The sequence below is a fragment of the Aegilops tauschii genome, chromosome 3 (genome assembly GCF_002575655.3).
Source record: "Aegilops tauschii subsp. strangulata cultivar AL8/78 chromosome 3, Aet v6.0, whole genome shotgun sequence".
Classification (NCBI taxonomy): domain Eukaryota; kingdom Viridiplantae; phylum Streptophyta; class Magnoliopsida; order Poales; family Poaceae; genus Aegilops; species Aegilops tauschii.
This window is the reverse complement of record NC_053037.3, coordinates 533,002,059-533,074,147: the sequence shown is the minus strand read 5'-3', so window position 1 is coordinate 533,074,147 and position 72,089 is coordinate 533,002,059. Positions and strand designations below refer to the sequence as shown.

General features: G+C 44.0%; 4 protein-coding genes and 1 pseudogene across 5 annotated transcripts; all 5 read right to left on the bottom strand.

Moving 5' to 3' along the window:
* Positions 1 to 24,336: 24,336 nt before the first annotated feature.
* Positions 24,337 to 27,327, bottom strand: LOC109758304 (uncharacterized). Its single transcript, XM_073510999.1, is given in 3 exon segments — positions 24,337 to 24,645; positions 25,044 to 25,160; positions 25,163 to 27,327. Coding segments are annotated over 3 exon segments (2,292 nt in total). The 5' UTR covers positions 27,272 to 27,327; the 3' UTR covers positions 24,337 to 24,579.
* Positions 27,328 to 28,606: 1,279 nt separating this feature from the next.
* Positions 28,607 to 36,696, bottom strand: LOC109758313 (uncharacterized; annotated as a pseudogene).
* Positions 29,716 to 31,866, bottom strand: LOC141020571 (aspartate--tRNA ligase 2, cytoplasmic-like). The gene is made up of 6 exons (XM_073512008.1): positions 31,797 to 31,866; positions 31,286 to 31,413; positions 31,002 to 31,208; positions 30,720 to 30,817; positions 30,543 to 30,624; positions 29,716 to 29,847 (listed from the first exon to the last, which is right to left on the bottom strand). The coding sequence occupies exons 1-6, from the start codon at positions 31,864 to 31,866 to the stop codon at positions 29,716 to 29,718; spliced, it is 717 nt and encodes a 238-aa protein (XP_073368109.1).
* A 1,246-nt stretch (positions 36,697 to 37,942) lies between the features above and the next one.
* On the bottom strand, positions 37,943 to 45,661 carry LOC109758315 (uncharacterized). Of its 2 annotated transcripts, XM_073510998.1 has the most exons (3): positions 44,188 to 45,661; positions 43,688 to 43,978; positions 37,943 to 38,219 (listed from the first exon to the last, which is right to left on the bottom strand). In XM_073510998.1, the coding sequence occupies exons 1-2, from the start codon at positions 45,566 to 45,568 to the stop codon at positions 43,935 to 43,937; spliced, it is 1,425 nt and encodes a 474-aa protein (XP_073367099.1). In that variant the 5' UTR covers positions 45,569 to 45,661; the 3' UTR covers positions 37,943 to 38,219; positions 43,688 to 43,934. The 2 variants fall into 2 exon arrangements, with proteins under 2 accessions (XP_073367099.1, XP_040260547.1); XM_040404613.3 differs by having other exon boundaries at positions 43,688 to 45,658.
* LOC109758310 (uncharacterized) lies at positions 39,004 to 43,692 on the bottom strand. The gene is given in 2 exon segments (XM_073510997.1): positions 39,004 to 40,304; positions 40,307 to 43,692. Coding segments are annotated over 2 exon segments (2,169 nt in total). The 5' UTR covers positions 41,478 to 43,692; the 3' UTR covers positions 39,004 to 39,306.
* Positions 45,662 to 72,089: the final 26,428 nt, after the last annotated feature.

The following is a 72,089-nucleotide window of genomic DNA, read 5'->3' as shown; positions in this document are numbered from 1 at the left end:
GGACAAGTTAACCAGCGCGAGAGAGTAGTTTGGCACACCAACTAGGAAGATGCTCATGCAATTGAATATGATGGGATGCAAAGCAAAAGCTGGTAACTTTGGGGGGTGGGCGAACACGGTAGTCCTAGGTAGGTTTGGGGGAAGCTGGAGGTAGCATAGCCTAAATGTCGAGCAATTGAAGCTGCAGTGTCATTGTCGATATGCAAGGGGACGAACAATGTCTTGGAGAAATTTATGTTTAGTCCAGTGGCCATAGCAAAATCATCAGACATCATTAATAGTCGATCAGTTGCATTAGAAGAGGCATAGGCCATAACCAGAGTGTCATCCGTCATATTGGAGAACGAAGAGTGGAAGGTCAGGGTAGACTTGGTGTCGTAAGTGATTATAAGGCAAATTGGCAAAGCTAAGAATCATTTATTGTAGTACAGCAGTGCCAATGATGAAGATATAGGGGAGAGGGGGTCTCCCCATCGCAGGCCTTTCTTGAAGGGAATCGAGTTATCAGGAATGTCGTCAAGAGGACTGAAGTTTTTCGGTGGTGAGAATATCTTTGATTCATGAACAAAAATGGGAGGGGGCGGGAGGCAGCCCGATGTCACAGATAAGGAGGAGAGTGTGTCAGGATATAGAGTCAAAAGCTTTCCTAAAATCGAGTTTGATTACCATGGTCTTGATCTTTCGTTCTGTGGCATAGATGAAGTTTTCAGTGATGCATCTGCCAGAGATGAAGCCCATTTGGTTAACATGGACGAGTAAGGGTATACATTGTTTGTGTATTTCATCAAAAAAATTGTGATGCCTTTGATAGGGCAATTTTGTAGGTCTATAGGCTATAGGTCGGAAAGCATCAACTATCTGAGCCTCTTCTTCTTTTGGCAACAGACCATGATAGATCGGTTGAAACGTTCAATGGAAGAAGCAGAGTTTGGCAATTCTTGAAGAAGGGGATGATTAAGCATTTTATTAGTTTGTAGAAAGTCGGGCCAAACCAATAGGGTCCGGGCTGGCGTTTGGGTTCATGTGAAAGAACGCATCTTTGATCTCATCAACGGAGAAAGGCAGGTCGAGATGTCTAAGCTGCGTGACTACGTCAGGGTAAATGGCTTGGAGGTCAAAGTTCTAGAAGGTAGAGGTCGGGATGCCTAGAAGATTGTAATAGAAATATTTTAGAATGAGGGCATTGTGTTCATGGGAGAAGAATCTGAGCCTTGATCATGGAGAACTTGAATTTGGTTTTTCCAAAAGCGTTGGGAGGTCGATACGTGGAAGAATCTGGTATTTTCATCACCAAAGATAACACATTTGATTTCAACCCATTGCTTTAAAAGATATATTCTTTCGCAGATGGCTCTTTGAAGAGCAAATTTGACCACTTTCGTGAGGTTAATGACGTGTTAACATCGAGTTTCCCTAATGTGGGTTGGGTTCAGGGTTTTGGCCTGAGTTTTAGGCGGGAAAGACATGTTTGAAGGATGTGGGCCAAACGGGCCGAGACTAATGATGGCTCGATATTTTGTAACTTTTATAAGAGGGTTTCGACATGGTTTTCACAGGGTTTTCAATATTTCTCGCTTCTTTCTAATGCTAACTAGTATTTACTATTGATGTGCTGGAATAAACATATTTGAAAGGAAACCAATCAATATCCTATCAAAGGAAGTCATTTGAAGCAACTTTCCTTCTGGGCAAAAATTCAACAAAGCATCCTGAGCGAAAGACATCGCATGGTACGAGCGATCCCGCTCGTACCAGCGGCCGTGCCACGCGGCGCCAGCACCACTTCATCAACCCAAGCAACTTTCATGAAGGGACGTTGATCATCAGAGATAGAGAGGCACCGCCACACCATCCAGAACAGAGGGAGCACTAGTGCAGAACCGGGCTTTAGCGCCGGTTCGTAAGGGTCTTTAGTGCCGGTTCTGCAACCGGCACTAAAGAGTGGAGACTAAAGGCCCCCCCCTTTAGTAGAGGTTCATCACGAACCGACGCTAAAGTGCCACCACGTGGCACGAGCTAGGCCCGGGTGCGTGCAGGACATTAGTACGGGTTGGTAACACCAACCGGTACTAAATGTTTGGGGGTGTTTTGGTATTATTTTTTATTTTTCCTTTAATTTTGTGTTTTCAATTTAATTTAGTGATTATTTTAGTTGTTAAATCATTAGGTGAAAGTATCGCAGATTAGTTTCGACTGGATGCATGTGGATCCTAGCTAAGTGATCAAGTATATGCCATATCCATATTATACTTGATCACCTATAATTAAGTGATCAAGTATAATATGGATATGGCATATACTTGATCACTTAGCTAGGATCCATCCAGCTGAAACTAATCTGCGGTTTCTTTTATAAACGATATAATAACTCATCATCATCATCATCATATTAATATAAAAACTCTTGCATCATATCATCAACAACAGTAAATTAGCTAGCTAAAAATCATCATAGTCGTCATTACCACTGTTTAATCATCATAGTCATTACCGCTATCTAATCAGCACCAACACTAGCTTAAAGAAAAAACATTCACTTGTACCAGAAGCAAAGATATCATCGAGTTCAACATGGTCATCATATTATAAGCGTTCATAACACCACAAAAGCAAATCACGCTTTGAGATTAAGTTCAGGACGAAGAACACGAACATGAGAGGACAAAAGTACTAAGAGATGAACTAGCTAAATCACTCTTGCTGCTCTCTCTCTCAGGTAAAATAGCACAGAACATGTATAGCTCTCCGGATTCATCATACTGGAGCATGCAGATGAACCTGTCTCCTTCGTGGGCTGCGCTTCTCATTGCTGCCCCCTAGTACTTCTCTGCTGGGATCGTTAACAATTTTGCTCCAATCTTTCACTATTAAGCATTCATCTCTGTTAGAAATCCTGAATGCACTCATGTGCAATGTAGGATATCTTGGCCGTAAGCTAACCATTGACATGTGACCTTTAGTCTCGATCCACTGAGGCACAACTGTCATCGGGAGTCCCTGTTGAAGAACATCATATAGTAATTAATATACTTAGCAATGAAAGTTTAGCAAAAAAACAATGTATGCAAAAGATGCACTGAGGACAAATAGTAACAATCTTACCATCTTTCGTAAATAGATGTGACCGTAGTTCAATACGATCACTATTGGTCGCACGTTTTGAGTACTAACATTTCTAAGTGCAGGAAGAAAATTTGTCTTAACAGTATGAAGATCCTCAAGCCATGAAACATAATGACTTATCTCCTCGCAGTTTAGTTCAGCTCCGGGACAGTAGTAGGTCAGTCTACCAAACGCCGGACATGTTTGCTTGAATGGAAATAAACTGTCAATAGAAATTAGTTGTCAACTATTTTTGAATAAACAATATCAAAGACATAAATATGGTTGAGAAACTCACATAATGGTAGAACTGGAGGCGTCTGCACATCAACCCAGATGTCTCTATTACCTTCAATATCATCTTCCGGACGAATATCAAAGGTGATAACCATATCAGGCTCAAATGCATAAGCCTTGCATAGTGCTTGCCAAGTTTTGCATTTAAAATAGGTGTACGTGTCTGCATTGTATAATTTGACGTTGAAAGTATAACCATGCTCGGTCTTCAGGTAAACTCTCTCTACCTCCATAGTTTCCATAGCACTGAAACCTATCTTATCCAAGAAAAAAATTCTTGCATGACAGGGGATGCGCTAGTAGAATAGTGAAAATTTAAAATTATAAGTTGAAGCAAATGAAGCATATATAAGTCATGCTTAATTACGAAAAAAGACTTGTCGTTGTGACTTACTGTATCCACTTCGAAGGTCTCATCCAGCTTGATGCTGAAGCGCCTATCATCAATAAGGAAATTTCTGTCGCACAGGCCGCGCTGGTCTTCACAGTATTCGCACTTAATAAATCTTTTTCGTCATCAGACGACATTTCCTATGTTCATATAGGTGAAACATTAAACACTTACTAGTTCTATTAATTCAACTAATTCAACTACTTCTATTAGTTCAACTAGTTCTATTAATTCAACTAATTCAAATAAAGTAGCTAGTTCTATATAGTAATATTTTAATTAGATCATCAAATCTCAGATATCTAAATGTTCTTACTAAAAATAAACTAGTTCTATTAATTCAACTAATTCAACTAAAAATTTACTAAAAATAAACTAGTTCTATTAATTTTCTTACTAAAATATATAAAGTTGCTATATATATAGTAATATTTTAATTAGATCATCAAATCTCATATACCTAAATTTTCTTACTAAAAATAAACTAGTTCTACTAATTCAACTAGTTCAACTAGTTCAACTAAGCATTTACTAAAAATAAACTAGTTATATTAATTCAACTAGTTCAAATCTCATATATATACCTAATTAATATCTAGCTAATTCATCTAAAATTGACATTAATATTTAACATTTTTTCCATATAATTCATCTAACATTAACATTCTAACATTCTTATCTACGTAATTTATCTAACATTAATCTAAACAACAGAAAACAGAAAATAAGTAAAAACAATATGTGTGTGTGTGTATGTGTGTACGAGCGGGGGGCGGCGGCGTACGGGCGGCGGCGCTCAACGCGATGCGACGGGGACGGCGCGACGACGAGCGGCGGGCCGGGGGCGACGGCGGTGACGGCGACGGCAGGCGGCGGGGGCGATGGCGGTGACGGCGACGACGGACGGCGGGGGCGGCGAGGGCGGCGCGCGATGGGCGACGGCGCGGCGGCGGCGATGTCGCGCGAAGTAGTTGAAGAAGAAGTGGTGGTCGATGAAACTGAATTTTTCGTAAGTGCCATATATATAGGAGGGGCCTTTAGTACCGGTTGGAGCCACCAACCGGTACTATAGGCCAATTTTCGCCAGGCCAAGGGGCGGGAAATTGCCCCTTTAGTACTGGTTCGTGGCTCCAACCGGTACTAAAGGCCCCCTTTAGTACCGGTTGGAGCCATGACCCGGTACTAAAGGGGTGCGCTGGCGCAGGAGCGGTGCGGGCAAGTTTAGTCCCACCTCGCTAGCCGAGGGGCGCCCGCACCAGTTTAAAAGCCCCGACGCGGCTGCTGTCTCGAACTCCTCTCTATAGCAGGCTTTTGGGCCTAACTTCGGCGCGCTGCCCTGTGAGCCTGCTGGCCCTTCTGGGCCTGTATTTGCAAACCCTATGTGTGGCAGGCCCACTGGGCAGCGCCCCAACAATTTTTTATATAATTTTCTTCTATTTATTTCTGAGTAGTTTTTTTGCTGTATTTAGTTTCTTTGTGAATATAAAAAAAATTATATAGTTTTTTTCTGCATTATTTATTTTCTGCTATTTACTTTTGAGTAATTTTTTTATATAGTTTTTGTCTTTTCTATTTTATTTATTTTCTGTTTTATTATGATGCATACTGAACGCAAAAATAGGCTAGAGTTCAAATAAGTTTAAGAAACATTGAAGTGCCCGTGTAACACATGAGTTCTCGTCTGAAACCCTGATACTCCGAAAGAGATTGTTCAGTTTGTACACGAGGTGCGTCCAGTTTTCGCTGTGACCCTCTCTACTCTTTTGCACATGCTATGCGGGTGAAATGATGATACCATGCCAAGTTCCAACATTTTCAGAGTTTATTTTGTAGTGATTTTCAATTTTATTATATAGTTCCAACATTTTCAAAGTTATTATTTATTTCCTTATATCATGATGAATGTTTATTATTCATGCTAGAATTGTATTAACCGGAAACATAGTACATGTGTGAATACATAGACAAACAGAGTGTCACTAGTATGCCTCTACTTGACTAGCTCGTTAATCAAAGATGGTTATGTTTCCTAGCCATAGACATGAGTTGTCATTTGATTAACGGGATCACCTCATTAGGAGAATGACGTGATTGACTTGACCCATTCCGTTAGCTTAGCACCCGATCGTTTAGTATGTTGCTATTGCTTTCTTCATGACTTATACATGTTCCTCTGACTATGAGATTATGCAACTCCCGTTTACCGGAGGAACACTTTGTGTGCTACCAAACGTCACAACGTAAATGGGTGATTATAAAGGTTCTCTACAGGTGTCTCCAAAGGTACTTGTTGGGTTGGCGTATTTTGAGATTAGGATTTGTCACTCCGATTGTCAGAGAGGTATCTCTGGGCCCACTCGGTAATGCACATCAATATAAGCCTTGCAAGCATTGTGACTAATAAGTTAGTTGCGGGATGATGTGTTACGGAACGAGTAAAGAGACTTGCCGGTAACGAGATTGAACTAGGTATCGCGATACCGACGATCGAATCTCGGGCAAGTAACATACCGATGACAAAGGGAACAACGTATGTTGTTATGCGGTCTGACCGATAAAGATCTTCGTAGAATATGTGGGAACCAATATGGGCATCCAGGTCCCGCTATTGGTTATTGACCGGAGACGTGTCTCGGTCATGTCTACATAGTTCTCGAACCCGTAGGGTCCGCACGCTTAACGTTACGATGACAGTTTTATTATGAGTTTATGTATGTTGATGTACCGAAGGAGTTCGGAGTCCCGGATGAGATCGGGGACATGACGAGGAGTCTCGAAATGGTCGAGACGTAAAGATCGATATATTGGACGACTATATTCGGACTTCGGAAAGGTTCCGAGTGATTCGGGTATTTTTCGGAGTACCGGAGAGTTACGGGAATTCGTATTGGGCCTTAATGGGCCATACGGGAAAGGAGAGAAAGGCCTCAAAAGGTGGCCGCACCCCTCCCCATGGTCTGGTCCGAATTGGACTAGGGAAGGGGGGCACACCCTTCCTTCTTTCTCCTTCCCCCTTCCCTTGTCCTACTCCCACAAGGAAAGGAGGAGTCCTACTCCCTGTGGGAGTAGGACTCCCCCTATGGCGCGCCTCTCCCCTTGGCCGGCTGCCTTCCCCTTGCTCCTTTATATACGGGGGCAGGGGGCACCCCAGAGACACAACAATTGATCCTTGTGATCTCTTAGCCGTGTGCGGTGCCCCCCTCCACCATATTACACCTTGATAATACCGTTGCGGAGCTTAGGCGAAGCCCTATGTCGGTGGAACATCATCATCGTCATCACGCCGTCGTGCTGACGAAACTCTCCCTCAACACTCGGCTGGATCGGAGTTCGAGGGACGTCATCGAGCTGAACGTGTGTAGAACTCGGAGGTGCCGTGCGTTCGGTACTTGATCGGTCGGATCGTGAAGACGTACGATTACATCAACCGCGTTGTGATAACGCTTCCGCTTTCGGTCTACGAGGGTACGTGGACAACACTCTCCCCTCTCGTTCCTATGCATCACCATGATCTTGCGTGTGCGTAGGAATTTTTTTGAAATTACTACGTTCCCCAACAGTGGCATCCGAGCCTGGTTTTATGTGTTGATGCTATGCACGAGTAGAACACAAGTGAGTTGTGGGCAATATAAGTCATACTGCTTACCAGCATGTCATACTTTGGTTCAGCGGTATTGTGAGATGAAGCGGCCCGGACCGACATTACGCGTACGCTTACGCGAGACTGGTTTCACCGTTGGGAGCACTTGTTGCTTAAAGGTGACTGGCGGGTGTCTGTCTCTCTCACTTTAGTTGAACCGAGTGTGGCTACGCCCGCTCCTTGCGAAGGTTAAAATAGCACCAACTTGACAAACTATCGTTGTGGTTTTGATGCGTAGGTAAGAATTGTTGTTGCTAAGCGCGTAGCAGCCACGTAAAACTTGCAACAACAAAGTAGAGGACGTCTAACTTGTTTTTGCAGGGCATGTTGTGATGTGATATGGTCAAGACGTGATGAGATATAATTTGTTGTATGAGATGATCATGTTTTGTTGAAGTTATCGGCAACTGGCAGAAGCCTTATGGTTATCTCTTTATTGCATAAGATGCAAGTGCCAAATAATTGCTTTACTTTATCGCTATGCGATAGCAATAGTTGCAAAAGCAATAATTGGCGAGACGACCATGTGACGACACATTGATATAGATCAAGATGATGGAGATCATGGTGTCATGCCGGTGACGATGGAAATCATGACGATGCTTTGGAGATAGAGATCAAAGGCACAAGATGATGATGGCCATATCATGTCACATATTTTGATTGCATGTGATGGTTATCTTTTATACATCTTATTTTGCTTAGTTTGACGGTAGCATTATAAGATGATCTCTCACTAAATTATCAAAGTATAAGTGTTCTCCCTGAGTATGCACCGTTGCGAAAGTTCTTCGTGCTGAGACACCACGTGATGATCGGGTGTGATAGGCTCTACGTTCAAATACAACGGGTGCAAAACAGTTGCACACGCGGAATACTCAGGTTAAACTTGACGAGCCTAGCATATAACAGATATGGCCTCGGAACACGGAGACCGAAAGGTCGAACGTGAATCATATAGTAGATATGATCAACAGAGTGATGTTCACCGTTGAAACTACTCCATCTCACGTGATGATCGGACATGGTTTAGTTGATATGGATCACGTGATCACTTAGAGGATTAGAGGGATGTCTATCTAAGTGGGAGTTCTTAAGTAATATGATTAATTGAACTTAAATTTATCATGAACTTAGTCCTGATAGTATTTTGCAAATTATGTTGTAGATCAATAGCTCGCGTTGTTGCTTCCCTGTTTTATTTTTGATATGTTCCTAGAGAAAATTATGTTGAAAGATGTTAGTAGCAAAGATGCGGATTGGATCCGTGATCTGAGGATTATCCTCATTGCTGCACAGAAAAATTATGTCCTTGATGCACCGCTAGGTGACAGACCTATTGCAGGAGCAGATGCAGACGTTATGAACGTTTGGCTAGCTCAATATGATGACTACTTGATAGTTTAGTGCACCATGCTTAACGGCTTAGAATCGGGACTTCAAAGACGTTTTGAACGTCATGGACCATATGAGATGTTCCAGGAGTTGAAGTTAATATTTCAAGCAAATACCCGAGTTGAGAGATATGAAGTCTCCAACAAGTTCTATAGCTAAAAGATGGAGGAGAATCTCTCAACTAGTGAGCATGTGCTCAGATTGTCTGGGTACTACAATCGCTTGAATCAAGTGGGAGTTAATCTTCCAGATAAAATAGTGATTGACAGAATTCTCTAGTCACCATCACCAAGTTAGTAGAACTTCATGATGAACTATAATATGCAAGGGATGACGAAAGTAATTCCCGAGCTCTTCGTGATGCTGAAATCGACGAAGGTAGAAATCAAGAAAAACATCAAGTGTTGATGGTTAACAAGACCACTAGTTTCAAGAAAAGGGCAAAGGGATAGAAGGGGAACTTCAAGAAGAACGGCAAGCAAGTTGCTGCTCAAGTGAAGAAGCCTATGTCTGGTCCTAAGCCTGAGACTAAGTGCTTCTACTGCAAAGGGACTGGTCACTGGAAGCAGAACTACCCCAACTATTTGGTGGATAAGAAGGATGGCAAAATGAACAAAGGTATATTGGATATACATGTTATTGATGTGTACTTTACTAGAGTTTATAGCAACCCCTCGGTATTTGATATTGGTTCAGTTGCTAAAGAGTAGTAACTCGAAACGGGAGTTGCAGAATAAACAGAGACTAGTAAAAGGAGAGGTGACGATGTGTGTTGGAAGTAGTTCCAAGATTGATATGATCATCATCGCACACTCCCTATACTTTCGGGATTAGTGTTGAAACTAAATAAGTGTTATTTGGTGTTTGCGTTGGGCATGAATATGATTTGATCATGTTTATTGCAATACGGTTATTCATTTAAGTTAGAGAACAATTGTTGTTCTGTTTACATGAATAAAAACCTTTTATGGTCATACACACCAACGAAAATGGTTTGTTGGATCTCGATCGTAGTGATACACATATTCATAATATTGAAGCCAAAAGATGCAAAGTTAATAATGATAGTGCAACTTATTTGTGGCACTGCCGTTTAGGTCATATTGGTGTAAAGCGCATGAAGAAACTCCATACTGATGGGATTTTGGAATCACTTGATTATGAATCACTTGATGCTTGCAAACCGTGCCTCATGGGCAAGATGACTAAAACGCCGTTCTCCGGAACTATGGAGAGAGCAACAGATTTGTTGGAAATCATACATACAGATGTATGTGGTCCGATGAATATTGAGGCTCGTAGCAGGTATCATTATTTTCTGACCTTCACAGATGATTTGAGCAGATATGGGTATATCTACTTGATGAAACACAAGTCTGAAACATTTGAAAAGTTCAAAAATTTCAGAGTGAAGCGGAAAATCATCGTAACAAGAAAATAAAGTTTCTACGATTTGATCGTGGAGAAGAGTATTTGAGTTAGTTTGGCCTTCAGTTAAAACAATGTGAAATAGTTTCACTACTCACGCCACCTGGAACACCACGGTGTAATGGTGTGTCCGAACATCGTAACCGTACTTTATTAGATATGGTGCGATATATGGTGTCTCTTACCGATCTACCACTATTGTTTTGGGGTTATGCATTAGAGACAGCTGCATTCACGTTAAATAGGGTAACATCTAAATCTGTTGAGACGACATCTTATGAACTGTGGTTTGGCAAGAAACCAAAGTTGTCGGTTCTTATATCATGATGCAATAATAAAGTTATTATTTATTTCCTTATATCATGATGAATGTTTATTATTCATGCTAGAATTGTATTAACCGGAAACATAGCACATGTGTGAATACATAGACAAACAGAGTGTCACTAGTATGCCTCTACTTGACTAGCTCGTTAATCAAAGATGGTTATGTTTCCTAGCCATAGACATGAGTTGTCATTTGATTAACGGGATCACCTCATTAGGAGAATGACGTGATTGACTTGATCCATTCCGTTAGCTTAGCACCCGATCGTTTAGTATGTTGCTATTGCTTTCTTCATGACTTATACATGTTCCTATGACTATGAGATTATGCAACTCCCGTTTACCGGAGGAACACTTTGTGTGCTACCAAACGTCACAACGTAAATGGGTGATTATAAAGGTGCTCTACAGGTGTCTCCAAAGGTACTTGTTGGGTTGGCGTATTTTGAGATTAGGATTTGTCACTCCGATTGTCGGAGAGGTATCTCTGGGCCCACTCGGTAATGCACATCAATATAAGCCTTGCAAGCATTGTGACTAATAAGTTAGTTGCGGGATGATGTGTTACGGAACGAGTAAAGAGACTTGCCGGTAACGAGATTGAACTAGGTATCGCGATACCGACGATCGAATCTCGGGCAAGTAACATACCGATGACAAAGGGAACAACGTATGTTGTTATGCGGTCTGACCGATAAAGATCTTCGTAGAATATGTGGGAACCAATATGGGCATCCAGGTCCCGCTATTGGTTATTGACCGGAGACGTGTCTCGGTCATGTCTACATAGTTCTCGAACCCGTAGGGTCCGCACGCTTAACGTTACGATGACAGTTTTATTATGAGTTTATGTATGTTGATGTACCGAAGGAGTTCGGAGTCCCGGATGAGATCGGGGACATGACGAGGAGTCTCGAAATGGTCGAGACGTAAAGATCGATATATTGGATGACTATATTCGGACTTCGGAAAGGTTCCGAGTGATTCAGGTATTTTTCGGAGTGGCGGAGAGTTACGGGAATTCGTATTGGGCCTTAATGGGCCATACGGGAAAGGAGAGAAAGGCCTCAAAAGGTGGCCGCACCCCTCCCCATGGTCTGGTCCGAATTGGACTAGGGAAGGGGGGCACACCCTTCCTTCTTTCTCCTTCCCCCTTCCCTTCTCCTACTCCCACAAGGAAAGGAGGAGTCCTACTCCCGGTGGGAGTAGGACTCCCCCCTATGGAGCGCCTCTCCCCTTGGCCGGCTGCCTTCCCCTTGCTCCTTTATATACGGGGGCAGGGGGCACCCCAGAGACACAACAATTGATCCTTGTGATCTCTTAGCCGTGTGCGGTGCCCCCTCCACCATATTACACCTTGATAATACCGTTGCGGAGCTTAGGCGAAGCCCTGCGTCGGTGGAACATCATCATCGTCATCATGCCGTCGTGCTGACGAAACTCTCCCTCAACACTCGGCTGGATCGGAGTTCGAGGGACGTCATCGAGCTGAACGTGTGTAGAACTCGGAGGTGCCGTGCATTCGGTACTTGATCGGTCGGATCGTGAAGACGTACGACTACATCAACCGCGTTGTGATAACGCTTCCGCTTTCGGTCTACGAGGGTACGTGGACAACACTCTCCCCTCTCGTTGCTATGCATCACCAAGATCTTGCGTGTGCGTAGGAATTTTTTTGAAATTACTACGTTCCCCAACAGTGCGTCCAGTTTTCGCCGTGACCCTCTCTACTCTTTTGCACATGCTATGCGGGTGAAATGATGATACCATGCCAAGTTCCAACATTTTCAGAGTTCATTTTGTAGTGATTTTCAATTTCACCGTCATTTAGCTCTCTAAACAAATCGGTAAATGACTGAAAAACAGCAAATGATGTCAGAACGTGTTGGAAATTGATGACGTCGCTTTGAATGGTGCGTACTGAACGCAAAAATAGTCTGGAGTTCAATTAAGTTTAAAAAACATGAAGTGCCGGTGTAACAGATGAGTTCTCGTCCGAAGCCCTGATACTCCGAAAGAGATTGTCCAGTTTGTACACGACGTGCGTCCAGTTTTTGCCGTAACCCTCTCTACTCTCTTGCACATGCTATGTGGGTGAAATGATGATACCATGCCAAGTTTCAACATTTTTAGAGTTCATTTTGTAGCGATTTTCAATTTCACGGTCATTTAGCTCTGAAAACAAATCGGTAAATGACTGAAAAACAGCAAATGATGTCAGAAAGTGTTGAAAATTGATGACATCGCTTTGAATGGTGCCTACTGAACGCAAAAAAAGTCTGGAGTTGTAATAAGTTTAAAAAATGAATTGCCGGTTTAACAGATGAGTTTTCGTCCGAAACCGGCCCTGATATTTCGAAAGAGATTGTCCAGTTTGTACACGAAGTGCATCCAGTTTTTGCCGTATTGTCCAGTTTGTACACGAAGTGCATCCAGTTTTTGCTGTAACACAAGAAGTCCGGAGTTGTAATAAGTTATTAAAAATAAAAAAGAGGCGCAATGTTCGTTAATTAGCTTCAAGCCTTTCGGAATAGTGTGGACTGCACTGCACATAGCTCCATGCAGTCTACCCTATTCCTCAAGGCTTGAAGCTAAGCAACGTGAAGGTGAGCATTACGCCTCTTCTTCATCGTCTCTGCACTCAGGGCTTATAAACCGCTCCTAGTGCCTCTCTCTTCGCGAGGTGGGACTAAAAAACAGCTTAGTAAGAAACTCTAGTACCGGTTCGTGCCACGAACCGGTACTAAAGGTGCTCGTGGGGCCACAACCTCATTAGTACCGGTTCGTGGCATGAACCGGTGCTAAAGGTTCGCCACAAACCGGTACTAAAGAGTTCCTCCCGCCTAGCCGTTGGAACCGGCACTAATGGACACATTAGTGCCGGCTCAAAATCAAACCGGCACTAATGTGCTTCACATTTGACCCTTTTTCTACTAGTGGAGAAGAGATCCGGAGAAGAAGAACCGCTGGAGATACGATCTTTCTTCAGCCCATCTCCATTTCCACTCATCGCAACATCACCATCGAGAGAGGAATTCCAAGTTATAAGATTAGGATTTATAACTCTATTCATACTCATCTTGAGATTGAAACTTATTTAATCATTCATCTTATTACGATCTTTGTGATATTATTGAGATGATTTCCCTTTGCTTGATCTCCGAGATGTTTGTTATCCCCTCTCATGCGTGGATTTCCCTTTGCTTGATCTCCGAGAATTTCCTCCTGCACTCATAAAGATGGGCCAATAGCTCCTGTGCGACACATTTGAGGTGAATTGGCAAGAGTGCGACGTTGTTCGAGCGAATGGTTGTGGTGCGACAATTTTGAGCAGGTAAATAGCCCACGCATGACATGGTTGTTAAACTCAACTGATGCCCTCGTTAGCTGTTGGGGGCTGGACTCACCACTTATCCACGTAAGCGCGGGACCCACCACTTGTCTATTCGTGGGACACACCTCCTCGCAGCTAGAAGAGACGAGCGCCCGTGCCCGTCCGCCCGCCGCTGCCCATTCATCCCCTTTCCCCAATCTTTCTCTTCTCCAGCGACCTAGCGCAAATGTCTACCTCCTCCGCCACGCACTCAAAATGGCAACAGTATGGACCAGTGCTGCTCACAAGGTGCCCTGACTGCCCACGCCCAGACCCTCTTAAACGGTTGGTCACTAAGAGGGATGACAATGGCAATCTTGGGCGGGAATTTGTGAAATGCTTGAGCAAACCAATGGTAGGAAGGGATGGCAAGGTTAGATCTCAGTTCTTAGCCCGTTCTTTCGCTGTCTTTTGCTCTGATTTCTCCATATTTTGTTTTTTCTCCTCGAATTTGGGATTTAGGGTTCATGTTGTTCTTTTCAGATCTTGAAGAAATGTTACCATTTCGAGTGGATTGATGAATATGTTGATAGGATTCAGTTTGAGGGCTACGTTGATTCGAGCATGGCCGCAACCTGGGAGCTCAATTTGGGCGGGGTGCCGCCGATTGCTGTGGAGAATACAGGGAGCTCGGGCGGAGGGGCGGGCAGAGTCGTGCCGATGGTGATGTATGCGCGCAATGCTGAACTACATGTGGAGTCCGAACTGACCGAGGAACTGAAGAAGATCAAGAAACATCTAACGCAGATGATCGATTTGCAGAAGCAAGCAAATATCATGGCAGGGGGGTTCTATTGTTGTATCATTGCTCTATTTTTGTTTTATTTGTTGTTCATCCGTCATTAGAATGGGCATTTAGGCCTGTCAGGGTAGAGGATGTGATATGTGCGCCATGCCAAGTTATGTATCTGAATTGAAGCAGCAATTTGGAACACAAATTATTCAGTGTTCATGCATGCTCTGTTTCCTCTGTTTTTGTTCTTCGGTTAACACAGTACACACCCAAATTCAGTTTCTAGTAAAAAACAAAATTGGGTTGCCGAATAGATGTTGGGCCGTGACCAGCCCACCCACGTAGGGGCACCAACCCACCTCTAACTTCGGCAAATAAAATGGGGCCCAATAAAATGTTACTTGTTTTTATTTTGGCCTTTTTCTTGCACTAAATTTTGTGATGGATCATTTTTTGATGCACTAAAACTAAATGTTAATTGTTTTTATGCATGTCTACGGTTCCATGAACTAAATGAGTTGATGCTTGCATGAAGTGCCCGAAGTAAATTAGTTTGCATTTCCTAGTTGCACCCATGTCCATAGTGGGTTTGCATGGGGCTCCTAGTTGCATGTCCATGGTTTGGCCAATATTTTGAAGATGGTGTATGTGGTGATTGTGGTGTAGAAACCCGGGCCCGTAGCAACCCATAGCAATACACGAATAATAAGCAAAAACAACCCATAGCAATCCACAAATAATAGCACGAAACACACAATATATATAGTAGCATAACGATTATATAGAAGCATAACGATTGCAACCCATAGTTCCACGATAGCCTTACAACTTAAAAGTACTAATAAAACTTAATAATAGTAGCATAATGATTACAACTTAAAAAAACTAATACGACAGATCTATAGCAAGCTAGATAGATAGGGGGCACCAAACGCGGGTTCTTTGGGTTCTTCTTCTCCTCCTCCTCCAGGGCCACCTCGCTCCTCCGGGCGCCGCCCTTCACTCCTCCCCGTTGTTGATGGGGTACGGGAGCGTGTGCATAACACCGTTGTTGGGGAAGATGCCGTTGAAGTCGGTGAAGATATTGTAGGTTGTGAAGCTATGAACTCACAACCAACCCAATACGCTCGCCCGAGGAGATGGAAAGCATCGAAAGGGTTAGTGAACGTGGCGAGGAGCCCAACCACAACGCCGTTGTGGTTGACCTCCTCAAGATGGTACATCCGAGGAGAGCCGCGGGGAGGTGGCGGAAGCCGGCCGCAAGGAAGAACTCCGTTAACTCCCTGGCGCCCCTCCACCTCGAGATCGCCCAAACCCTAAGGGTTCTCTCTACATACACTCCGTCCGGGTAGAGCCTTTCCGGCATGGTTGGGAGGAAGCGGTAGGTGGGGCCGTTGTACTGCATGGTGGCGGGGTGGCTCGAGGGCTCGATCGGGTTTGATGGAGAAGAAGGAAGAAGGAGGGCAGAGGAGGCAGAGGATGGGGTGTGGATGAGGAGGGAGAGGAAGACGATAGTGCCCGGCTTAAATAGCCTAAGTGCGACGTGGTTTCACCCCGTAGAATTAATGGGCGAGCGGCGTTTGGTGGCGCCCCATGAAAGTGTGTACACGAGCATGGGAAACGGGTTGCGATCCTTCTATGCCACCGGTCGCGGGTCAAGGGGGACGGGCTCACGCACGCGTTTGTGCCGTCATGAGTCAAGGGGACACACCTGCCCCGGGTTCTCGGCGTGTGTCGCCCGTGCATTCATGCCGTAGCCCATTAATTTGCACATCTTGCTAGGGCCTGGCTAGAGGGCAACGTTTGGTCGATGGGAGACGTGACAATAATGGACGCCTTCATTTGCCCATCTTGTAACAGGCAGCACGCCGTTTTAACTGCATCGATACCCACATCGATACCCCATGCCAGTATTGCGTCCTCAAAGAGGAGCACGCCATGTACAGCACGCAATGCAGCGTTGGCTTTTTGGTTGTCTTCATCTGGCTGCTGCATTGTGGCCGGGTGCATGCTTTCATGCGACGATGCATCAGTTCTAATGGTAGGCATGCGACAGGTTACTGCGTCGATAGGGATGGCGGAGCAGGGCTACGTCGAGGGCATGCATGCAACGCACGGGCGCAGTTCTGCGGGTGGGCATGCATGCTGCGGGTAGGCACGGGCACGCATGCAACGATGGAAAGGGCACTGCGTAGGCTTGGTCCATGCACCGCGTCAACTCTTGCCGTTGGATTCAAATGAACGGTCCTGATGCCCCAACGAGAGAGGCTGATCCAAACCCCACTGATTCAACCAATCAGCGCGTCTCATGCGGATCGATGCACACGGTAGCTAACCCTAGCGCCTGATCTCAACCGTCCACGCACAACGATCGACGACCCGGTAGTGTGCGGGGTTTTGAGGGGGTTTGAGAGGGGTTTTGACTGATTAGGGTTGAGCATAACTAATTCAAAAAAAACAAAAAAATATAAAACTTGCGCACATAGTCTTATTATGTCGTATAGTAACGAGAAAAAAATATAAATATGGTTTACATACATTTTTACGAAAAATCCTTCACAAAATTGTCATTCCTCGAACAATGTAGTATGGAGTTCAAGGGAGAGAGTAGTGGGCACCCGAGAGTAGGTGGGGTTTTGAAAATGAAAAGTGTGAAAACCTCACCAAAACTTCATTTTGGATTGACTAAGAAAGATCTTAACTTACTTTTCTCATTTTCATGTTTTAAACTTGTTTTATATATAATTTTCTATTAAACCTTGTATTTTCAAAAAAAAGAAAATAATAGAAAATTAATTCAATAAATAGTGAGACTTTAGATTTACACTATATAGGTAGAATAGATGTGTAGAAAAATTATTTGGCTGGTTTAGACAAGGTGCCGAAAAAACTTGCTTAAATATGAGGCCGTTTATCCTACCTTTTGAGGTCATTTGAGACACACTTTTCATGACTATGAGTTCAACTTACCAAAAGGGCTCGGAATGATCAGCAAGCAAACATATTTCAGTTGAGGTACTTTAGATAGCATTAAAACATCAATACCCCATCCCTAATTCAAATTTGAGCCCAAATTTGAATTTAAATTTGAATTTTATTTGGCTGGTTTAGACAAGGTACCAACAAACAAGTTCGAATAGAAATACGGGGATACATAGTGACTACCAGTACGCACCAAGTTACAAATATTATTACATGCCCCAAATTTTCAAACTGTTCTCTGTTCTACCTCTTCCTACCACGTCGTGTGCCCTTCTTCGCCTTAGCACTTCTTGTTTTTGGTTCTACTACACACACAAGTTCACTGATCATCTTGGTTTTCTTCACTGGTCTTTTCAACACCTCGCCAACACCCTCGTGATCAGTGTCTTCAGTCTCAATGTTGACAGTAGTTTCAGTTTCTTCGGTGTGTACCTCAACATGGGTTTCTTCAGTCTGAACCTCGACACGCTCAGGTTCAGTTTCAACCTCGAGAGCAGTTTCTTCAGTCTGAATGTTGACTGCAGCAAGATTTTCTTCAGTCTGCTCAGGCTCAGGCACACTTCTCTTCTTTCTACCGCCATTGACTCTTGCTTTTTTTGTTGGCCAACACTGTTCAACAACAAGGGGCTGACTTGCTCGCTTCCTCCTGGCCATTGGGAAAATGTTATAGATATAGTAATTGGAAAAAAGCACCAAATCAAAACACAAACAAATACACAAGAACATACTTTGGCTTATCAGGAGTGTAACGGCATTTGACATATCCCACTCTGTGCCCAAGTTCCTGGCACAACTTGCATCTGTTTTTGTTACCTTTTTGGGCCCTTTTTGGCTTTCCATCTTTCTTTCCCTTCTTACTACTCCCACCTTTCTCAAACCATGCCTTTAATCTACTCTGTTTAGGCCTGCCAGCCTTTCTTTTCGTCAAGGGAGGACACATGGAAAATTCAATGTCCACTTCAGGCCACTGAGACTGATCTGTAAGTGCTGGAATTGGAGTAACATATGCAGCTTTGAATCTTGCTACCGAATAATATTCATGCAAATATGGGTGCATGTTTATCTTCGGTTGGGATGCTAAGAAGAGAATGGCATGCTCACATGGTTTACCAGTGTGTTGCCACTCGAGGCAAGTGCAATCATGCAATTCGGTGTTAACAACATGTCTCCTTCCAGTTTTGTTATCTCTAACTTCAGCACCCCAAGGTGAAGATTTTTCAACAAACAAATGTGAAAGACATCTGCTCCTATTGACCACCTGTTGTACCACTGCTGGAAGCTTATCACCTTGCAGACAATCACCTATCCTTCTTCTCAATTCCCACAACCACATGAGCATGATCCTGATTTGGTCAACCATGTCATGCACAGGCAAATCTTTTAAACCCTTCACCTTGTTGTTGAAACTCTCTGCCAAATTGTTGTTGATGTGGTCACACTTGATGGCAGTGTTGAATGCTGACCTGTACCATAACAAAGAATGGTAGGTGTTCAGCCATGGACCAAACTCATCACATGCTGCCATTATCTTATCAAGATGATATTTGTGTGTCTGTCTAGTGTAAGATCTTGCTGCTGGCCACATGTGCCCAAATTCTTCTCCTCTAAATTTTTTGATCAAATTCATCCACAAATGACCGAAGCACTCCCTCTGCTCAGCATGTGGGAAAACATTGTTCACTGAATTTTCAAGCCCCTTACATGCATCTGTGTGTATAGCCAAAGGTGACACTGGCCCTAGGCATCTTTTCAACTGGATCATGAACCATGTCCATGAAGCCTTTGTTTCTGACTGAAACAAGCCAACAGCAATAGGAAACATCCAGTTGTGTCCATCTAGAGCATTGCATGCTGCCAACTGACCATTCCACTTGCCTGTCAAAAATGATGAGTCTATGCTCAAATATGGACGGCACCCTGCTTTGAACCCATCGATGCAAGGCTTCAAAGCCATAAAAAACTTGGAGAACTTGACTTCACCTTCGGCTGATACCTCTGTATCTATCTCCACAACACTGCCAGGTGACCTCTTTTCCACCTCTGCTTTGAAGTTGTAAAGCATCCTAAATGTATTTGCCCAATCACCATATAAATTTTTCATTGCCCTTTGTTTTGCCTTCCACACTGTGGTATATTTCAGTTTAATGGGGTACATCTTTTCCAAGTCTACTTTGAGTTTCTTGGCAGTAGTGTTTGGTGTTTTGGCTAAAATTGGGGTGATCTTTTCTGCAACCCAAAGTTGTGATGTCATGGTTGATACTCTCTGTGTACTTGTAATACAAGTATGTTGATTGGGGATTTGGTTAACCCTGACAGTACTTCCATCAGGTTGCAGTCTAGCAGATATGTACCACTTGCAAGGCTTCACACTACCATCAAATCCTCTGCACCTCGCATAAAACTTCTTTCTATCAGTCCAAACAGTCTTGGCATCAAACTCATGTTTCACTGCATAAGTCTTGAAACACATCCTAAACTCCTTCATGCTTGGGAACAACTTGCCTACTTCAATGACAGGGTTTTCTTTGTCATACACATGCACCAGCTCATCATCATGTGCATCATCTACTTCATCTGCAGCTTGTTCCATCAACTGTCCATCTACTTCTTCATCAGCATTAGCAGGCAAACTAGATTCCCCCCTCTCCTGCTTATCTCTGTCATCGACTGGAATGCCAAAAAGTTTGGCCATCTCAATGTCAGGCATTGGTGCAATGACCAAATCAGTAGGCTCATCTAATTCAACTACATTCCAATCAACAGTTGCTGCAGTTTCAGTTTCAGTTCCAGTCACCTGTCCCTCTTCGGCTATTACTGTAAGTTCAGTACACATGGGAATCAATGGCCTTTGTGTAGCCCAATCATCATCTACCATCTGCGCAGCCAATTGTGATGGCACATATCCAACCTTCGAAAAAATGTTCAGATCAACGAGCTCAGCAAAAAAAAATTGCCCGTTTGCTTGTCCAGCCGTTTTGCCGATCGATTTCTTCAACAATCTGTTCACCATCTTCTATTCTCACATACTCTCCTTTCCAATCATCAAACCGCAACAGTGATACTTCTTGCTCTGGACCCCAAACAATATTCTCCCCAATTTTTTCCACCCATTTCTTCACTGCCGTCTCTCCCATGTTCTGTAGAACTTGTGGATCAATCTCTGTAAACTCAACCTCCCATTTAACAATTGTGTCTCTCTCAATGTTCTGTATGCTACCATCAACTAATATTTCCTTTGATGGAAAGAAATTGACTATCAATTCGAAGGTCCAAGTGGCAGCATCCCCTCTGTCAGTGGCAGACAGTGTGAGCCCGTGAGAAAGAGCAGACGAGGCCACCCCCTAATTGCATGCAAAGTTGGATCGGAGAGAGGCGCATTACCTGTTCGAAGTTGAATCTGGCGGCTCCATCTCAGTATGCCCACGGGCTCCCCTCACAACCTATCGATTCCGCAAGTGAAAACAGAGGAAACGAGCTGAGATCTACGGGCCCGAGAGAGGAACGGGAGGGCGCTGATTGGTTGAATCAGTGGGGTTTGGATCAGCCTCTCTCGTTGGGGCATCAGGACCGTTCATTTGAATCCAACGGCAAGAGTTGACGCGGTGCATGGACCAAGCCTACGCAGTGCCCTTTCCATCGTTGCATGCGTGCCCGTGCCTACCCGCGGCATGCATGCCCACCCGCAGAACTGCGCCCGTGCGTTGCATGCATGCCCTCGACGTAGCCCTGCTCCGCCACCCCTATCGACGCAGTAACCTGTCGCATGCCTACCATTAGAACTGATGCATCGTCGCATGAAAGCATGCACTCGGCCACAATGCAGCAGCCCGATGAAGACAACCAAAAAGCCAACGCTGCATTGCGTGCTGTACATGGCGTGCTCCTCTTTGAGGACGCAATACTGGCATGGGGTATCGATGTGGGTATCGATGCAGTTAAAACGGCGTGCTGCCCGTTACAAGATGGGCAAATGAAGGCGTCCATTATTGTCACGTCTCCCATCGACCAAACGTTGCCCTCTAGCCAGGCCCTAGCAAGATGTGCAAATTAATGGGCTACGGCATGAATGCACGGGCGGCACACGCAGAGAACCCGGGGCAGGCGTGTCCCCTTGACCCATGACGGCACAGACGCGTGCGTGAGCCCGTCCCCCTTGACCCGCGACCGGTGGCATAGAAGGATCGCAGCCCGTTTCCCACGCTCGTGTACACACTTTCATGGGGCGCCACCAAACGCCGCCCGCCCATTAATTCTACGGGGTGAAACCACGTCGCACTTGGGCTATTTAAGCCGGGCACTATCGTATTCCTCTCCCTTCTCATCCACACCCCATCCTCTGCCTCCTCTGCCCTCCTTCTTCCTTCTTCTCCATCAAACCCGATCTAGCCCTCGAGCCACCCCGCCACCATGCAGTACAACGGCCCCACCTACCGCTTCCCCCCAACCGTGCCGGAAAGGCTCTACCCGGCCGGAGTGTATGTAGAGAGAACCCTTAGGGTTTGGGCGATCTCGAGGTGGAGGGCGCCAGGGAGTTAACGGAGTTCTTCCTTGCGGCCGGCTTCCGCCACCTCCCCCGTGGCTCTCCTCGGATGTACAATCTTGAGGAGGTCAACCACAACGGCGTTGTGGTTGGGCTCCTCGCCACGTTCACTAACCCTTTCGATGCTTTCCATCTCCTCGGGCGAGCGTATTGGGTTGGTTGTGATTTCATAGCTTTCACAATCTACAATATCTTCACCGACTTCAACGGCATCTTCCCCAACAACGGCGTTATGCACACGCTCCCATACCCCATCAACAACGGGGAGGAGTGAAGAGCGGCGCCCGGAGGAGCGAGGTGGCCCCGGAGGAGGAGGAGAAGAAGAACCCGCGTTTGGTGCCCCCCTATCTATCTAGCTTGCTATAGATCTGTCGTATTAGTTTTTTAAGTTGTAATCGTTATGCTACTATTATTAAGTTTTATTAGTACTTTAAGTTGTAAGGCTATCATGGAGTTGTAAGGCTATCGTGGAACTATGGGTTGCAATCGTTATGCTTCTATATAATCGTTATGCTACTATATATATTGTGTGTTTCGTGCTATTATTTGTGGATTGCTATGGGTTGTTTTGCTTATTATTCGTGTATTTCTATGGGTTGCTACGGGCCCGGGTTTCTACACCACAATCACCACACACACCATCTTCAAAATATTGGCCAAACCATGGACATGCAACTAGGAGCCCCATGCAAACCCACTATGGACATGGGTGCAACTATGAAATGCAAACTAATTTACTTCGGGCACTTCATGCAAGCATCAACTCATTTAGTTCATGGAACCGTAGACATGCATAAAAATAATTAACATTTAGTTTTAGTGCATCAAAAAATGATCCATCACAAAATTTAGTGCAAGAAAAAGGCCAAAATAAAAACAAGTAACATTTTATTGGGCCCCATTTTATTTGCCGAAGTTAGAGGTGGGTTCGTGCCCCTACGCGGGTGGGCTAGTCACGGCCCGACATCTATTCGGCAGCCCAATTTTGTTTTTTACTAGAAACTGAATTTGGGTGTGTACTGTGTTAACTGAAGAACAAAAACAGAGGAAACAGAGCATGCATGAACACTGAATAATTTGTGTTCCAAATTGCTGCTTCAATTCAGATACATAACTTGGCATGGCACACAGATCACATCCTCTACCCTGACAGGCCTAAATGCCCATTCTAATGACGGATGAACAACAAATAAAACAAAAACAGAGCAATGATACAACAATAGAACCCCCCCTGCCATGACATTTGCTTGCTTCTGCAAATCGATCATCTGCGTTAGATGTTTCTTGATCTTCTTCAGTTCCTCGGTCAGTTCGGACTCCGCATGCAGTTCAGCATTGCGCGCATACATCGCCATCGGCACGACTCTGCCCGCCCCTCCGCCCGAGCTCCCCGTATTCTCCACAGCAATCGGCGGCACCCCGCCCAAATTGAGCTCCCAGGTTGCGGCCACGCTCGAATCAACGTAGCCCTCAAACTGAATCCTATCAACATATTCATCAATCCACTCGAAATGGTAACATTTCTTCAAGATTTGAAAAGAACAACATGAACCCTAAATCCCAAATTCGAGGAGAAAAAACAAAATATGGAGAAATCAGAGCAAAAGACAGCGAAAGAACGGGCTAAGAACTGAGATCTAACCTTGCCATCCGTTCCTGCCATTGGTTTGCTCAAGCATTTCACAAATTCCCGCCCAAGATTGCCATTGTCATCCCTCTTAGTGACCAACCGTTTAAGAGGGTCTGGGCATGGGCAGTCAGGGCACCTTGTGAGCAGCACTGGTCCATACTGTCGCCATTTTGAGTGCGTGGCGGAGGAGGTAGACATTTGCGTTAGGTCGCCGGAGAAGAGAAAGATTGGGGAAAGGGGATGAATGGGCGGCGGCGGGCGGACGGGCACGGGCGCTCGTCTCTTCTAGCTGCGAGGAGGTGGGTCCCGCAAATAGACAAGTGGTGGGTCCCGCGCTTACGTGGATAAGTGGTGAGTCCAGCCCCCAACAGCTAACGAGGGCATCAGTTGAGTTTAACAGCCATGTCGTGTGTGGGCTATTTACCTGCTCAAAATTGTCGCACCACAGCCATTCGCTAGAATAACGTCGCACTTTTATCAATTCACCTCAAATGTGTCGCACAGGAGCTATTGGCCCGTATCATACGTGTCCTGCTTTCCCAGGAAACCAAGGCAGTACCTCAAATCATTTCTTCGGATCAGTACGGCCATCAGGAGCTGTCCATTTCTGTTTCACCATATGGCGCACGTCCGTCACCGCGCTCCTCTTTGCCGCTTGTTCACACGCTGCTGCTGATCGATCGGTCGTTTGCTGTCAATTAATTGTCGATAGACCTTCGTACCAATTGCATTTTTGTTCGTCTACTTCTTATTTGTTCCGAGATTTGCGAGATTTTCCTCCAGTTCAACGAAATTATGACAAGATGACTGGTACAAGATAATGGAAATACCAGTCCAGAAATGTGCAAATAAATATCATTGTCAAATCAGCAGTGCATATATGTACAGACTTAAGATTTTTCAAGCTGGTGATAACAAATTTGTTTGATTAGTACTTGATGTGACAAAACGAATACTTGGGCGAGGGCCAAGAAGACAAGACACCCAACGCCAACTTACAGATTCCTTATTACAGAGCGGAAAGATGCTTTCCTCACCTGGTTTCTCATGGCTCCAGCAGCACATACTTAAACAGACTTGTAAGAGTACATGTCAAAGCACCAGCAGATACACACAACTTGCTCACTGCAGTTCTTCTACAAACCAAGGAAGGGAAATATCACACACACACACACACACACACACACACACACACACACACACACCTTTACTTCAGCACCAAAGCGCGAAATGCGGCTGTATACTTTCTTGGTTACCTTGGATTGCATGTTGTCCACATGCTGGTAGAATGCACACCTCCAGGTCTTGCCGCGAAAAAAGAAGATGCCCAATACAGCCAGAACCCAAAGATGAACCCAGCAGCCACAAAGCAATACACCCACAACGCCTCTCTATCTTCATCCAGGCTTGTTTCACTTTGTGCCGGTGTCGAGGAGTTTATGCAGTCTTCCAACGGAAATCCGCATAGCCCAGGATTATTACTGTATATCGACGGATCGTCGAGTACCTGCAGCTGACTGCCTGTAGGTATCCTCCCTGACAGACCATTGCTCGAGAAGTTCAGCACGCTGATGCTCTTCAAAGCTGACAAGCTTGGCGGAATTTCCCCTGAGAGTTGGTTCCCAGAAAGGTCCAAGGACTCCAGCAGTACCAGATTGCCAATGTCTTCGGGAATACAACCTGACAGATGATTTCCTGATAAGTTCAGGTACCTGAGCCCAAGAAGGGTCGTGAGCCCCTTTGGGATTTCTTGTGAAAGAGAGTTACCAGATAAATCGATACCTGCCACGGCGCTTATCTGCAGACTGTAAGCATAGTTTACATTCTTCCAAACTATATGAATTCGCTTTCCAAAAAAGTCGGGGTCAGCATATATAATGCCAGGGCTTTCCTGTTCTTGTGCCATGGCAGTTAAATTCGTGAAATCGTCTGGAACAGATCCTGTGAGCTTGTTTCTTGACAAGTCCAATACCCGGAGCAAGCGAAATTGTAAGATCTCTTGAGGTATAATGCCACCGAACATGTTTGATGACAGTCGAAGAAAGTTGAGTTTAGGCAAACTCATGCTTGCCCAAGAAGGTATTGTACCAGAGAAACTATTGCCTCCAAGATCCAGAGCAACGAGGTTTATGCATTTCTTAAGACTCAGAGGAAAGGTACCTCTAAAATGGTTATTGGCTAGGAGCAGATAGTTGAGATTCTCTTGACATGTCCTTGAGAATGGAACTACACCACTGAAAGAGTTGCTGGACAGATCCACTAATCCCAAATTTGGCAAGTCCCAGAAACACTTGGGAAGATCTCCATGCAAGGCATTGCTTGATAGGTCTAGGAGGCTTAAACTAGTTAAGTTACAAAGTAAATCCTCACCCTGATCTGTCAGAAGCGTGCCGTACAGTTGGTTCTGACTGAAAGCCACGGTGCTAAGCCATTTTGGATGATCGCTAAAACATTCCCTTAGCTCTGCAACAATGTTGTTTGCCGTGAAGTCAACATACTGCAGGGTTGTGCAGTTTTGAAAGGTCTGATGGCGAATGCCGGTAAATCCATTGTATCTAGCATCGAGAAATCTCAGTGCTCCTCCAATGCAGACGGATGGCGGGAACATCCCGGAGAAGTTGTTCTTTGCAATGTCAACCATATTCAGGAGGCTGCTATTCCTAAACTCCAGGAGGATGTGGCCTCCAAGCTGATTTCCTGAAACATCCAGTTCCCGGAGATTTATCAAATGAGAGATGGTACCTGGTAGGTCCCCTTCCAAATAGTTATCTTGAAAGTGCATGTACTGCACCTCCGTCATGTTTCCGATCTCCATCGGGATGCTCCCTGTCAGATTATTATTTTCCAGGTCCAGCACACGGAGCTTCACGAGCATCCCAATTGTAGGCGGGATTGATCCAGTCAAAACAACCAAGTTGAGATTGAGATTCTCCAAACTCGTCAAGTTACCAATCTCTTCAGGTAGTGAGCCACCAAGCCCCAAACAATCCAGTTCCAGCACAGCAAGATGCTTCAGCTGGCCAATGGTCCGAGGAATGGCGCCCCTCAAAGACGGGTTGTCGAGGATCCGCAGCACGACCAAGCTCGTCAGGTTGCCAATCCCTGCTGGAATTGTACCGTACAGATCATTCCGGGACAGGGTGAGTTCCTCCATGTGGGGAAAGGCGGAGAAGTTGAGCTCGTCGAGTGTACCATTCAGCGTTGCACCGCCGAGGTTGAGCTCTGTGAGGTGGCCGGCCGAGTCGCAGGTGATGTACCTCCACCTGCAAAGCCTTGTGGAGTTGGCCATCGACCATGGCCCCAGGGACCGATCAGCGGCACCATCCAAGCTAGCCTTCCAACGCACAAGTGCCGCAGCTTCACGCTGGGCGGCGCATAGTAGGGGACAAGTGCAGGAGAGCAGGAGGAGGCCTACGAGATGGAGATGCTTCATGGTGGCTTAGCCTTTCGGGGCAATGGAGAAGTAAAGTGGGGCAAAAGATCCAATTTCTCGGCTTGGCAGGAGTGCTGCTTTGCTTCCACTTGACTTGCTGCGGAGGATATAAAACCTCTGGACAAGCCGGCCGGCCATTACAGTTGGACCTCGTGGTTTACAGGTGGCACATTCTCAATAGTAAATGGGGTACTCTCAGTTTAGATTAAGGAGATGCTATATGCTAGTAGTCCCCATGAGAATTGGAGGATAATATGAATCGTATTATGTATACAGTGTGTCATTATCAGGGTGTCGCTTTGAAGTCACGGCACTTGTTTTTTGAGCCTGTCAAAATGTAATATCTGGAGGGGTACGACACCTTCAAACGTGTTCGATGAGAGACCAAGAAACTCTGAGCCCAGGTAAGCTCCTGCTTACCCAAAATCTAGAGTGATCAGGTTTTTACATTTCTTACCCGCAAAAAAAAGGTTTTTACATTTCTTAAGCCCCCAAGTGAAGGTTCCTATGAATGTGGTTATTGGCTAGGTGTAGATAGTTAAGATTACTAGTAGAATGCCCGTGCGTTGCAACGGGCTGCATTGACTTCTTCTTTTTACTGTGAAAGCACTCTTCTTTTCTTCCTTTCTTCCTTCTCCCAACTAAAAATGCTTCTCCGAGTGATATGTGATGGATAAATTTACAACCATACTAAAATATCAAGAGCTAAAACCATATTTATTGAAGAATATTTGTACAACACATTCGACATGTTATGGCATGTGACAGATTGGATACAAATACAATGGTGACTTACCACCAAATGTCATTTATATTCCAAAACATGGTTGTTCTACCTACCTACAAGATCTGTCTCCCTCTAACTCGCTCCCCGCTCTAATAGCCGATTCATGAGCTGGTCAATCATTGTTGTTGTTGGTGATGACAGCGACGATGAGGAACCACAAGAGCTTTATGTTCTTGATCTCTTCCCTATGGTCATGTCGCCTCTACATTGTTCTTGATCCCTTCCCCATGGTCATGATGCCTCTACATTGGGTGTTGTTCATCAACGCCACCGCCGCGCCAACCACTTCCTATATAGAAAATAAAAATATATAAACTTTGTGTGCTGGGTTGGCTTGAATTTGAAATTATAGCCGCTTGAATTTGAAATTATAGCCTTGTAGGAGGAAAACTTATATGAAATGTGCTACAAAAATATCATCTTGTGTTGAAAACTATAGAAACAAGATCATTAATAAGGCCATGAGAAGACATGTGCAAAGCAACATATTACTAAGGTGTGATTTAAGGCAGAAAGTACAACATATTAATTTGCTCATACACATGAAGTGTGATTTAGACATAGATCTATTCAAGTCCAAAAAGAATAATGATGAACACTGATGCTATCATAATTCTAGTCACAACATCCGTTTAAGATCCAGGAAGTGAAAGGGATCGATCCAGGAAGCAAACATGTGTCGTTGATGATGGCCTAAGTGAAATAGTCAAAAGAAAATGACCAGTAACAATAGCCCAGTTCTCCTTCTAGCACCACGCGCAATGAAGAGGATCTGAGCTTGAAACATCAGCCTTGTTGGGTATTTTTTGTTGCAGCTGAGATCTAGGGGATTGCGAGCATCCTGCCTAGAGGAAGCCAGATCAAAATCTGCAATGTATAAAGGGAAACCAAAAATCATTAGAGGCAGTCTTAGAGGTGCAAAATCATCAAGCTGTGGATGCCATCAAAGAGAGACTTCTTGTCATCAAAACTGACAAGGTACAGCTTCCGTACTCACGCATCTTCCTCCGTTTAACTTTACTTGTTACCAACCCAAGTTATTTTAAAAGCTTTATTGGTATGCTGCAAAATCACACACATGTATAGAAATTACCATAACAATTTGTGTGGCATTCATAGAAGTTAGAAAAATAAATGCAAATCCAGTTTAGACACTTATTTTGATTTAGACACTTATTTTGGGATGGAGGGAGTATAAAATACAGTCACATTGATAAGATAATTTTTGCAAGGGAAATTTTGATCGATCGAGTGATCTAGGGCAATATAGCCATCTCCAACAAAACAGTAAGGAGTAATGTTTTACCTTCATATGTTCAAATGGACACTGCGTATTTATTGCTGCGAGTTCCTTCTGACAATTTTCATTCAGGTGTTTGAATATTGCTACAAATAAGCCATCTATGATATCACAAACCTATATACAAAAATCAGTACTTGGTCAGCATCACTTTAATAGACAAACTAAAGACTTGTTTCCTCCAAATCTTCCTTAGCTCAAAGTAGTGCTCCTTAATTTCCATTTCTACATCCAACCCAATAAACTCACACAGATGCATGTGGGTGTTTGATTTTTCTGCTCTAAATACGGGGCCAACCTCAAAACACGGCGCCCAAAGCCACCACAGATGCTCATCTGCTTGTATAATTGTGGATATTACGCTAAACAAGTAGACTGGCCATTGTACTCCAGCTTGAATGCAAATGCACCACCTTCCCTTGATCCACCAATCAACTTTGGACTGTGGATCCCAATAAAATTCTCCGAGAACAAAAACTCTATGAATTTCTGCATGTGTATCCAACAATCATGACATTTATGAACCAAAAGAAGAAAATAAACATGCATGATACAGAAATACATAATAAAATCTATCTGAATGAGATGCCACATGAATGTCACAAACATAAGCATAGTTTGGGCAAGGTGCGTTTAGCTGGTAGATGGAGATACTAAGATGAAAGAATGAACAGTGATGGGACCTGCTTTTATTTAATAATAACAACGCACCTGGTGCTAGCCGTAACAGCAGCATGCCTTACTGCAAGAATGATAACAGTCGATCGGTACAAAGAAGACAAATAGTACTCACGTTCTCAACATGGAATTGGATGATGAAGATTGCTTGATTCGCAGGTGTCCGCAGATCGATAGTTCAAGCATGTGTCCTGGAGAACACGTGCCAACACTACAGGTAAAAAAATTAAGCCGTGTGCCCGATACAATTGGCTTATGCCGAAAAACGCTCGGTTTATATATAAGCCGAGTAAAAGTCCCGGCTTACACCACAGGCTTACTAAGGACCGGCTCAAAACGTATAAACCAAGAGCCATGAACAAAAAGCTCGGCTTATATATATGCCGAGTACTTACAAGTGGCTCTCGGGTTAATAAAGAAACATCATGGCGGCCGGACGTTTAATGGCAGTGCCACGTGTCCCGTCTATATAAACCGAGGGCCGAGGACATGGCTTACTTATAAACCGAGAGACGGAGTGCACGGCACAGTTTTCCTATAAACTGAGAGCCAGAAAGCGCCGCACGGTAACACGTGATTTTCCCCAGCCTGTAACCATGGGAAGAATAAGAACCATAGAACAACAACTGAGCGCTTCCTACAAAGAGAAAGAAGGCAAATGAAATAATTTGCAACGGACGTACTTGTTCAGCCTTCTCAAATTCTGCTTCACTACTGGCTGCATCGTCCAGGTTGATCGGAAGTGTGGGGATCGACCTATTGATGCAGTAGCCTTCCTAACCTGAATCTCGACCCACCAGTCAAAACGAACACACAAACAATTGATCAGGCTAGGCACAGTATAACACTCAAACAAACCGAAGATGTAACAAGCATGCGCTTCACGTAAAAAATTAGACAACAATAATTTCGAAACAAATAAGAAACAAGCATCTAACATGGGCATGATGGCGTCGATGACTAACCTGTTGTGTGGTGGCCTTGAAGGGCTCCTTGGGGAGGGTGACGATGCCTTCGACATCGACGATGCTCTCCTTGCTGAGGGAGGCGGCAAAGTGCACCATCTGCGTGCTGACGCCGGCATCGACGCTGGCGACGAGCACGCACTGCACGGTGCTCATGCTCTGGCGCAGCACGACGAAGTCCATCTTCTTGCTGACCGGCCGCAATGCCTGCACGCACACGCGGATGAGCACGGAGCGGCCTCATCGAAGTCGCCGATGTCGGTCTAGGACCTACCGGAGATGACCTTGGACTGGATCTCCTCGACGGGGACATCGCCGTAGTTGGATGCGAAGGGGTCAACTTCCTCCAACAAAGAATGGCAGTAGAGAAAGAAAATGACATTGAAGGCATGCAGTGGCAGTTCTGCACCCCCTTCCAGACAACATCAAGCACAGAGTCGATGAGCTCAGCTCCGTCGGCTCAGTGCCCCTTTCCCCAGTAGAGATAAATCTGGTTCCACAGTGAAGCCCCGTGCATATATGAATGGAAACGCATAGCCGTCCTAGTCAGGCCCATCTCTTTCAAGGTGTTAACTATGGCCATCAATGTATCTGCACTACTATTCGTGACCAGACATCAATCTATCTGCATCTAAGGCGCCGTGTAATTAAGCTGGCATGCATTGCATAGCATAGTGCATCCGTTCATCTAGTGCCGATCTTCTTCGCCTCTGTCAGGAGAATTATGCCGAGGAAAGAATGAAAATAGGAGACATGGTCGCTCATCTTTGTAGTTTGTACGCGCGGGGCACGAACCTGCCGCAGGCTGGAGGTCGGTGTCGTCATAGCGGCCGGTCGAGTCGATGCTGTGCTCGTCGCAGACCATCTCCCAAAATTTGGAGCCGATCTGGTTACCGCACTTGCCGCCCTGGATATGAAGGATTGTAACCCGTCCGTCCTACGGCGACGGCCCTGCATCTGGAGACTCCCGACTTCCCGAAGGCAGTCTTGTGGCGGCCCTGCGTGACTACCCCAGCGCGCGAAGAAGGGGATCATGAGCAACTGTTGCAGATTAGGGTACGTGCATTGCCTGGATCGGGAGGAGGTGGGATGGATCGGGTGAGTTTGACAGAGAGATGGGCGGTGGTGACGGCGGGATCCGGGCCGGCCTCCCCCGACGCGAATACGTCGTGGTGCTCGGGTGAGATCGGGAGCAGCATTTTCTATCGTGGGGGTGGGGAATCGGTTTCGACTCGAAAAACCGGTGGGAGTGGTGGTGGTGGGGTGGAAGGGGGACGAAAAATAATCGAACGAAAATTAGCCGGAGTATGAGGCTACCAACTCCATTAGAAATTAGGAATACTAGAAGATTTCCACAGGCAGTGGCGAGTCCAGTAAAGGGGCTTCAAAAGGCTCTAGCCTACCCTCCAAATATACAAAAAAAATTACTACTACACGTCCTAGCCCAGCAACCCAGTCTCTCATTCTCAACCAATAAACACCAACAGCCCACAGGCAAGTAGCGGACAGCACAACACCAAATATATAGAAGCAATCTGGCAATTTTGAGCTTATTTGAAGAAAAGGATTAAGAGATAATGACTATATTTTGCTAAATAAATTGAAATTTTGGTTAAAATTTTGATATACTTTTTTAAGAGAATCTAGCAAATACGTCATGTTTCCTGTAGTAATCTAGGAAAGTTTTACCTTGTTTGGAGCAAAAGGACCAGGAGATAGCGACTATATTTTGGTAGATAGATTTCAACTTCCGTTCAATATTTTTTATTAGCAAGAACCTAGAAAATGACATTAATAATACATATGTTTTCAGTGGTACTCTGGCAAAATATTAGCGTATTTGGACAATAGGATTAGGAGATAATGCTTTTTTTTACCGAAACGCCTTTTTCTCTTCTAAATGACGTTAGTTTTCTTGATGTTAACTTTTTTTTTGCGAAATCTTCTCGTTGTTAACTTTGAGCCCACCCTTCATTTTCTTCCTGGATTCGCCACTGTCCACAGGGGAGGGTACTTTTTTGTTGTTGCAGGAAACAGAGGAGGAAACCTACCCAGTGCTAGGCAGAGCCGGTAGTCTGCAAGTGGGCCCACGAAGGCATTGGGCTTATCTGCCTCTACTCGCTCTTTGGAGAGGGACAAAAATTAACTGACTGTCACTTCTTCCTCTGCCTTACACCACGTACGGCAACTCGCCTGAGGCAACGGGGGCATTACAAATTTACAATCACAATCCTTTCAGATGCTAACTTCACCATATCTTCTCCAACACAATTTGACAACTGATTCAACAGAACTTATTCATTTTTACGCCACACAATCAGAAAGTAAATGTTGCCCAGTTCATCTGAAAAACCTGTAGGTTTCAGCGCCACACAACCTGAATAACGCCATGCACACCAAAGTACTAGCAAGTACTTTTACAGCAAACCAACGAGGAAGGGAAATACGGTATTAGACATGATCGGCATTGGCGTGTATGCTCGCAACATTACTCCAGAGCCACACGGCGCACTTCATCATTCAGAGCCGTTTGCCCAGAATCGCGACATACAGCTACACATCTTCTTGATAACCTCCGCTTGCATGCTGTCCACATGCTGATAGAATGCACACCTCCAGGCCTCGCTGCGGAACAAGAAGATGCCCCAGTACAGCCAGAACCCAAAGATGAACCCAGCAGCCACAAAGCAACACAACCACAGGGCCTCTCTGTCTTCAGCCTGGCTCACTTCATTTTGCGTCGGTGTCTGACGAGTTTACACAGTCCTTCAATGGAAAACCACATAGCCCTGGATTATTGCTGTATATTGATGGATCGACGAGCGTCTGCAGCTGGCTGCCTGTAGGTATCCTCCCTGATAAATCATTGGTCGAGAGGTTCAGAGCGCTCATGGCCTTCAAAGCTGCAAAGCTTGGAGGAATTTCCCCTGAGAGTTGGTTCTGTGAAAGGTCCAAGGATTCCAGCAGTACCAGATTGCCAATGTCTTCGGGGATACAACCTGACAGATGATTTCCAGATAAGTTCAGGTACCTGAGTCCAAGAAGGGTTGTGAGCCCACCTGGGATCTCTTGCGAAAGAGAGTTGCCAGATAAGTCGATACCCGCCATGGCTGCCTCCTGTAGATTGTAAACACGACCCGCATTTTTCCAAATTATTTGAATCTGCTCTGCCAGCTTTGAGCCCTTATCTTTTTTGGTGATGGATGAGGTCACAAGGGATATACAAGGAGATATCCCATGATGTATGCTCTTTGCGGATGATGTGGTGCTAGTTGACGATAGTCGGATGGGGGTAAATAGGAAGTTAGAGTTATGGAGACAAACCTTGGAATCGAAAGGGTTTAGGCTTAGTAGAACTAAACCGAGTACATGATGTGCGGTTTCAGTACTACTAGGTGTGAGGAGGAGGAGGTTAGCCTTGATGGCCAGGTGGTACCTCGGAAGGACACCTTTCGGTATTTGGGGTCAATGTTGCAGGAGGATGGGGGTATTGATGAAGATGTGAACCATCGAATCAAAGCCGGATGGATGAAGTGGCGCCAAGCTTCTGGCATTCTCTGTGACAAGAGTGTGCCACAAAAGCTAAAAGGCAAGTTCTACAGGACGGCGGTTCGACCCGCAATGTTGTATGGCGCGGAGTGTTGGCCGACTAAAAGGCGACATGTTCAACAGTTAGGTGTGGCGGAGATGCGTATGTTGAGATGGATGTGTGGCCACACGAGGAAGGATCAAGTCCGGAATGATGATATACGAGATAGAGTTGGGGTAGCACCAATTGAGGAGAAGCTTGTCCAACATCGTCTGAGATGGTTTGGGCATATTCAGCGCAGGCCTCCAGAAGCTCCAGTGCATAGCGGACGGCTAAAGCGTGCGGAGAATGTCAAGAGAGGGCGGGGTAGACCGAATTTGACATGGGAGGAGTCCGTTAAGAGACACCTGAAGGATTGGAGTATCACCAAAGAGCTAGCTATGGACTGGGGTGCGTGGAAGCTTGCTATCCATGTGCCAGAGCCATGAGTTGGTTGCTAGATCTTATGGGTTTCACCTCTAGCCTACCCCAACTTGTTTGGGACTAAAGGCTTTGTTGTTGTTGTTGTATTTGAATCTGCTCTGCATATAGGAACTCGTCATGGTATATGAAGTCAACGGTATTTTGTTTTGCCATGCTCGTAAAATTCGTAAAATCGTCTGGAATTGGTCCAGTGAGCTTGTTTTTTGACAAGTCCAGTACCTGGAGCCAGCGGAATTGTAATATTTGTTGAGGTATGATGCCATAAAAAATGTTTGATGACAATCGGAGAAAAATGAGTTCAGGCAAGCTCATGCTTACCCAAGAAGGTATTGTACCAGAGAAGTGATTCCCTCCAAGATCTAGAGTGATAAGGTTTTTGCATTTCTTAAGACCCAGAGGAAAGGTTCCTCTAAAATGGTTTTCAGCTAAGTGTAGATACTTAAGATTGTCTGCACATGTCCTCGATATAGGAACTACACCACTGAAAGAGTTGCTGGACAAATCCATGAATGCCAAACTTGGAAAGTCCCAGAAACACTTCGAGAGACCTCCATGCAAGGCATTGTTTGATAAGTCTAGGAGCTTTAAAGCAGTATAGTTACAAAGGAATACCTCGCCCTGATCTGTGAGAAGGGTGCCATATAAGTGGTTCTGACTGAAAGCCATCGTCTCAAGCTGTCCAAGATGCTCCTGAAAACAGTCCCTTAAGTCTGCAACCATGTTGTTTGCCGTGAAGCCAGCATGCTGCAGGGTCGTGCAGTTTTGAAAGGTCTGTTGGTGAATGCCCGTAAATCAATTGTGTCCAGCACTGACAGAAGTCAGTGCTCCTCCTACACAAATGGACAACCCAGAGAAGTTGTTCATCTGAACATCGACCGTGTCCAAGAAGCTGCTATTCCCAAGCTCAGGGGCAATGTGGCCCCGGAACTGGTTCACTGATAGATGCAAATACTGGAGTTTAATCAAATGAGATATTGTACCTGGTAGCTGTCCTTCCAAATAGTTATTCGAAAAGTACAACTCCTGCAGTTCCGTCATGTTTCCAATCTCAAGCGGGATGCTCCCTGTCAGATTGTTGTACCTCATGCTCAGTGTGCGGAGCTTCGTGAGCATCCCAATTGTTGGTGGGATTGATCCAGTCAAAGTAACAGAGTTGAGATGGAGCTCCTCCAAGCTCGTCAAGTTACCAATCTCTTCAGGAAGCATGCTGTCAAGCCCCAAACCTTTCATTTCCAGTACAGCAAGGTTCTTCAGCTGGCCAATGCTGCATGGAATGGCACCCCTCAAATATGGGTTGAGTATGATCTGCAACACGACCAAGCTCGTCAGGTTGCCAATTCCTGCTGGAATTGTGCCGTATAGACCATTCTGGAACAGGGTGAGTTTCCCCAGGTGCGGGAAGGCCGAGAAGTCGAGCTGGTCAAGTGTGCCATTAAGACTGACGATGGTAAGGTCGAGGCTTCTGATGTGCCCGGCCGAGTCGCAGGTGATGTGCGTCCAATTGCAAAGGCTGGTGGAGTTGGCCAACGACCATGGCCCAAGGGACTCATCGGCACCATCCAAGCTAGCCTTCCACTTCACAAGTGCTTCAGCTTCACGCCGGATGTCAGCTCTCACCGGCGCGGCGGCGTGTAGTAGGAGATAAGTGTAAGAATAGGAGAAAGCATAGAGAATGGAGATGCTTCATGATGGCTTGGTACGAATGGTGCTTCACTGCCGCAGAGGATATAAAACCTCTGGATGAGCCGGCCGGCCTGCCGGCCGTCCATTTACAGTGGTCGTCTGGTGGATCTCCTGGTTTACAGATGGCACATTTTTAGTAAATGGCGTACTGTTAGTTTAGATTAAGGGCAACCTACATGCTAGTTTATTATAGAGGGCTGCCCATAATAAGAAGTAAATGGCATACTGTTAGTTTTGATTTAAGGGCAACCTACATGCTAGTTTAGTTTAGATTAAGAAATTACAAATGGCATGATGTATGCATGTGTCACTATCCTTCTATCAGGGTGACACTTGGAAGTTATCATGGCACACACATGTTGGGTCGATATTTTTATCAACTTTCCAGGTCTGAGACTATAATGTATAGCCCAAAATGTTAATCGATACCTAACATGGTGAAGACAATAAGCTATCAATCCGGTGTCCACGATTTAAAGACCTTTGTCCTAGGGCAGCAATCCAGGCTTTAGTTGCAGGTGTATGCGCCCACATAAGAAAGCCCAAAAAGAACAGAAAACTAGCACATATGGCAAAACTATTTTAGAATCCCCAGGCTAAGCAGGATTGGACGGCAATCCAGGTTAGGACTCAGGAGCACCAGGAGACAACACGGTAAAACCGAACGTGCCGGCTCAGCATAAATTGCACAGTCACAGACAGCATGGCACCAACACTTGTGCTGGCTCCATGATGATCATCATCCAGTGTGCGGGTCCCTTCAAATGGAGGCGTACCAATTGCCTCCACAGGCACCAGGCCTACCACCAAGCACCTACTGGTCACCGGGCTATCACTTTGGCGAGCTGGGGCCTTAATACAACCACTTGGTTTAGGATCTTCTTAGCACTCTTTTCTCAATGAATTCCTTTATTTCAGTTACTTACAGTGAGGATTAATTGGTTTTTCATTTCACTGCAAATTAATTTATTTTATTTTGAACAGAGTGCAAATTATTTAACAACAGGAATATAAGTTGTGCAGACTTGACATGAATAAGCCCAATATCATGGTACGAAACAGAAGCAACCGGTCTATGGTTACTATGTTATGGCAAATTTTATTCATTGTTGCACTAAGAAAACAATATCATGGCCGCCCATATATTACTGCAGGGAGTTTGCTCTAATCACCCAATTTGAAATACAATGACAACAGTGTGCCTACTGTCATTAAAGAAACCAGCTGATATGTTTGAGAAACACTGTGAGTAAAATAATGTTACTAAAAAGGCATATAGAAATTTTAAAAAAATTGTTCATGACAGTATCATAAGTACACAACTTCTTACTTCCCCTAATAGTCAAGGTCTATGCAATACAATGAGAGTGACTGATTATTGGGGTACAAGATCAGCACAAGAACAAAATGATCTGCATGCCCATTTCTGAAAGTGCTTAAACAGGATCACTAACCTTGTCGACCTTACCAATCCAAACATAAATCAACATCATGTGAAGAGGCTTCCAGCACTCCGTTGAGACCTGCAAAATTATCTTATATAATTAGTGTTCTTTGAACATTTCGTGCATACTCATCCTGTCAGGTATTCTCATCAACTGAATGCTAGAAGTGGATAGATACGTAAACCTTGAGAGATAGCACACTGTAGTTTTTCCTATGTGTACAGTCTCGATGTAGTATAACACGAAAAGTCACGCAGACAAGTGGAGTATAATACTGGCGACTGCGGAAATAATAAATACTCCCTCTGATTTCAGATTTGAACTAAAACCATGACACTTATTTTGGATCAGAGGGAGTAGAAGGGAAGGGGCCTATGTACACTGAGAGGTGAGAGCAGTATATGTGGCCGGAGTCAGGTGTGGCAGATATGGACTTAGCCCAGCAGAGCATATATGGATCCCGCTGCTCTATGGCTCGTGGCCCGTTGAACACTATTAACTGAAGACAAGAAAAGAAAAAACTGCAGAAAAGTTTCCATCTCACTTTGTTCCTCTTCCTGTGTATCTATCTTCTTCTCTCACGCCGGAGGCAACAGGGCCATTGCAACCAACAGTCCTTTTCAGATGCTACGATCATCAGGCTTCTCCCGGACCAGTAATCAGAACCGAGAGCTCACAACCTACCGGTCTGGCAAGCGCCTTCATCTGCACAATCAACACATGCCTGCATCAAGTGCGGGCCGCTTTGGTTGACCAGGTTGGCAAGCAGCCAGCAGATTTGACGTAGTATGCTTCGGTTTCCTTTACCATTGAGAGCTAAAAACGATCTACCATTCCTATATTTTCCAAAAACTTCACAAAATGGCTGCACAAGATTAGTTCAAAACAGCATGTCTTACTGTTACAAAACAAGCTACAGATTCAAAATTATGACAACCGATTCCAGAGAACTCATTAACTTCACTCCAACCAACCTTAGCTGCCACACAACCAAAAAGTAGAAGTTGTACAGTTCATCTGAAATCAGTAGGTTTCATAGCCACAAAACTTGAAGAACGCCATGCACATACTTTAATACAACCAACAAACAAAGGAAGGGAAATACTCCTACAGAGTACAGACATGATCTGCGCGCCCCATTACTTCAACACCACATAACCGCACTTCATCCTTCAGAGCTGCTTGCCTGGAAGCGCGACATGCAGCTGTACATCTTCTTGATTACCTTTACTTGCATGTTGTCCACATACTGATAGAAAGCACATCTCCAGGTCCCGCTGCGAAATAAGAAGATGCCCCAGTACAGCCAGAACCCAAAGATGAACCCAGCAGCCACAAAGCAATACAACCACAATGCCTCTCTATCTTCATCCTGGCTTGCTTCATTTTGCGTCGGTGTCGACGAGTTTACACACTCCTTCAACGGGAATCCACACAGCCCAGAATTGTTGCTGTGTATTGACGGGTCATCAAGCGTCTGCAGCTGGTTGCCTGTAGGTATCCTCCCTGATAGAGTGTTGCTCAAGAGGTTCAGCACGGTCATGCTCCTCAGACCCGCAAAGCTTGCAGGAATTTTCCCCGAGAGTTGGTTACCTGAAAGGTCCAAGGATTCCAGCAATACTAGATTGCCAATGTCTTCAGGAATGAAACCTGACAGATGATTTCTAGATAAGTTCAGGTACCTGAGTCCAAGAAGGGTTGTAAGCCCATTAGGGATACCTTGTGAAAGAAAGTTTCCAGATAAGTCGATACCCACCATGCCTGCTACCACAATAATGTAAACATAATTGACATTCTTCCAAACTATTTGAATTTGCGGATGCGAGTTGTAGCCAGCATCTATATAGTTAGTGTATTTCTGTTCATGTGCCATGCCAGTAAAATTCGTAAAATCATCTGGAACGGGTCCAGTGAGTTTGTTTTTTGTCAAGTCCAATAGTTGGAGTTTGTGAAAGTGTAATATCTGGAGGGGTATGGCACCTTCAAACTTGTTTGATGACAGACGGAGAAATTTGAGTCCAGGCAAGCTCCTGCTTATCCAAGACGGTATTGTACCTGAGAAATTGTTATCTCCAAGATCTAGAGTGATCAGGTTTCTACATTTCTCAAGACCCAAAGGAAAGGTTCCTATGAAATGATTATTGGCTAGGTCTATATAGTTATCCTCGAGTACGGAACTACACCACTGAAAGAGTTGCTGGACAGATCCATGAGTTGCAAACTTGGCAAGTCGCATAAACACTTGGAAAGACCTCCATGTAAGGCATTGTTTGATAGGTCTAGGAGGTTTAAATCAGTGCAGTTACAAAGTAATTCCTCACCCCGAGCTGTCAGAAGCCTACCATACAGCTGGTTTTGACTGAAAGCCATGGTTTGAAGCCATCTTGGATGCTTGCTAAAACAGTAACCTAGCTCTGCAATAATGTTGTTTGCTGTGAAGTCAACATCTTGCAGGGTTGTGCAGTTTTGAAATGTCTGATGGTAAATGCCGGTAAATCCATTGTATCCAGCACTGACCATAGTTAGTGCTCCTCCTACGCAAATGGATGGTGGGAACAATCCAGAGAAGTTGCTGTTTGCCACGCCGACACTATCAAGGAGACTGCTATTCCCAAGCTCAGGGAAGATGTGACCTACCAGCTGATTTCCTGACAGAAACATATACCGTAGTTTTACCAGATGAGACATGGTACCTGGCAGCTGCCCTTCCAAATAGTTATTCTGAAGGTATAGGTTCTGCAGTTTTGTCAAGTTTCCAATCTCCATTGGGATGCTCCCTGTGAGATTGTTGCCTGTCAGGCTCAGGAAGCGGAGCTTCATGAGCTTCCCAATTGTTAGTGGGATTGATCCAGTCAAAGTAACCAAACTAAGACGGAGCTTCTCCAAGGTCGTCAAGTTACCTATCTCTTGAGGTAGCGTGTCGTTGAGCCCCAAATCTGATAGTTCCAGTACAACAAGGTGCTTCAGCTGGCCAATGCTGCCTGGAATGGCACCCCTCAGATGCGGATTGCTGGTGATCTCCAACTCGACTAAACTCAACAGGTTGCCAATCCCAGCTGGAATTGTGCCATACAGACCATTATCGTAGAGCATGAGTTTCTCCATGTGGGGAAAGGCGGAGAAGTCGAACTCGTGAAGTGTGCCATTCAGTCTTGCACCCTCGAGCACGAGCTCTGTGATGTGCCCGGGCGAGTCGCAAGTGATGTACGTCCACCTGCAAAGGCTTGTGGAGTTGGCCATCGACCATGGCCCAAGGGACTCATCGGCACTGGCCAAGCAAGCCTTCCACTTCACAGGTGCTTCAGCTTCACGCCGGATGCCGGCTACCACCGGCATGGCGGCGAATAGCAGGAGACAAGGGCGAGAGAGTAGGAGGAGGCCTAGAAGATGTAGGTGCTTAATGATGGCTTGGTACGAATGGTGCTTCACTGCCGCAGAGGATATAAAGCCTCTGGACGAGCCAGCCGGCCGTCCATTACAGTGGTCGTCTGGTGGACCTCGTGGTTTACAAATGGCACATTCTCAGTAAATGACGTACTCTCAGTTTAGATTAGGGAGAAGCTACACGCTAGTATTTTATAGTCCCCATGAGATTAGGAAAATACAAATCGCATGATGTGTGCATATGTCATTATCAGGGTGACACTTGGAAGTCATGGCACACATCATGCTTAACTAGAAATTATAAATATTTTTCAACTCTGATACTGGACCATATCACCACCAATATATTGGCTGATATCTAATATGCTCTTTGCCACAAAAAAATAATATGCTGAAGACAATAAGCTACCAACCAGATATTCATGATTTAGAACCTTGCTCCTAGCCTCCTAGAGCAGCAATTCAAACTTCATTGGCAGACACTGTGTCCAAAGGACAAAAAGGCGGAGAATGGCTAACTAAGAAAAAAACATTTTTAGAATTAACTTGCCAAAAGTAATTGGTATTGCAAAATGGTTATTTGTTGAGGTCAAAAAAACAAGCATGCATTACTTCATAGTTGTTCTAAACAGCCAATCTGGAGAGCAAATACAATGACAACTGTGTGGGTACTGTCATTTGAGCACCCAGCTGACATGTTGAGAAGCAATGTGGGTACTGCACTTGAAATATTGCATAGATATAATGTCACTAAAAGGACATTATTAGTGCTAAAAAATTGGTTCATGATAACACGATACAGTATTGATCTTCGATAAATAAATAAAATGACAAATTCTCCTGTTGGTCAAGATCCATAAAATATATTGAAGAAGATGGCCAGTACTGTCTTCTAATTTGGGGACAAGTAAGCAGAAGCAGTGGTTTATTTGCAAGCAATATTAGTTCCCCTGGCTTATCAGCTATTCCTCAGAGTGCTTAAACAGGATCACTAACCTTAGTGGACTTGCCAATCGCCCAACCCAACCATGGTTATCTTGAAAGGGAAACAACCCATCAGCTTCTGTAACATGCTGAGAGCTTATCTTCGAGTGTGTTGTTCAGGCCCATGAAATTATCTTCTTGTATAGTGTTTTTTTATCATTTCGCAAATGCCTCGTCTTATCAGGTCCGCGATTCAATTGAACGCTAGAAGTCGAGGGATATGTAGCTTTCGGGAGATGCCATACTATGGTCTTTCCTATATCGACTTGCCATGTATTATGACACTCCAACTTATGCAGTTATAATACCTAGACTCCAGACATATGAAGAATTACAGTAAGATATAGCTCCTTTATGAGACTATTCATCTCTACCTTATGGTTATATGTCCTGTCCAAAAATTATTCAGCCCTCCTAAGTTTGCAGATGTTAAATCACCAGATTGGATGAGTCATTCTCTATCAACCAGATCTATTAGAGTCTAAACAAACGAGCAGAACATCCTTCCAAACACTGAGCTGTTCTTTTCAAACAGCACAATATATCACATAAATGAATAAACAAGTGTGATTGCATTTCAAGTACTACTGGCCAATGGACAGAACTGATACAACATTGCAACCAACTTTGGTTATATGGAAAAAAAAAGATACTGATTTATCAATATGAGAAAACATGGGTTCTTGCTAATGGAGGTTATGACTTGTCAGATCTAGAACTATTGCAAATATGTCTGAAGCTCGGTATTCCTTAACAATGACGTCGATTCATAATTTACCAGGATCGATAGGAGAAACACCCAAGAAAACCCTAACCTTTTAGTGTCTTGCTTACTAGGAGTCCAAGGAAGTGAAAATTAGGGATGCAAAGGAGCAACTCAGAGAGCCCAAATGTAAGTAAGTATATCTAAAGTCAACCTTGTGTTAATTTCAAATGGGGAATTGCACTCAGTAGACTTTAAGAACAGTTATATGCGGGCTGGGCGGGTTGCCCGATTGCATCCTTGACAAAGTAAATATAGATAATGTAGGAGGACAAACAAAACAGTGAATCACATAACTGTTCACAGATACCAGCAGGCCAACACAACAACTAATGACATATTAACAAAGTAAGAAGTGATTCAACAGCACAAGTAATACTAATCTTGGGATTAAAGGGCGTCGTCAAAACAATACCTCATTTCAAGCCTTGGAACTTCGCATGAAATTATGAAACCGATGGCCTCATGTACCCCATGTTTTGCTGTACGCTGCAAAAGTCTGTGCACATGAACTCCAAGCAGAAACTCTCTGACATCTTGCAGTTTGATGCATCCATGTGGCCAATGTTTGGAGCATACACATGCCTAGAGGAGTTCACTCGTCATTGCAGTTTGATGCTTCTGTCAGTGCAATTATGACCACCGCTCGTCTCAACTGTCATCTATCCGACTATCCCTTGTTTTGTTTTATGTTCCTCCAAAGTCTCTGCACATGAATTCCAAGCACAAACTATGTGACGTCTTGCAGTTTGATGCTTCCATGTGGCCAAAAAATGTTTGGAGCATACACATGCCTACAGGAGTTCACTTGTCATTGCAAAGATCTCCGCACATGTAAGCTATCAAGAAGCCTATTGTAAGCCACAATGTTTGGTATAAACCCTAAATCAAGCATTTCATCCAACACAGCCTCACCTTCCTTCACCCTTCCCTGCCTGCCAAAGCCCTGCACCAGCATGCTATATGTCGCAGCATCGGCTGCAAAACCCTTCTCTTTAGTCAGAATCCTCAGCCTGTTTGCATCAGAAATCATCCCAGCTTCACAAAATGACTCAATTATACAGTTACAAGAAATGGTATCCGGGACAATCCCCTCCCCAACCATCCTTCCCATCAACCGGCACACATCATCCAGCTTCCCAGCCTTCATCAAGCACTCCAAAACCGTTACACCAGCAGGGACACTTAAGCAGCATGCCCTATTCCTCTCCAATACCAACTCCACTATTTCTACTGCTTTGTCCACCCTTCCAACATGGCACAGGGATTCAACAAGATCCAAGCAATCAAACCCTTCCGGAACCACCGCATCCACCAAAAACTCCGCAAACACCTCGGCTGCCTTCAAAGCCTCGCCTCCACGGCACAACCCACCAATCAAAATCTCCATGGAAGCAACCGACAGCCCGGCCCCAAGCTGCAGCATCTCATAAGCAACCTTAAGGCCTTCCTTATACCTGCCTTCTCTGAAGAACCCGCGCATAAGAGTATTGAAGCTCACACCAGTCGGCGCACAGCTCCGGCGCCGCATCTCCTCGAACCACCGCATGGCGGCATCGACGCCTTCGACGCGGCAGGAGCTGTTGATGAGTATGTTGAAGGTGTAGGCATCCAGTGCGACGCGGTGGACGCTGGTCATCTCGCCGTAGAAGCGGATGGCGTCGTCATGGCGGTGGAGACGGGCGAGGGCGTGGAGGATGATGTTGTAGAACTCGGCGGGGAGGGGCGAGTCCGCGGCGCGGCGGAGGGACGCGAGGGCTTCGGACGCCGCGGGGATGTCGCCGGAGGTGGCGAAGGCGAGGATGGCCTTGCGGAAGGTCGGGAGGAGATCGGGGCAGGCGAAGATGGAGTCGTCGGCGCAGGGGCAGGGGCGGGAGAGGACGAGCTGGAGGAGGCGCCGCAGCGAGGGGAGGCGGCGGGAGGCCGCGAGGCGCGCGGCGAGGAGGCTCGTGAGGCGGTGGTCGGGGCGGAAGGCCGAGGAGGCGTCGGCGGCCGCGAGGAGGAGGTGGAGGTCGAGCGGCGCGAGGCGCGGGTGGTGCCGCGCGCGGCGCAGGAGGCGAAGGAGCGACGTCGGGGACGAGGCGTGCGCGGAGGGGAGCGCCGGGAGGGGGCTCGGCGGCGAGAGGTGGGAGACGGCGAGCGGGAGGAGCGGCAGGGTGGGGTCGAGGGGGATGGAGGCCGGTGAGGTGGAGATTTCGGGGGTCTCCTCTAGGGTTTCGATCTCCGGCGAGATGAGGCGCTGGTGCTTGGAGATGATGGAGGGGAGCTTCCGCGCCAGGCGGCGGGAGGCGGCCATCGCCGGCTGCGAGAGGGAAGGGGGGAGAGAATCAGAGGAGAGGAGTGTGTGGCCGGGTCATGGGCTTAGCCCACAGGCAGAAATGGATTTGTTTTCGACGACAATCCACCGGAGAAGCCCAGATAATAGTACGAATGCTATTCAACTTCAAATTTTCCCTCTGAAAAATACATTTTCACATAAAAAATTCCATTGTGAGCTGTTCTAAAAAATCCAGTCTGGTTGAGAAATCATTGACCCAATCAAAACCATGATCAAATTCAAAATTGAATAACTCATTTGAATGAGAAAGCTCGTTGAGAATTGACCCAGTCAAAACCATGAACCAAATCTAAAGTTGAACACCTCAACTGAATAGAAGGATTCCAAAATTAGGGAGAATAGTGAATTAGAAGATTGATAGACCCAACTAACATTCAGATTGAATCGACACTAAATTTAAGGAAAGAAAACTTGAGCAAGGGGGAGGACTAGGAATTAGTCGTTCTTATGGGCAAATGCTTAGACACAACCCTGGTTCGCGGCTGCTAGGGTTTAACCCTATACAATAATGCATGTCTGATGGCACTCATCGCAGAACGATGAAATCCCTAACCATGTTGGTATCTCGGGAGATCTGAAATGAAAGAAATGCTAATCTTCCTTAATGAGGCTTCCTTACCTTCGAGGATCTTCTACAAGTGCAAATCCGAGGCAAGCCTTTGGGTTTTGGCAAGGGCATCAGAGTCTTTAGGAGTTTTGTTAGTCTTTTCAACCTTCATGGCTCGACCTTTGTGGTCTTTGTCACTTTAAAACTATGTCTCCTATTCTTAATGAATGAGATGAGGCAAGTTTTTTTTAAAGGGAATGGATGCTTTATAGCCATTAGGGCATGGCCAATGCATATAGCCCTAGGGTGATACCCCGCCGGTCATGTAGGATAGGATGTCAGGAGAAACAGGTTCGGATGGGAAAACGGAATCCTCTGCAGGAGGCGAGTGTTTGGGGAGAAAAAGTATGGTCCGGTGTAAAAAGCTGAAAAAGTTAGAGTGAAAAGTAGTGATGCATGTGTAGTAGAGTCTCTATTTTTAATCCTTGACGAGGCCCACTAGTGATAGCTTGCATTGAGAGAAAAAACCAATTTAGATGCCTTAAGCTATTTTTTATGGGGCATCTGTATGTATACACTAGTGCAGAACCGGGCTATAGCACCGGTTCGTAAGGGCCTTTAGTGTCGGTTCTGCAATCGGCACTAAAGGGTGTGGACTAAAGGTCCCCCCCCCTTTAGTACCGGTTCTGTACGAACCGCCGTTAAAGGGCCACCACGTGGCACGAGCCAACGCCGGGGGCGGGGAGCCCTTTAGTACCCAGTTGGTGTAACACCAAGCGGTACTAAAATGTTTGGGGGGTTTTGGTTTCATGATTTCTTTTTCCTTTATATTTGTGTTTTCTATTTAATTCTTTTTCGTTTGCTGGTATTTTACGATACTCATATTGTACACGTTATGCATATATAAAAATAGAATTTCTCGTAGAACCGATTATATATATATATATATATATATCATCGAATGTCTCACAACCACCATTATTCACACATACACATGTATATATATATACAATTAGGTATATATACAATTTTTCCTACATGTTGGCTTGGTGCCTTCGGAGCACAATGACAATTGAGAGTGGTTCATGGGGGCGGTAGCGGGTAATAGTATTCTCCTTTGGGATCTATGACCTGGTCGAGCAAAAATCCCGCTATTTTCTCTTGAAGTGCTCGTATGCGCTCTGTTGGTAGGAGCTGGTCCCGCACGTCTTTGAACTGTTAACAAGGAGATCAATATGCATGTGTATTAGTTGTGTGACTAGATATCGATAATCATGTAAAATTTATAAATAGTGTTCTGGCAAACGTACCCATTGCTGTCTATCAGATTTGCTCCTTTCGGACGCCATCATGCGAATGTTCTCGCAAATGTAGTATGCACACACTTCAGTCCCCGGCGCCTGCTTCAGGGCCTTTACGAGAATAGAATTTAATCAGATAATAATTAATCAAGCATGATAATTAATTAATGGTATTGAAACAAGAATTAAAGAGATGGTAGCTAGCTAGTACTACTTAATTACTTACCTTGGGTGGATACCAAAACAGCTTTTGTCGCCATTTGCCTGGAGTCACCTTGATGAACTTTGCTCAAGCCCTGCCCGTCGGCAAAGAAAATTAATAAAGGGGTTATTAAATAGTTGATATCAGGAAATGACGAACTAAATAGGCCGAGATATAGTTAATAATGATTGAGATTACCTGTCGACTATCCCCTTCACGATGGTGAAGTCACTTTCTTTTTTAAGTAGTGAGTCCAGTACTTCAACTTTTCCTTCTTCAACTCTAATGACTAACAAGATCCAGTGGTAACTGCATGCGCACACGTTTGCATGTCTTAATTAAGCGGGCATGTGCATAACACTAATCAACTACCCTAAACCCTATACACTTAATTATTAACATCTAGCTAGCTAGTAAGCAAAAACGGAATTTGTAGTACAAGACAGTGTGACTCACATGAAGTTGTAAGGAAGTAGTATATCTTCATTGGTATTGAGGCGCTTCAAGAACTCTAGCATTTTATTCTCTACATCTTGTTTATACCATTCCAATTTCCATGTGTGTTCATTAATGGTATTTGTGTCAATGAACCTAATGCCATAGCGTCCAGCTTTTTCCATTTTATACATCTTCATCCTGCATAATACCACAAAAAAGAATATAGTGAGGATAATTATAGATAATGATCGATCAGTGAGCACTAAAGCTAGCTTGAGACTTAAATTACAGAAAGAAATCACTTACAGACAATAGCAACTGACGAGAGATTTGTCGAGTGCATCTTGATTGAATAACTGAAATAGTTCTGAATACTCAACGGACAGAGCTAGCTTATGGAAGTAATGCTCTTCCTTGACATTCACCATGAGGGACTATTGATTGGAACTCTTGGTAATTTTCATGTACCAATCATGCAATTCATACATTCTCGTTGGGAGGTTCTTGACCTCCTTGGGCTCGACCAAAGGTTGGCCGCGGAAATATTTCCGTTATATTTCCTCCTCTCTAAGCAGAGACATGGGCTTGATCTCGAGGAGTTGTCCAACAGTGATACCGAGCATTTTAGCCTGCCTTATATGCTCCTCGGTTATTACCAGATTGCCTAGCTGGGGAACGGTTTGCCCACATATATATAGGGCGTCAGTACTCTCATGTGTTGGCACAACAAGCGGGGGGTCGATTGCGCTGCCTGTTCTCCCAGTTGGGGAACGGTTTTCCCGCATTTTTTGCCAGCTGCTTGGCTCGAGCTCGAGCTCGACTCCTTTTGTAGTCGTGCTCGATGTGCCTTCCTGATTTGGCGCTCATAGTCTGTGTCAACAGGCTTGGGAGCTGGTGGTCTAGCCATACGAATAAATTGGTCAATCGTTTCCTCAGGCACTTTCTCCCTTGGCGGCGGTGCCGGTTTTGGTCCAAAATGGGCGTCCACTTGGGCCTGCACTATGGCTGCGTTTTGCTCCTCGGTCATGTCGTAAGGCCTCTGAGGAAGAGGAGTGAGGCTTGGACCATATTTATATCACTTGCCTCCGCCTGTACCTCCTGTACTACCTCGACTCGTACCGCTACGCACCATAGCTGCGGCGGCTCTCTTCTGCGATTGCTGAGGCGGCGGAGACGGCTGACGTGGCTGAGTTGGAGCAGGAGGAGTGGCCTGACGCTTTGCCGGACTTGAAGCAGGAGGAGTGGCCTGACGCGTTGGTGGACTTGGAGGAGCGGGAGTCTGCTGACGCGGTGGCGGACTTCGAGGAGGAGTCTGCTGACGCTGTGCCGGACTTGAAGCAGGAGGAGTGGTCTGACACTGTGCCGGACTTGGAGGAGGAGGAGTGGCCTGACGCTTTGGTGGACTTGGAGGAGCGGGAGTCTGCTGACGCGGTGTCGGTGGCCTTCGAAAGATGATGCAATCCTTTCTCCATAGGATGATAAGATGTTTGGCCTCTCCCAGTGTGTGCTCCTTGTCACCTCCAGGAATGTCAAGCTCTAGCCCCGAATATTGGTCCACCACCTCATCAACCACGACACGAGCATAGCCGGCTGGAATCGGGTTGCAGTGGAATGTTGCATCGGGGGGATTTGTATAAGCAATGGCATCCGCCACCTTCATGGATATGTTCTTCATTTTGAAGTGTAGCTCGCAGTTAGTGTTCTCCATGATGTCATCCACAGGGTATCTATCCAGCAGTGCGTCGCCCGGGGCGGAACCAACGCTGCTTCTCGGCATGGATGGGACAGTGCTATCCAATGCTGGATCATCCGCTAGCTGCTGCCGCTGCTGTGACCCCTTTTCCTGGCTGTGAGTCGATCTGCTGCTGCTGCCGCTGGAATTTGAGTGCCAAGTCCGCGTGCGCTAATTCTAGGCCTTGAAGGCGTTCTGCTTCCTGCTTCCTTTGCTCCGCCTCCAGCTTCGTCTTCTTCTCCTCCTCCATCTTCCTTCTTGCACGGCTTCTGTAGTCGGCGTTCCAGTCCGAAAAGCCCTCATACCACGGAATAACGCCCTTGCCTCGTGTTCTTCCCGGGTGTTCAGGATTTCCCAGGGCGCGCGTAAGCTTGTTGTTCTCTCTGTTAGGCGTGAACACCCCCTTTCGAGCATCTTCTATTGCTTGAAGTAACTTATCTTCGGCTCCTTTTAGACTTGCCTTCTTCAAAACCAGGCCTGTCTTCGGGTCCAACGCCCCCCCATGCGCATAGAACCAAGTTCTGCACCTGGGGGGCAAGCTCCTAGTAACTGGAGTGACATGTGCATCCAGCATCTCTTGCTCAGACTTATCCCACTTAGGCATTGCCACCGCGTAGCCACCTGGCCCCATCCTATGGAACTGCTCCTTTTTTGCGGCATTGGCCTTGTTTTTTCTCGACCGTTCCTTAGATAATTCTGATTCCTTGAATTTCACGAAAGCGGGTCAGTGTTCTCTTTGCTTCTCCAGTGTTCCCTTGAATTCTGGAGTCTTCTTTCCTCCTCTGACGTAGTTGGCCCATACCGTTTTCTTGTGGGTGTTGAATGCAATTGCCATCTTCCTAAGAGCAGCGTCCTTGACTTTCTACACATCTGCATCCGTGAAATGATCTGGTAGGGTGAAATGTTCCATGAGTTTTTCCCAAAGCAGAGATTTTGCTCTGTCGTCGACAAAAGTAAGATCTGGATGTTTCTTTGCTGGCTCTTTCCATTCTTGAATGGAGATCGGGAGTTGGTCCTTCACAAGAACTCCGCACTGACGAATGAACTTGTTCGCAATGTTCCTAGGCGTGCTTGGTTCGCCATTAGCTTTGATGGCATCGATGTTGTACTTTACACCCTCTTTCAACTTTTTGCCCGGGCCTCGCTTTGTCCTGCTGCCTGTAGAAGTAGATTTGCTCGATCCGGAGGGCTGAAAGAAGAAAGATTGATTCGTTAATATATCTTCAAATAAAAAAACATGTGATGATCACCAGATGCCTGCTTATATAAATATACCTCGCCGGTCTCTGTTATTTCAAGATCAACATTGTCGGCGTCATCATAATCATAATCATAGTTCATGACTTCATCAATTCGGTCGTCGAGATCGAATATCATATCATCACCCTCCCCGGTATTGTTCAGATATTGGGAGCCGCCATCTTCTTCATTCTGATCATCTGGCCCGCGAGGGCTGCGTATGATCTCGAACAGGGCCTCTTCTCCCTCTCTGCCGGTATTGTCCGCCATAGCTTTTATTTAACTAATCCAGAAGAAATATAAAACAATTTAGTATTCAAATTACAATGCATGGATGCAATCAATAAGGAAAAATTGAATCATAGTACATAATATGCATCGTCTCGAATAATATATAATCTCGAATACATCGTCTCGAATACATCGTCTCTAATAATATATATAATCTCGAATACATCGTCTCGAATATTATATATCGAATACATCACTAGCTAGCTAGCTAATAAAGATCGAATACTATAGAAGAATCTAGGCCACTCGCGGTTCCTGAGGCGCGGGTGGTGGACACCCAAAGAGAAGGAACCATCACAGGATCATATCTCCGGTCATCTACCCAAAGAACCTGCCAGGTATTGGAGAACCTGACGTCCATAGCAGCCATGTAGCGACGGACGTGCTTGTCCTCCTCCCTGACACGGCGACGCACCACCTCCGGCGAGGCCGGCTCCGTCTACATCGAATGTGGCCCACGCGAACGCCACCAAAGGAGATCAGGGTCGACGACGGGACCCGGGGCCGAGTTCCTCACCAAGCGGCGCGCCCCTGAAGGTAGCACCTCCCAGTGCCAGCCCGGCGGAGCCCAGTCCCGGACATGGGTCCTCTGAAGTAGGACGTCGTCGCGAACGGGTCGACGGCAAGGATGCGGGCCGGGCATCGTCGAAAACAAATACTATATGCAAATGTAACATTTTTTAAATTATTGGATTGTGATATCTTATATACAAATTCTAAATTCCTATAACTAAAATTATAAGAAACTAAAAAAACATCGATCATCGTCTAACAATTTGAAATTAATCTAATTCATCTAGCTAAAACTAACATTTCTAAATTTCTAACATTTCTAACATTTTTATATACTAAAATTTATAACATTTGTATAAAAAACAAAAAAAAACCTTTGACATTATATTATAACTAACATTTCTATATACTATTTGACATTAATCTAATCTAATTAATTAATTCATCTAAAACTTTGTATGGAAAACAGAAAAAACAAAAAACAAAAAACAGAAAAATTGTGTGTGTGTATGTGCTTGCATGTAGTGTGTGTGCGCGCGCGCGCGGCCGCCGCAGGCGGCGCGGTGGATTGGAGGGAGTAGAGGCCGGGGGAGGGGCTCACAGCGCGCGCGGGCGAGGTCGAGGCGACGACGACGGCGACAGCGAGGTGAGGTCGATCCAAGGCGACGGCGACGGCGAGGCGAGGGGACGGCGACGGCGCGGGACGGGGCGGCGGCGACGGGGACGGCGCGATGGGGGTGGCGACGGCGCGCGGGACGGGGGCGGCGACGGCGCGGGACGTGGCGGTGGCAGAGAGAAGTGGGAGATGAAAAACTGAAATTTTTCGAAGTGTTTCTTATATAGGATTGACCTTTAGTACCGGTTGCAGCCACCAACCGGTACTAAAGGCCTGTTTACCGGTTGGAGCCACGACCCGGTAGTAAAGGGGGTGCGCTGCTAGGCGAGGGGCGCAAAGTTTAGTCCCACCTCGCCTAGCGAAGGGCAGCCGCACTAGTTTATAAACCCAGCCGCGGCTGCTCCTTCGAGCTCCTCTCCAAAGCAGGCCTTCTGGGCCTACCTGTGCTGTGCTGCCCTGTGGGCCTACTGGGCCTTGCGGGCCTGCATCCTGGCCCAACAACAGGTTGGGTTTCTAGTCGTATGCAGGCCGCTGTGTCCCAGTAGGCGGGTTTTTTTCTTTTTGCTTTATTTATTTTCTTTTATTTATTTCTGAGTTGTTTTTTGCTGTATTTAGAGTTTCTTTGTGAATATTTTTTCTTTAGGTACAAAAAATTACAAACTTTCTGTTAGTGCCGGTAGTTTTCAAATTTGAATAGTTCAAATTTTGAATTATTTGAAATTTGTGTGAATCACTAGTTTGTGAATAACTTAACTTTAAAAATAGATTTTTTAGTGATTCTTTTTTCTTATGTTTAATATTAGTGTGTTTTATCATTATATTCAATTTGGTAATGCTTAGGTCATTTAAAAAATGAAATGCCTTTGTAACAGATGAGTTTTCGTCCGAAACCCTGATACTTCGAAAGAGATTGTCCATTTTGTACACGAAGTGCATCCAGTTTTTGCCGTAACCCTCTCTACTTTTTTGCACATGCTATGTGGGTGAAATTATGATACCATGCCAACTTTCAACCTTTTCGGAGTTCATTGAAGTGTTTTTCAATTTCAGGGTCATTTAGCTGAAAAAATCAGTAAATGCAGGAAAGAATTTGTTTGCACATAAAATTTCTTCGCGTTTCAAATGCCAAAATACATAACTACCATAACTATTACAGAGATTCCCTCCTGGGTGTGAAACACAGAAGAAAGTGATGATAGTGAAGCCGATCACATCCCAGATCTTTGGGTGTGAAACTTTTTCTTCGAGTGTGTCCCTTTGCGCCGTAACCATGGAAAATCTTCATCATTTAACTGGATGCTCGGGTCAATATTCACTGTGAATGGAGCAATTTCATCAAACTTTTCATAATCTTCTGACATGTCTGTCTTGTCATCCACTCCGACGATGTTTCTCTTCCCAAAAAGAACTATGTGGCGCTTTGGCTCATCGTATGATGCATTCGCTTCCTTATCTTTTCTTTTTCTCGGCTTGGTAGACATGTCCTTCACATAGAAAACCTATGCCACATCATTGGCTAGGACGAATGGTTCGTCTGCATACGCAAGATTGTTGAGATCCACTGTTGTCATTCCGTACTGCTGGTCTTCCGTTACCCCGCCTCATGTCATATTGACCCATTTGCACCGAAACAAAGGAACCTTCAAACCACGTCCATATTCAAGTTCCCGTATGTCCTCTATGTAACCATAATATGTTTCCTTTCCCGTCTTGGTTGCTGCATCAAAGCGGACACCACTGTTTTGGTTGGTGCTCTTCTTATCTTGGGCGATCGTGTAAAATGTATTCCCATTTATCTCGTACCCTTTGAAAGTCATTATATTCGAAGATGGTAACTCTTTTCTGGCGCCGTTGCCGGGGAGGTGAGTGCTTGAAGGTATATCTTTAGATCTTGCAATCGAATCTTTTAGTTTCTTGTTTTATCACTAGTTTAATTTATAAAAGAAAACTACAAAAAAAAAAGGAATTGAGTTTGTGTCATACGCTTCATCTTTTTAATATCTTTCGTAAGTATGATGAAAAGGAAAATTGTGCTCAAGTGCTAGAAGAAGAAGTCTATAAAATGTTTGGCACTAAATCTTTGAATGATGAGCATGATTGCAATGTTGTTAGTATGAACTCTTTGAATATCCATAGTACTAATGATGATTGCACTAGTTATGATGAAAATGTCTCCTATAAACATGTCAATTTTTGTGGAGTGCATTGGGTTTGCAAGTACACACCAAATAGGGAAGATAGATATTGCAAGAGGCATAAGCATTTAGAAACTAAATTGTTGCAAGAAAGGCTAGATGTTTGTGCTGAAAATTTAAATTTTCTTAGCCGTACTTGTGAACTTTGCAATGAACGGGGTCATTTAACTATCCGATGCAAATTGTTTCATGATCTAATCGTGTCCAAAAATTGTGATGACTTGATTTCCCTTGCACATTATAATGAACTTAGTTTGCTTATGGGTTACGAAGAAATGAAACGTATAACTAAGCATCTTCCAGAATTTGCCCGTTATAAACTTCTTGATTTTGATCTAGAGAAAATTTATATGTATTGTGCGGTGAATTACATTGAAAATCATTATATTGCCAATTACATAATGACAAGAAAACAAATAGAAGATGAAGAGAATACTAATGAAAGGGAAGAGACTTCCCAATATCCTCCTATTATTTCTTATGATGAATCAGGTAACGAGGAGGAGCCTTCTATTCAACCAATGTCATTAACAAGGAGCTCCAAAAAGAGGATTGAACCCACACATGATGTGGTGAAGAAGAAGAAAAGAAAAGGGAAGAGAGGTAAAAAGAGATCTCTCCCAAATAATGTTGCTCCTATTATTGTTATGCCTCATGAAAATGAATCAAAAATAATTGTGGAAGATGATGCACTTGATGATGATCTTGTTATGCCTATTGCTTGTTGTGATGATTATGATTGGGAAGATAATGATACTTCTTATGATCTTGAAAATCTTTTTGGCATTTGCTTGGAAGAATATGATAATTACTATAATATTGGTGTTATCCATACTATTAATGATGAGAGTGATTATGCTTATGATATGAAAAGGCCCAAGCTTGGGGATGCTATGTTTGAAGAAGATGGTGTTTTTGAGAATATATTTGCTGCAATTAATGTTTGTCCCAAGCTTGGGGATGCTACGTTTAATGAAGATGATATTTTTAGCCTCCGAAGTTTTGATATGCAAATTTGTTATGATGATATCATGCCTCCTACTTATGATGATTATTGTGATGAAACTTATGCTATAAAAAGTAGTGATGATTATATTTATAAAACTTGTCATGATTATGATTACCCTTTTTCTGAACATTACTCATTTAATGTGGAAACAATTTATAGTATTCAAGTCTCTTATGATACTCCCACTATTCCGAATGAGAAGAAATTTGCTTATGTGGAGAGTAATAAAAATTCTATGCTTGTAGATCATGAAAAGAATGCTCTAGGTGCTGGTTATATTGTTGAATTCATTCATGATGCTACTGAAAATTATTATGAGGGAGGAATATATGCTTGTAGGAATTGCAATAATATCAAGTTTCCTCTCTATGTGCTTAAAGTTTTAAAGTTATGCTTGTTTTGCCTTCCTATGCTAGTTGATTATTGTTCCCATAAGTTGTTTGCTCACAAAATCCCTATGCATAGGAAGTGGGTTAGACTTAAATGTGCTAGTCATATTGTTCATGATGCTCTATTTATGTTTCAATTCTTATGTTTTATGTGAGCATCATTGAAATCATCATGCCTAGCTAGGGGCGTTAAACGATAGCGCTTGTTGGGAGGCAACCCAATTTTATTTTAGTTTCTTGCTTTTTGGTTCTGTTTAGGAATAAATAATCCATCTATCCTCTGGTTAGATGTTATTTTATGTTTTAATTAGTGTTTGTGCCAAGTAGAACCTTTGGGAAGACTTGGGTGAAGTCTTTATGATCTTGCTGTAAAAAACAGAAACTTTAGCGCTCACGAGATTAGCTAAAACTTTTTACTGGAGAGTGATATTTAGTTGATTATTTTTGCAGATGATTACTAGACAAATTCCTCAGGTCCACCAATTTATTTCAGAATTTTTGGAGATACAGAAATATTAGAATGATACATATTACTACAGACTGTTCTGTTTTTGACATATTCTGTTTTTCGTGTGTTGTTTGCTTATTTTGATGAATCTATGGCTAGTAAAATAGTTTATAAACCATAGAGAAGTTGGGATACAGTATGTTTAACACCAATATGAATAAATAATGATTTCATTAGAGTACCTTGAAATGGTGTTTTGTTTTCTTTCGCTAACGGAGCTCACGAGTTTTCTGTTGAGTTTTGTGTTGTGAAGTTTTCAAGTTTTGGGTAAAGATTCGATGGACTATGGAATAAGGAGTGGCAAGATCCTAAGCTTGGGGATGCCCAAGGCACCCCAAGGTAATATTCAAGGATAACCAAAAGCCATAGCTTGGGGATGCCCCGGAAGGCATCCCCTCTTTCGTCCTCATCCATCGATAAATTTACTTGGAGCTATATTTTTATTCACCACATGATATGTGTTTTGCTTGGAGCGTCATTTTATTTTCTTTTGTTTTGCTTGCTGTTTGAATAAAATACCAAGATCTGAAATCCTTAAATGTTAGAGAGTCTTCACATAGTTGCATAATTATTCGACTACTCATTGATCTTCACTTATATCTTTCGGAGTAGTTTGTTGTTTGCTCTAGTGCTTCACTTATATCTTTTAGAGCACGGCGGTGGTTTTATTTTGAAGAAATATATGAACTCTCATGCTTCACTTATATTATTTTGAGAGTCTTTAGAACAGCATGGTAATTTGCTTTGGTTATGAATTTAGTCCTAATATGATGGGCATCCAAGAGGGATATAATAAAAACTATCATATAAAGTGCATTGAATACTATGAGAAGTTTGATTCTTTATGATTATTTTGAGATATGAAGATGGTGATATTAGCGTCATGCTAGTTGAGTAGTTGTGAATTTGAGAGATACTTGTGTTAAAGTTTGTGATTCCCGTAGCATGCACGTATGGTGAACCGTTATGTGATGAAGTCGGAGCATGATTTATTTATTGATTGTCCTCCTTATGAGTGGCGGCGGGGACTAGCGATGGTCTTTTCCTACCAATCTATCCCCCTAGGAGCATGCGTGTAGTACTTCGTTTTGATAACTAATAGATTTTTGCAACAAGTATATGAGTTCTTTATGACTAATGTTGAGTCCATGGATTATACGCACTCTCACCCTTCCACCATTGCTAGCCTCTCTAAATACCGCGCACCTTTCGCCGGTATCATACACCCACCATATATCTTCCTCAAAACAGCCACCATACCTACATATCATGGCATTTCCATAGCTATTCCGAGATATATTGCCATGCAACTTTCCACCGTTCCGTTTATTATGACACGCTCCATCATTGTCATATTGCTTTGCATGATCATGTAGTTGACATTGTATTTGTGGCAAAGCCACCGTTCATAATTCTTTCATACATGTCACTCATGAGTCATTGCACATCCCGGTACACCGCCGGAGGCATTCATATAGAGTCATATTTTGTTCTAAGAGTCGAGTTGTAATTCTTGAGTTGTAAGTAAATAAAAGTGTGATGATCATCATTATTAGAGCATTGTCCCAGTGAGGAAAGGATGATGGAGACTATGATTCCCCCACAAGTCGGGATGAGACTCCGGACTAAAAAAAAGGGGGGGCCATAAAAAAAAGAGAAAAGTCCAAATAAAAAAATGAGAGAAAAAGATAGAAGGGACAATGCTACTATCCTTTTACCACACTTGTGCTTCAAAGTAGCACCATGATCTTCATGATAGAGAGTCTCCTATGTCGTCACTTTCATATACTAGTGGGAATTTTTCATTATAGAACTTGGCTTGTATATTCCAATGATGGGCTTCCTCAAAATGCCCTGGGTCTTCATGAGCAAGCGAGTTGGATGCACACCCACTTAGTTCCTTTTGTTGAGCTTTCATACACTTATAGCTCTAGTGCATCCGTTGCATGGCAATCCCTACTCACTCACATTGATATCTATTGATGGGCATCTCCATAGCCCGTTGATACGCCTAGTTGATGTGAGACTATCTTCTCCTTTTTGTCTTCTCCACAACCACCATTCTATTCACCTATAGTGCTATGTCCATGGCTCACGCTCATGTATTGCGTGAAAGTTGAAAAAGTTTGAGAACATCAAAAGTATGAAACAATTGCTTGGCTTGTCATCGGGGTTGTGCATGATTTAAATATTTTGTGTGATGAAGATAGAGCATAGCCAGACTATATGATTTTGTAGGGATAGCTTTCTTTAGCCATGTTATTTTGAGAAGACATGATTGCTTTGTTAGTATGCTTGAAGTATTATTGTTTTTATATAAATATTAAACTTTTGTCCTGAATCTTATGGATCTGAATATTCTTGCCACAATAAATAAAATTACATTGATAATTATGTTAGGTAGCATTCCACATCAAAAATTCTGTTTTTATCATTTACCTACTCGGGGACGAGCAGGAATTAAGCTTGGGGATGCTGATACGTCTCCAACGTATCTATAATTTTTGATTGTTTTATCTGTTTTGGATGTTTATGGGCTTTATTAAACACTTTTATATTATTTTTGGGACTAACCTATTAACCTAGAGCCCAGTGCTAGTTTCTGTTTTTTCCCTTGTTTCAGTGTTCCGCAGAAAAGGAATATCAAACGGAGTCCAAATGGAATGAAACCTTCGGGAGAGTTATTTTTTGGAACGAAGCAATCCAGGAGACTCGGAGTGCACGTCAGGGAATCAACAAGGAGAGCACGAGGCAGCGGGGGCGCCCACCCCCCTGGGCGCGCCCTCCACCCTCGTGGGCCCCTCGTGGCTCCCCTGACCAACTTCTTTCACCTATATATGTCCATATACCCTAAAAACATTGGGGAACAGAATAGATCAGGAGTTCCGCCGCCGCAAGCCTCTGTAGCCACCAAAAACCAATCGGGACCCTGTTTCGGCACCCTGCCGGAGGGGGGAACCCTCACCGGTGGCCATCTTCATCATCCCGGCGCTCTCCATGACGAGGAGGGAGTAGTTCACCCTCGGGGCTGAGGGTATGTACCAGTAGCTATGTGTTCGATCTCTCTCTCTCTCTCTCTCTCTCTCTCTCTCTCTCTCTCGTGTTCTTGAGGTGATACGATCTTGATGTATCGCGAGCTTTGCTATTATAGTTGGATCTTATGATGTTTCTCCCCCTCTACTCTATTGTAATGGATTGAGTTTTCCCTTTGAAGTTATCTTATCGGATTGAGTCTTTAAGGATTTGAGAACACTTGATGTATGTCTTGCGTGGGATACCCGTGGTGACAATGGGGTATTCTATTGATCCACTTGAGGTATGTTTTGGTGATCAACTTGCGGGTTCCGCCCATGAACCTATGCATAGGGGTTGGCACACGTTTTCGTCTTGACTCTCCGGTAGAAACTTTGGGGCACTCTTTGAAGTACTTTTGTGTTGGTTGAATAGATGAATCTGAGATTGTGTGATGCATATCGTATAATCATGCCCACGGATACTTGAGGTGACATTGGAGTATCTAGGTGACATTAGGGTTTTGGTTGATATGTGTCTTAAGGTGTTATTCTAGTACGAACTCTTGAATAGATCGATCCGAAAGAATAACTTTGAGGTGGTTTCATACCCTACAATGATCTCTTCGTTTGTTCTCCGCTATTAGTGACTTTGGAGTGAATCTTTGTTGCATGTTGAGGGATTGTTATATGATCCAATTATGTTATTATTGTTGAGAGAACTTGCACTAGTGAAAGTATGAACCCTAGGCCTTGTTTCCTAGCATTGCAATACCATTTACGCTCACTTTTATCATTAGTTACCTTGCTGTTTTTATATTTTCATATTACAAAAACCTATATATACCATCCATATTGCACTTGTATCACCTTCTCTTCGCCGAACTAGTGCACCTATACAATTTACCATTGTATTGGGTGTGTTGGGGACACAAGAGACTCTTTATTATTTGGTTGCAGGGTTGTTTGAGAGAGACCATCTTCATCCTACGCCTCCCACGGATTGATAAACCTTAGGTCATCCACTTGAGGGAAATTTGCTACTGTCCTACAAACCTCTGCACTTGGAGGCCCAACAACGTCTACAAGAAGAAGGTTGCGTAGTAGACATCATTAACTGGGACTGCAAGTACAGGTCATCTTCAATAGCGGCATCATGCATGGCACGTGTCTGCAACCAGCCGGTGAAAGTCCCCGTTTGTTCACGTGTGATCCAGTCATCAGACCGCTCCGGGTGTTTGGAGCGTAGAAAATTCTTGTGTTCGTCCATATACGGAGCCACCAAGGTGGAATTCTTTAGAACTGTGTAGTGTGCTTGAGTGAGAGAATGTCCGTCCATACATATTATTTGATCCCCTCCTAGCGTGCCTTTTCCATCCAGTCTGCCCTTAGGCCACGATTTAGGAACACCAATCGGCTTAAGGTCAGGAATAAAGTCAATACAAAACTCAATGACCTCCTCATTTTCATGGCCCTTGGAGATGCTTCCTTCTGGCCTAGCACGGTTATGAACATATTTCATTAAGACTCCCATGAACCTCTCAAAGGGGAACATATTGTGTAGAAATACAGGACCCAAGACGTTAATCTCTTCGCATAGGTGAACTAGGACGTGCGTCATGATGTTGAAGAAGGATGGTGGGAACACCAACTCGAAACTGACAAGACATTGCACCAAATCATTCTCTAACCTTGGTATGATTTCTGGATCGATTACCTTCTGAGAGATTGCATTGAGGAATGCACATAGCTTCACAATGGCTAATCGAACGTTTTCCGGTAGAAGCCCCCTCAATGCAACCAGAAGTAGTTGCATCATAATCACGTGGAAGTCATGAGACTTCAGGTTCTGGAACTTTTTCTCTGCCATATTTATTATTCCCTTTATATTCGACGAGAAGCCAGACGGTACCTTAATACTGAGCAGGCATTCAAAGAAGATTTCCTTCTCTTCTTTGGTAAGAGCGTAGCTGGCATGACCCTGATGTATGCCGTCTTTTCCGTGCATACATTGCTGGTCCTCCTGTGCCTCCGGTGTATCTTTTGTCTTCCCATACACGCCCAAGAAGCCAAGCAGGGTCACGCAAAGATTCTTCGTCACGTGCATCACGTCGATTGCGGAGCGGACCTCTAGGTCTTTCCAATAGGGCAGGTCCCAAAATATAGATTTCTTCTTCCACATGGGTGCGCGTCCGGCTGCGTCATTCGGAACAGGTTGCCGCCAGGACCCTTTCCAAAGACTACCTTCAAATCCTTGACCATATCATGTATATCAGCACCAGTACGGTGGCGAGGCTTCGTCCGGTGATCCGCCTCACCTTTGAAATGCTTGCCTTTCTTTCTTACGGGATGCCTGCTCGGAAGAAATCGACGATGTCCTAGGTACACATTCTTCCTACAATTATCCAAATATATATTGTCGGTATCATCCAAACAGTGCGTGCATGCGCGGTATCCCTTGTTTGTCTGTCCTGAAAGGTTACTGAGAGCAGGCCAATCATTGATGGTCACGAACAGCAATATCTTTAGGTCAAATTCTTCCTGTCCGTGCTCATCCCATGCACGTACACCTGTTCCATCCCACAACTGTAAGAGTTCTTCAACTAATGGCCTTAGGTACACATCAATGTCGTTGCCGAGTTGCTTAGAACCTTGGATGAGCACTGGCATCATAATGAACTTCCGCTTCATGCACAACCAAGGAGGAAGGTTATACATACATAGAGTCACAGGCCATGTGCTATGGTTGCTTCTCTGCTCCCCAAAAGGATTAATGCTATCTACACTTAGACCAAACAATACGTTCCTTGCGTCACCTGCAAACTCCTCCCTGTACTTTCTCTCGATTTTTCTCCACTGCGACCCGTCAGCGGGTACTCTCAACTTTTCGTCTTTCTTACGGTCTTCTCTGTGCCATCGCATCGCCTTGTCATGCTCTTTGTTTTGGACGAAACGTTTCAACCGTGGTATTATAGGAGCATACCACATCACCTTGGCAGGAATCTTTTTCCAGGGGCGCTCGCCCTCGACATCACCAGGGTCATCGCGGCTGATCTTATAGTGCAATGCACCGCATACCGGGCACGCGTTCAAATCCTCGTACTCACCGCGGTAGAGGATGCAGTCATTAAGGCATGCATGTATCTTCTGCACCTCTAACCCTAGAGGGCAGACAGCCTTCTTTGCTTCGTACGTACTCTCGGGCAATTCGTTGTCCTTTGGAAGCATATTCTTTATCATTACCAGCAACTTTCCAAATCCCTTGTCAGATACACCATTCTCTGCCTTCCATTGCAGCAATTCCAGTGTGGTGCCCAACTTTTTCTTGTCAGCTTCACAATTCGGGTACAACAATTTCTTGTGATCCTCTAACATGCGCTGCAACTTCTTCTTCTCCAAATCACTTGCGCAGTTTCTCTTTGCATCGGCAATTGCCCGACCTAGATCATCAGCGGGCTCATCTGATGCCTCTTCCTTAGCTTCTTCCCGCATTGCCAGCTCAGGTTCTCCCCCCATTGTTGTATCATTGTATTCAGGGAACCCATGGCCAGGATAGTTGTCGTCGTCCTCTTCTTCATCATTGTCTTCCATCATAACCCCTCTTTCTCCGTGCTTGGTCCAAACATTATAGTGGGGCATGAAACCGGACTCAAACAGGTGGACGTGAATGGTTCTTGACTTAGAGTAATTTTGATCATTCTTACAGCCAGCACATGGACAAGGCATAAAACCATCCGCCCGCTTGTTTGCCCCAGCCGCAAGCAGAAAAGTTTGCACGCCATTAATGAACTCGGGAGAGCATCGGTCATCGTACATCCATTGTCGGCTCATCTTCATTACACAACACCGGAAAGACCAAATTAATACAAGTTCATACATAAAGTTCATACAAGCAACAAACAAATAACTCTCTAGGTAAAGCATTTAAATGCAACAATAAATGCGATCAAGATCGCAACTAAGGTAACAATTGATCCAACAGCATAATGATACCAAGCCTCACTATCAATGGCATATTTTCTAATCTTTCTAATCTTCAAGCGCATTTTCTCCATCTTGATCTTGTGATCATTGACGACATCGGCAACATGCAACTCCAATTCCATCTTCTCCCCCTCAATTCTTTTCAATTTTTCTTTCAAATACTCGTTTTCTCTTTCAACTAAATTTAACCTCTCGACAATAGGGTTGGTTGGAATTTCCGGTCCACATACCTCCTAGATAAAAATATCTATGTCAACTTGGTGGGCATAATTTGTCATAAACACGAAATGCAACAAATAGTTTTAAAAGAGAATATACCACATCCGAATCATAACAAGGACGAGGACCGACGGGGACGGATATCAAAACCATGGCACTATGTATAACAAACAACGTACGGGTAAGATAATTATACGAGTAACTATATATCCAAATCACACAAACATCAATTTTTTATATAAAAAATTCATGAACAAGAGGCTCACCACAAGGTGGTGCCGGCGACGGGACGGTGTGGGCGATCGACGGTGGTTACAACGGAGATTTACAAGGCACTAAGTAAACCACACCTACATATGCAAACTAAGTGTTATTTTGACCTCAAATTGCATATAAATCAAATACTACCACATATAATTCCTCCCAAATTACTAAAACCCACAAATTAATCACTATATAAACCATTGCAAGAGCTAATCTAGCAATGAGAGATGAAAGGACAAAGTTGCTAACCTTTGTGATCATTTGAATGGATGGGGGCCTTCAAATCTTGACAAAATTTGGGCAAAATTTGTGATGAGCTCGAGAGGAAGGGAAGAACAGAGGAGAGGGGAAAGGGGGAAGAAGAGAGCTCGGGTGGACGAAGGGTTTACATAGGACAACCTTTAGTACCGGTTCGAGGCACGAATCGGTACTAAAGGTGCTGGAGGGGCCCCAGACTGACAACATCCTGCCACCACTCTCTTTAGTATCGGTTCGTGGCACGAACCGGTGCTAAAGTTCGGCAAGAACTGGTACTAATGAGAGCGGCCCGCCTAGCCGTTGGAGCCGGCACTAATGGACACATTAGTGCCAGTTTTGTTACAAATCGGTACTAATGTGCTTCACATTAGCCCGTTTTTCTACTAGTGATATGCCACCATAGTTCATACCCTTGCCCATTAGAGCATCTACAACCGGACTTGGCAAATCCGCCCCCCTATACGTCCGCGGACGCATCCGGACAGGCCCTAATATTTCACTCCCGGCATCCACATATCTCAAATATGGACTATAAAATCCATGCAAATCCGTGCACGTCGAGCATACAAGTCAATGTCGCACGTAAATAACAAATGTTGGTACCGAACATAAATAGTGTTTACATAAAATTTATTTTAAGTGCACAGCTCAAACATCAGTATCTTTGGTTTCCGTTGTGGCTCCACATATGCTCCACGAGATCGCTGAGTAGCTGCGCATGCACCTGATGATCTCAAAGATTCTGATGCATCTACAGAAAGTTCACAAGCTGAGTTGCATCTTGATCTTCCAGGATTTCAACGTGTTCTTCATGTGCTTCAAAATCATTGGTTTGGGCTACACTATCACCCTCATCCTCGACAATCATATTGTGCAAAACAACACAACATGTCATCAGGTGCCACAAAATTTCTGATTCCCACATCATTGCAGCGCCACGCACAATTCCCCAACGAGCTTGAAGAACACCAAATGCCCTCTTCACATCCTTCCTAGCGCGCTTCCTACATTGTTGCAAAATGACACTATTTATTGCCATGTGGTTCGGATATGGTCTTCACAAACGCCGCCCACTGAGGATACACTGGTGCGCGTCGGTCCTAAACAAACGGTTTTTAACCCCTTTCCGCGACGGCATTTGGAACCGTCGCCAAGTGAGTGTGGGTGATAGGGGGGTCCTTCCCACACACGACCCAGAAACCGTCGGGGATAGGGAGCCTTGATGCATACAGTTGACCCTATATAACCATTTCCGATATCTTGAATATCCCAAACGCTTCATCCTTGCTACTCGTTTGTGCTCGCATTGCCATCGCAGTTGGAGTTTTGTGGTTTTGCCTAAAACCAGGCAGATTCCAGGCACGGGAGTTTTCCAGGCAGATTCTGGGCACGGGAGATCTACGACGCCTGACACATCACAAACAGTTCATGATTATAAACCATGTACGATAGGTAGACAATCACACACATTTAGTTTTCACGCACCGTTTGTGATAGTGTCTGACATCACACACGCTTTGCAAACGGCAACTGTGTGCATGCTTGCACACGTTTCCTCTCTGTGAACCGTCTCGGATTATGGTGTGTATCGCAAACGTTTGTGTTTTACCAACCGTGTGTGCTGTAATGACCTGCACAACGTAATTTCGCCCTAATTTAATTGTTGCTATTTAAAATTGTACCTAATTTAAACTTGAAAGTAGGCTATAGCTTCATTCATATCCATCAGGTTCAAACAACCAATGCATTATTCGATTCATACGTACATATGTTTAAGAATTACATAAGCATAAAAAAAGAATGATGTACCAGGGTTCTATACTTGTACTATTACAGATGGTAAAGAAAGAGGCGACAGATGCTACCTCTTGAGCACTGCGTTGGTTTTCCCTTGAAGAGGAAAGGGTGATGCAGCAAAGTAGAGTAAGTATTTCCCTCAGTTTTTGAGAACCAAGGTATCAATCCAGTAGGAGGCCACACGCAAGTCCCTCGTACCTACACAAACAAATAAGAACCTTGCAACCGACGGGATAAAGGGGTTGTCAATCCCTTCACGGCCACTTGCAAAAGTGAGATCTGATAGAGATGATAGGATAATATTTTTGGTATTTTTATGATAAAGATTAAAAGTAAAGAACGCAAAGTAAAATAGATGTAAACTTATATGATGGAGAATAGACCCGGGGGCCATAGGTTTCACTAGTGGCTTCTCTCAAGATAGCATAAGTATTACGGTGGGTGAACAAATTACTGTCGAGCAATTGATAGAATTGAGCATAGTTATGAGAATATCTAGGCATGATCATGTATATAGGCATCACGTCCGCGACAAGTAGACCGAAAGGATTCTACATCTACTACTATTACTCCACACATCGACCGCTATCCAGCATGCATCTAGAGTATTAAGTTCATAAGAACAGAGTAACGCATTAGGCGAGATGACATGATGTAGAGGGATAAACTCAAGCAATATGATATAAACCCCATCTTTTTATCCTCGATGGCAACAATACAATACGTGTCATTTCCCCTTCTGTCACTGGGATCGAGCAACGCAAGATTGAACCCAAAGCTAAGCACTTCTCCCATTGGAAGAAAGATCAATAGAGTAGGCCAAACCAAACTGATAATTCGAAGAGACTTGCAAAGATAACCAATCATACATAAAATAATTCAGAGGAGATTCAAATATTGTTCATAGATAATCTTGATCATAAACCCACAATTCATCGGATCTCGACAAACACACCGCAAAAAGAGTTACATCGAATAGATCTCCAAGAAGATCGAGGAGAACTTTGTATTGAGATCCAAAGAGAGAGAAGAAGCCATCTAGCTAATAACTATGGACCCGAAGGTCTGAGGTAAGCTACTCACACATCATCGGAGAGGCTATGGTGTTGATGTAGAAGCCCTCCATGATTGATGCCCCCTCCGGCGGAGCGCCGAAAAAGGCCCCAAGATGGGATCTCACGGGTACAGAAGGTTGCGGCAGTGGAAATAGGGTTTCGTGGTGCTCCTGGATGGTTTTGGGGTACGTAGGTATATATATAGGAGGAAGAAGTAGGTCGGTGGAGCCACGAGGGGCCCATGAGGGTGGGGGCGCGCCCGGGGGGGGGGGGGGGCAGGCGCGCCTCCCTGCCTCGTGGCCTCCTCGGTTGTTTCTTGACGTCCACTCCAAGTCCTCTGGATCACGTTTGTTCCAAAAATAACTCTCCCGAAGGTTTCATTCCGTTTGGACTCCGTTTGATATTCCTTTTCTGCGAAACACTGAAATAGGCAAAAAAACAGCAATTTGCATCGGGCCTTGGGTTAATGGTTAGTCCCAAAAATAATATAAAATTGTATAATAAAGCCCATTAAACATCCAAAACAGAATATATAATAGCATGGAGCAATCAAAAATTATAGATACGTTGGAGACGTATCAAGCATCCCCAAGCTTAATTCCTGCTCGTCCTCGAGTAGGTAAATGATGAAAAACAGAATTTTTGATGTGGAATGCTACATAGCATATTCTTCAATGTAATTCTCTTTATTGTGGCATGAATGTTCAGATCCAAAAGATTCAAGATAAAAGTTTCATATTGACATAAAAATAATAATACTTCAAGCAAGCTAACAAAGCAATTATGTCTTATCAAAATAACATAGCCAAAGAAAGCTTATCCCTACAAAATCATATAGTTTGGCCATGCTTCATTTTCGTCACACAAAATGCTCTCATCATGCACAACCCCGATGACAAGCCAAGCAATTGTTTCATACTTAGTCTTTTCAAACTCTTTCAACTTTTATGCAATATATGGGCGCGAGCCATGGACATAGCACTATGGGTGGAATAGAATATAATGATTGAGGTTGTGTGAGAAGACAAAAAAAGAGAAAGTCTCACATTGACGCGGCTAATCAATGGGCTATCGAGACGCCCATCGATTGATGTCAATGCAAGGAGTAGGGATTGCCATGCAACGGATGCACTAGAGCTATAAATATATGAAAGCTCAAGAAAAGAAACTAAGTGGGTGTGCATCCAACTTGCTTGCTCACGAAGACCTAGGGCATTTGAGGAAGCCCATCATTGGAATATACAAGCCAAGTTCTATAATGAAAAATTCCCACTAGTATATGAAAGTGACAAAACAAGAGACTCTCTATCATAAAGATCATGGTGATACTTTGAAGCACAAGTGTGGAAAAAGGATAGTAACATTGTCCCTTCTCTCTTTTTCTCTCATTTTTTTCTCCTTTTTTTATTTGGGCCTTTTCTCTTTTTTATGGCCTCTTCCCTTTTTTTTCTTTTTTTGTCCGGAGTCTCATCCCGACTTGTGGGGGAATCATAGTCTCCATCATCCTTCCCTCACTTGGGACAATGCTCTAATAATGATGGTCATCACACTTTTATTTACTTACAACTCAAGAATTACAACTCGATACTTAGAACAAAATATGACTCTATGTGAATGCCTCCGGCGGTGTACCGGGATATGCAATGAATCAAGAGTGACATGTATGAAAAATTAAGCATGGTGGCTTTGCCACAAATACGATGTCAACTACATGATCATGCAAGGCAATATGACAATGATGATGCGTGTCATAATGAACGGAACGGTGGAATGTTGCATGGCAATATATCTCGGAATGGCTATGGAAATGCCATAATAGGTAGGTATGGTGGCTGTTTTGAGGAAGATATAAGGAGGCTTATGTGTGGTAGAGCGTATCATATCACGGGGTTTGGATGCACCGGCGAAGTTTGCACCAACTCTCAAGGTGAGAAAGGGCAATGCACGGTACCGAAGAGGCTAGCAATGATGGAAGGGTGAGAGTGCGTATAATCCATGGACTCAACATTAGTCATAAAGAACTCACATACTTATTGCAAAAATCTACAAGTCATCAAAACCAAGCACTACGTGCATGCTCCTAGGGGTATAGATTGGTAGGAAAAGACCATCGCTCGTCCCCGACCGCCACTCATAAGGAAAGCAATCAAAGAGCACCTCATGCTTCAAATTTGTCACACAACGTTTACCATACGTGCATGCTACGGGACTTGCAAACTTCAACACAAGTATTTCTAAATTTCACAATTACTCAACTAGCACATCTCTAATATTACCACCTTTATATCTCAAAACAACTATCAAGTATCAAACTTCTCTTAGTATTCAATGCACTTGAAAGTTTTTATCTTGGATGCCTATCATATTAGGACTGATTTTATAACCAAAGCAAATTACCATGCTGTTCTAAAGGACTCTCAAAATAATATAAGTGAAGCATGAGAGATCAATTATTTCTATAAAATAAAACCACCGCCGTGCTCTAAAAGATATAAGTGTAGCACTAGAGCAAAATTTTCTAGCTCAAAAGATATAAGTGAAGCACATAGAGTATTCTAATAAATTCTTATTAATGTATGTCTCTCTCAAAAGGTGTGTACAGCAAGGATGATTGTGGTAAACTAAAAAGAAAAGACTCAAATCATACAAGACGCTCCAAGCAAAACACATATCATGTGGTGAATAAAAAATATAGCATCAAGTAAAGTTACCGATGGACGAAGACAAAAGAGGGGATGCCCGGCATCCCCAAGCTTAGGATTTTTGGTTGCCCTTGGATTTTACCTTGGGGTGCCTTGGGCATCCCCAAGCTTAGGCTCTTGCCACTCCTTGTTCCACAATCCATCAAATCTTTACCCAAAACTTGAAAACTTCACAACACAAAACTCAACAGAAAATCTCATGAGCTCCGTTAGCGAAATAAAACAAACCACCACTTTAAGGTACTGTAATGAACTCATTCTTTATTTATATTGGTGTTAAACCTACTGTATTCCAACTTCTCTATGGTTCATAAACTCCATTACTAGCCATAGATTCATCAAAATAAGCAAACAACACACGAAAAACAGAATCTGTCAAAAACAGAACAGTCTGTAGTAATCTGTATCTAACGCAAACTTCTGTAACTCAGAAAAATCTACCAAAATAGGACGACCTAGATAATTTGTTTATTGATCTACTGCAATTGGAATCAGTATTTTATCACGTTCTGGTGATTTTTAACAATTGTTTTCGTGAGCAGAAAGTTTCTGATTTTTTCAGCAAGATCAAATAACTAACATCCAAGAAGATCCTATAGGTTTTACTTGGCACAAACACTAATTAAAACACAAAAACAAATCTAACCAGAGGCTAGATCAAAGATTTATTACTAAACAGGAACAAAAAGCAAGGAATAAAAATAAAATTGGGTTGCCTCCCAACAAGCGCTATCGTTTAACGCCCCTAGCTAGGCATAAAGGCAAGGATAGATTTAGGTATTGTCATTGGTTGGTAATTCTTCGATAGAACACTTATACCCCTTTGGAGTTTCCTTTTTCTTATTGATAATCAAACTCCTAGGCAAGAAATCAAGAAATTCACTTGTAGCAATCGGTTCCTTAATAATAGTGAAAAAGTTGGGGTGAACATTTATTGATTTGAGATCCGCAGTTTCCTTACTAGAAGATTCACCCTTATTTTTAGGAACATACATAAATTTGGAAACTTTGGTAGTAGGAGAATTTGGAGCATTTCTTACGAAAGAAAAAGCGGACTCTAAGTTTGTAATAATTCCCTCAAGTTTATCAATTCTAGTGGAATCTTGATCTATTCTTTCATTAACTATGGGTTCCTTTTCTTTAAAACTTTTCAGAGTAACTCCTACCTTAGATCCATATTGGATAATTTGATTGTGGATCCTTTTTTCCAAATTCTCAATCAAATCCGTAGTGACAACTTTATTTTCAATAATTTCAAGCCTTTGCATCACATGTTCCAAGGTTAACATAGTTCCGTTAACCAAAAGAGGTGGTGAGCCAAACAAATCTATCATAGCATTATAAGAATCAAAAGTATGGCTACCCAAGAAATTCCCTCCGGTAATGGTGTCAAGAATATATCTATACCAAGGAGTAACGCCTACATAAAAATTGCGAAGAAGAACGGAAGTGGTTTGCTTCCTAGTAGATCTATTTTGAGCATTGCAAATTCTATACCAAGCATCTTTTAGATTTTCTCCCTCCCTTTGTTTAAAATTAAGAACTTCATTCTCGGAAGACAAAGGAGTAGATAAAGGACTAGCCATAACGATGGAAAAAGAGAGAAAGAGGCGGACGGAAAAAGAGGGCGAATAAAACGGCAAGGGTGAAGTGGGGGAGAGGAAAACGAGAGGCAAATGGCAAATAATGTAATGCGAGGGATAAGAGTTTGTGATAGGTACTTGGTATATGACTTGTGCGTAGACTCCCCGGCAACGGCGCCAGAAATCCTTCTTGCTACCTCTTGAGCACTGCGTTGGTTTTCCCTTGAAGAGGAAAGGGTGATGTAGCAAAGTAGCGTAAGTATTCCCTCGGTTTTTGAGAACCAAGGTATCAATCCAGTAGGAGGCCACACGCAAGTCCCTCGTACCTACACAAACAAATAAGAACCTTGCAACCAACGCGATAAAGGGGTTGTCAATCCTTTCACGGCCACTTGCAAAAGTGAGATCTGATAGAGATGATAGGATAATATTTTTGGTATTTTTATGATAAAGATTAAAAGTAAAGAACACAAAGTAAAATAGATGTAAACTTATATGATGGAGAATAGACCCGGGGGCCATAGGTTTCACTAGTGGCTTCTCTCAAGATAGCATAAGTATTACGGTGGGTGAACAAATTACTATCGAGCAATTGATAGAATTGAGCATATATGAGAATATCTAGG

What these genes read in the sequence shown, in the direction of transcription:
- LOC141020571 (XM_073512008.1), bottom strand. Translation starts at nt 31,866, where the DNA reads ATGGTCTGCGACGAGCACAGCATCGACTCGACCGGCCGCTATGACGAC. An exon ending in CGACCTCCAGCCTGCGGCAG is followed by an intron (nt 31,414 to 31,796) that starts GTTCGTGCCCCG and finishes GTTGTCTGGAAG; the next exon opens with GGGGTGCAGAACTGCCACTG. An exon ending in GCCGTGCACTCCGTCTCTCG is followed by an intron (nt 29,848 to 30,542) that starts GTTTATAAGTAA and finishes ATACACATGCAG; the next exon opens with AAATTCATAGAGTTTTTGTT.
- LOC109758315 (XM_040404613.3), bottom strand. Translation starts at nt 45,568, where the DNA reads ATGGCCGCCTCCCGCCGCCTGGCGCGGAAGCTCCCCTCCATCATCTCC.